A 70,761-nucleotide genomic window follows, 5' to 3' on the forward strand; every position below is an offset into this window, starting at 1 on the left:
CACTGTGCCCATATAAGGGAAAACAATCTAGAAGGGTTTGACAGTCAAACCTTAAACAATAAAGATATGAGGGATGAGACGGCCTAAAAGTGATGACAGGTTTGCTATGAATTGAAGGGGATGTTATGCAAGCTTTTGTAAGCCTAGGATTAAGGTCAGCTCTTTAGTGGAGCAGAAAGCATGTTTGAGGTTACAGTGCAAATTTCAGTGACCACACTGGGATGCTACCTAAAGTTCATACAATCTTTTGTCAATTTAAAAATACGAACATTACAAAATGAACATAAGCGACTTATACTTTGCAATTTTTTGGAGGATTTTTTTTAAACCGGCAACTCTACCTGTTATTTAAAATGTCTCTCTAACCACATTAGAAGATTTTCTCTTCAAGGCTTTAGACTCTCGTCAGTTTTACCCCACGGTTGTCTCTCTGCATTTAAACAAACCTTTAAAACGACAGATTCAGAAAACGAAGATTTAACAGCATTTTAACACAAAGCAGCGTGTGTCCAAGTATCAGCCTTTGAACCTATTTGTGAGTAGGGATTTGCTGATACTCCTATTTAATAAATAAATCCATTCATTGACGTGTTCATTTCAAAAACGAGAAAAGCCGTCCTTCCCTCACCTTTGCAAGCGAGTACCAATCAATGGTGATTTAACAAGTGTTTTGTAAAGAGGATTGGAAGCGAATTTTCCTCCGACAACGAAAGTACGGGTAGTAAAAATGCCAGAGTCCCAGATGAGGATGAAATTCACTTCCAGCCAGCTTTTAAAACCCCGAATTAGAAGATATCAGTTTCCCTCAAAAGCACTGCGTGTGGGTGTGTGTGTGCGTAAAACTTTCAATAAAAAGTGTAATTCCACAAAGAAACATCACTCCATTGCTATTTTTTCTTTTTTATTCCAAGAAAAAAAAAAAAACGTGTTTTTTTTTTTAACCCATCCCCCTCAAAAAAAAAAGAAAATCAAAAAAAAAAATTATCAATAAACCATCAATCATTAAGAAGATAATTATGACATTATTACAATGATTCCCCCCCCCCCCCCCCCCGTGTATTGTTTTTGTTTGTTGTTTATTTAAACATGCACCTAAATAAAGTCCGATAGTGTCTAGGTAACAAGAGAGATAAAAAGGCGAGGGGTTGGGGGAGACGGTGGTAGATCACGGATTATGATACTGGGGTGGGGTGGGGTGGGGTGGGGAGAATCGAGAGGCTGTCTGGAAGTTCTCATGATGAAATAAAGATGTTTCTGCCCCTCTTCCTCTGGGGGGGGGGGTTCAGTTCTGTTTGGGGTATCAGCTGTTCTCCGGTGAAGGTTCTCTGTGCATTGCGTTCTTCTTCATGCTGTCCAGGTACTCCTGTTGAGACGCAGCCAGGACCGAAGCCATGATCTCGTCATCCTCCCATTCTGCCAGACCTGCGGAGGAGAGAGACAGAGAGAGAGAGAGAGAAATAGATCAGTGTCATAAGCTGAAAAGGGTCCAGTAAAATCAGACGCTTACATCATACATGTATGTAGAAAGACGTATCTATGTGTCTGTTATTTAAATATGTCTGTATCTTTAATAGAGGAGAGAGAGAGAGAGAGAGAGAGAGGGAGAGGGAGAGGGAGAGGGAGAGGGAGAGGGAGAGGGAGAGGGAGAGAGAGAGAGAGAGAGAGAGAGAGAGAGTACAATATGCTAGTACAGCAGGCCTGGAAATAAATAAGACTCCCACTGCATACCAAGTTCACTTACAATATAGATTTGAAGATTTGAAAAGGTAAACCTGGGACAGCAACGCAGTGGGAGTTTAAAATGATACCCTCTGATGGTAATGCAGGGATGAAAATAAGCCTCCTATTGCATAGCAGTTTGATCCACTCCTGGTTTTACTAGTAGTTTAATAATAAGCCACACCCAAGCTTGTTTCCTATACACACTGGGGGCTGATCAAGCTGGTAGTAAAACCTGGAATGGGTGAAACTGCTGTGCAACAGGAGACTTATTTCTATCCCTGGGACAGGCAAGAGGGAAAATGCAAAAACTACCACGCTAGAAAACACAGCGGTAAAAACTTTGATAAGGGAATCAAAACTTGACATTGACTTAAAATCTGTCTAATTATTTGATTAGCTGGACAACACTTCTCTCCAGGCCTCAGTGTTTTATAGGTCAGCTGTAAAAATATGAAAAATGTCCAATTGAACAAATAACTGGATCAATTCAGTTAATTGAGAGCTTAAAGTTGACAACCAGAAGACCCTGCGGCCCGTGAGGACTGGGGTTCGACACCCCTGCTCTGTACAATAGAAGTCCGATTCCTGCCTGTGCAGCTAATGGGGGTGCAGGACAGGTAGGGTTTGTGAAGAAATTTCTTGTGCTCCGACCTGGAGCGCATGGTGAGGGGGGTTTGGGTGCGAGAAGGGCGGCCCCTGCTGGAGAGGGGGGCTTCCCCGCGGTGTCGGGGTGAGGCTCCGGGTGTTCCGGGGAGGGGGCGGAGCTCCGCTGTCTGGGGGACCGCCCACTCCACTCCTCCAATCCACTCGAGGCTGCAGCTGTGGCTGAACTGCAGGTGGCAGTCGCCTTCCGAGGCTAAACAGAGAGATAGAGAGGGAGGGGGAGAGGGAGAGGGAGAGAGAGAGAGGGAGAGGGAGGGGGAGAGAGAGAGGGGGAGAGGGAGGGGGAGAGAGGGAGAGGGAGAGAGGGAGAGGGAGAGGGAGAGAGGGAGAGAGAGGGAGAGAGAGGGAGGGGGAGAGAGAGAGGGGGAGAGGGAGAGAGAGAGGGGGAGGGAGAGAGGGGGAGGGAGAGAGGGAGAGAGGGAGAGAGGGAGAGAGAGGGGGAGAGGGAAGGGGGAGAGGGAGAGAGGGGGAGAGGGAGAGGGAGAGAGGGAGAGAGAGAGGGAGGGAGAGAGAGAGAGGGGGAGAGGGAGAGGGAGAGAGGGAGAGAGAGGGAGGGGGAGAGAGGGAGAGAGAGGGAGAGAGAGAGGGAGGGGGAGAGGGAGGGGGAGAGGGAGGGGGAGAGAGAGAGAGGGGGAGAGGGAGAGGGAGAGAGGGAGAGAGAGGGAGGGGGAGAGAGGGAGGGGGAGAGAGGGAGGGGGAGGGGGAGAGAGGGAGGGGGAGAGAGGGAGAGAGGGGGGGAGAGAGGGAGGGGGGAGAGAGAGAGGGAGGGAGAGAGGGAGAGGGAGAGGGAGGGAGAGGGAGGGAGGGAGGGGGAGAGGGAGAGGGAGGGAGGGAGGGGGAGAGGGAGAGGGAGGGAGGGAGGGAGAGAGAGGGAGGGAGGGAGAGAGAGGGAGGGAGGGAGGGAGAGAGGGAGAGGGAGAGGGAGAGGGGGAGGGGGGAGAGGGAGAGGGGGAGAGAGGGAGGGGGAGGAGGGGGAGGGGGGGAAAGAATAAGCCATTTTATAGGTATTGAATTTGATATGCACACCTAAAAAAAAATCTACATAGTAAACATTTCAAAGCTCCCATTTCAAACGTTGATATCAAATTGGAAATTTAAAAGGAGGACTATCAATACTAAATAAAGTCAAATTCATCGTTGAAAACTGCAACAACTCCAACAAAAAACCTGACCATTTACACAATAAGATTCAGATGTTTTGATCGATTAAAACTGGCTGGCTACCTGCAAGCTTCAGGATTACTTTCAAAGCTCTCCTGTTTGCCTACAAGGCCCTTCATCACACAGGCCCAGAGTGTGTCTCTGCAGACCCGCTGTGTGCCCCCCACGCAAGCTGAGGTCCTCCGACTCTGGCCTGCTTGTTATCCCCAAGCAAAAGTGCACCCCACACTCTGAGAGGACGCTCGTTTAGCTTCAGGGCTCCCACAGTCGCTTCAAATCAGCTCTCAAGACTGGCTTGTTCTCTCTTGCTTTCAATGCTCTTCAAGCCCGATATCTATTATTAGCTGTTGTCTAAAATTGCTATTTCAGGTTTTTCACACCTGTGATTCTGTATGACACACACATCCACAGTGTTTAGAATTCACACCCTAGCCTTGTATTAATGTATCTGCATCTGCATAACTGTTTGTATTTAATGGACTGTGCCCTGTATTTCACTGTATTTAATGTACTATGCAATGTCCTTCACTATCTTGTCAAGCTCTTTATGATGGTGGTCCACTATGAAAGGCGCTATAGAAAATAAATATTGATTGACTGATATTAAAAGTAGACTTAATTAATTATTATTATTATTATTATTATTATTATTATTATTATTATTATTATTATTATTATTATTATTATTCTTCCAATGAGACCGCCTCATTTACGGGAAACTGTCGATTTCATGAAAGTTTCTGCTGGGTCAGTGTGGTTTCAAGGTGTTATATCAGGTGCACCACATACATAACACAGCACAGGGGGTTAGACGCAGGAGGTGGCTGAGGTGCTCTGGCAGGTGGTCACGGTGAGACTGCGTGTAGTAGATGCGAAGACACCAGAGCGTTGCTGTTAAATCATAAGCGACAGCCCGAGCCTTGCACCTCTATAGTGAGGGCTTCAGCGAAACAGAACGCGTTCCCGTAAATGCCTCTGCAATGCACTGAACTGTACTGTGGGGGCGCTGTTTTGTGCAGTTTCGTTTGACGATAACTTTGGTAAGAAAACGTGTGTTTTAGTTTTTTTTAACCCTTTGCGGTCCATTTATTCAGCGCGTCGGGTCCAATTTATTTTCACACTCACAGTTTATTTTAGACTCGCTGTTTAAAAGTTTTTCACCAAGTCCTGTGTGGTCCAGTGGTTAAAGAAAAGGGCTTGTAACCAGGAGGTCCCCGGTTCAAATCCCACCTCAGCCACTGACTCACTGTGTGACCCTGAGCAAGTCACTTCACCTCCTTGTGCTCAGTCTTTTGGGTGAGACGTAATTGTAAGTGACTCTGCAGCTGATGCATAGTTCACCCACCCTAGTCTCTGTAAATCGCCTTGGATAAAGGCATCTGCTAAATAAACAAATAATAATAAAACTAATTCTTAGGCCCTGTTTACCACCGTGCTATCATGATAAAGCACGCTTTCTTTCATTTAGGAAGGGTAAGTAAATATTCCAGAGCCACGCTTTCCGCAAATTCACGTTCTTTCAGTTAATTTACAAGCATCTTCATATCCCTTAAACTGTGACTTGGTTGTTTTCCTCATAGCTGTATATTTAACATCATACCCTCCTCATAGCCTCACCTGTCTCGCCTGCTTCTCCTGATCACGGAGCCACTGCAGGTAAGACTCTCGCGCCACCTGCTCCTCGATGGCCTCATTGGTGGCCTCCCAGTCCGTGGCTCTCTTCTTGTCCTCCAGCATCTGCTGCTCGATCCATGACTCCTCCGAGGTCTTGATTGCGTTCTTCATGAGCGACTGGTCTGCGTACTGCTGGAGGAGAGGCAGGGAGAGAGTCAGCAGGGAAGAGTTTGTTTCAATGAAGCAGAAGCCAGCTGGAGATGGATGGGAACAGGTGAGGGTGGGGTACAGACCTAACCAAAGATGCTATTTACAAAAGTGTGACTCTCGGATTGAAGTATGTTTTGAAAGACATCAACATCCTGACCTGAAAGAGGCCTCCCAACATCCGAGGTTGTATTATTATTACAATTGTTACAAGATATCACATTATTTTTACATACAATTACATTATTTTCTACAGATTATTTTCTACTAGAAGACTGACAGACTTATAGTGGAAACGTTTGCCGTTGAATTTATGAAGTTTCTTTCAGTGTTTCTATTGAAGACGCTGAGAAAGACTTCCAGTGGAAACGTTTGCCGTTGAATTTATGAAGTTTCTTTCAGTGTTTCTATTGAAGACGCTGAGAAAGACTTCTAGTGGAAACGTTTGCCGTTGAATTTATGAAGTTTCTTTCAGTGTTTCTGTTGAAGACGCTGAGAAAGACTTCTAGTGGAAACGTTTGCCGTTGAATTTATGAAGTTTCTTTCAGTGTTTCTGTTGAAGACGCTGAGAAAGACTTCTAGTGGAAACGTTTGCCGTTGAATTTATGAAGTTTCTTTCAGTGTTTCTGTTGAAGATGCTGAGAAAGACTTCTAGTGGAAACGTTTGCCGTTGAATTTATGAAGTTTCTTTCAGTGTTTCTATTGAAGACGCTGAGAAAGACTTCCAGTGGAAACGTTTGCCGTTGAATTTATGAAGTTTCTTAGTGTTTCTATTGAAGACGCTGAGAAAGACTTCTAGTGGAAACGTTTGCCATTGAATTTATGAAGTTTCTTTTAGTGTTTCTATTGAAGACGCTGAGAAAGACTTCTAGTGGAAACGCTTGCCGTTGAATTTATGAAGTTTCTTTCAGTGTTTCTATTGAAGACGCTGAGAAAGACTTCTAGAGGAAACGCTTGACGCTGAATTTATTAAAACTATTTTAAAAGAAAAAAAGAAAGAAAGAACAAACTTCCAACTCAAGTCGCAATTCATTTAAGATATAAATTGTGATTAATAAAGGTCGACCTTGTGACCCCTCCTCAGCTGAAGAGCTCCAGACAGCCTCGCCTCGAAGGGGCCGAACCTGACACTGTGAAATTTATATGTCAGATGATTACCAGCACCATCCCTTTGATGGTTATTTGACCAAAAGTACTTGTCTGTAAAGGGAGCTAACCACCAAAATGAGAGTCGAGAACACGACCACTGACAGCAGCACCAGCATGCAAATACCTCATCCTACCAACCGGAAATAAATGAAAGAAGTTAATAACTAATGAAATACTTACTATACTTCTTTGTTAAAAGCTGAAGTTATAGATCCGTTGAAAACGGCAGGTGGTTTAGCGTACATCTCTGGCCAAAAGTTTTGCATCACCCTGTAGAATGAACTCATTTTGCTTTGAATAAAACCTGCTGATTGATGTTAACATACTGAATTTATTTATTTATTTATCTATTAGTAATTTAGCAGAGGCTTGTATCCGCAGAGGCTTGTATCCACAGCGGCTTACAGAGACTAGGGGGGTGAACTCTGCATCATCAACAACTGCTGCTGCTGCTGCTGCTGCAGAGTCACTTCCAATAGGAGCTTGTTTGTTTTACGTCTCATCCGAAGGACGGAGCACAAGGAGGTGAAGTGACTTGCTCAGGGTCACGCACACACAGGGAGTCAGTGGCTGAGCTGGGATTTGAACCTCCTGGTATCAAACCCCTTTCTCTAACCACTGCAACAAATTTATTTAAATTTTGCCAGATGCCTTTGTCCAATTACATACCAGCTTTGTAGTTTTACATATATTTCACCAGAAACTGAAAAAATGTGACATGTCGAAATATAACATGAAATACTGTATTACTATTATGGTTTCCAGTAGACTTTTGTAGTGTCTTTGATTAACTGATGTTAAACATAAGATATAAATGAAGTTCATAGCTTTTTTTATTTCGCAATTCTACATTTCTAGGTGATGCAACACTTTTGGCCACATGGTAACGTTACATTTTTCAGCAGGTTTCATTCGACTTTATGAAGCAGATTTGGTTCGTTCTATAGAGTGATGATGCAAAGCTTTTGGCCAGAGCTGCACACAGGGCTTGTGTGATTTCCCAGTTGCTGAGATTACAAGTACGGAAAAGCTCACACAAGAGACAGCAGTTTGTTAGTTTTTTTTATTCTTTAGAAACTACCAGGTGACAATGGATCTTGCTAACTCTCATCTTCCGGCTCAGCATTTTGCAAATCTTGGTTTCCTGTCAAGTGTTGTACTTGTACAACCAAGAACTTGGTTACTGGAGCACTTCATTGAAGATAGACTACGTAAAAGACTATCAGCAACTTTTTTTTTTTCCAAGCTGCCTTCAACCAAAAACAATATCCAATGTCCAAAAACAGTATCAAACAGTAGTCTCAAAGGGGTGGAAATAAGTCTCCTACTGCAAAGCAGTTTCATGCACTCCAGGTTTTACTAAGAGCTCAATTAGAAACAGTAAAATCAGGAATGGATCAAACCGCTATGCAACAGGAGGACTCTATTTCCATTTTTGGACAATAACAGTCCCTGGCTCACCGCACACCAGCGACCCCTGCGGCCTGGCTTATGTGCAATTCAGGGTCCAAAAAAAGGAAGTGCTTGTCCTTCAAGAAGCTGCTTGATGAGATTCTGGGATCAATAAGCTACTAACAAACAAAACGGGCAAGATGGGCCGAATGGGGCCTCCTCTCGTTTGTAAACTCTCTTGTAAAATAAAAGCTCTATCACAGAAGCAGCTCGATACTTACAGTGCTCCCCCCAGGTTTGGTGCCAGGCAGCCCCAGCCCCACCCCGATGGTGGCTTTGTTGGGGTTCACCACAGAGTTGTAGTGGATGTTGCGATGGTAGCTGACTCGGATCGGCTCGTCGTTGTTCTGATGAATGCCGTGAAACGTGTTGATTGGTTCTGATCAAAGACAAAATATAAATATATATTCAAATCCCGGCTCAGCCACTGACTCCCTGTGTGTGTGTGTGTGTGTGTGTGTGTGTGTGTGCGTGTGCGTGCGTGTGTGCGTGACTCTGAGCAAGTCACTTCACCCCCTTGTGCTCTGTCATTTGGATGAGACGTAAAACAAACAAGGTCCTATTTGAAGTGACTCTGCAGCAGCAGCAGCAGATGCTGATGATGCATAATTCACCCCCTAGTCTCTAAGTAGTTGTGCTCAGAGTGCTGTACTGACCAGTGCTAGTTTCAGGGCGTGCTCAGAGTGCTGTACTGACCTGTGCTAGTTTCAGGGCGTGCTCAGAGTGCTGTACTGACCTGTGCTAGTTTCAGGGCGGGCTCAGAGTGCTGTACTGACCTGTGCTAGTTTCAGGGCGGGCTCAGAGTGCTGTACTGACCTGTGCTAGTTTCAGGGCGTGCTCAGAGTGCTGTACTGACCTGTGCTAGTTTCAGGGGGTGCTCAGAGTGCTGTACTGACCTGTGCTAGTTTCAGGGGGTGCTCAGAGTGCTGTACTGACCTGTGCTAGTTTCAGGGCGTGCTCAGAGTGCTGTACTGACCTGTGCTAGTTTCAGGGGGTGCTCAGAGTGCTGTACTGACCTGTGCTAGTTTCAGGGGGTGCTCAGAGTGCTGTACTGACCTGTGCTAGTTTCAGGGCGTGCTCAGAGTGCTGTACTGACTAGTGCTAGTTTCAGGGCGTGCTCAGAGTGCTGTACTGACCTGTGCTAGTTTCAGGGCGTGCTCAGAGTGCTGTACTGACCTGTGCTAGTTTCAGGGCGTGCTCAGAGTGCTGTACTGACTAGTGCTAGTTTCAGGGGGTGCTCAGAGTGCTGTACTGACCTGTGCTAGTTTCAGGGCGTGCTCAGAGTGCTCTACTGACCTGTGCTAGTTTCAGGGTGTGCTCAGAGTGCTGTACTGACCAGTGCTAGTTTCAGGGGGTGCTCCGAGTGCTGTACTGACCTGTGCTAGTTTCAGGGCGTGCTCAGAGTGCTGTACTGACCTGTGCCGTGCTGGTAGACCTCCACAGGTCTGTTGTACATCTCAGCCATGGCCTGCATCTCTATATGATTCCCGTGACAGTTGTTTTTCCTCTTTCTGTTGATGTATGTAGTGAAATCTTCTGTCACGTAATTAGAGAAGTAGTCTGCATTTTTCATCTGGAAATAATAATAATAATAATAATAATAATAATAATAATAATAATAATAATCCGGTCCCCGGTTCAAATCCCGGCTTAGTTATGGACTCGCTGTGTGTGTCTGACCCTGAGCAAGTCACTTCACCTCCTTGAGACGTAAAACAAACGAGCTCCTATTGGAAGTGACTCTGCAGCAGCAGCAGCAGTTGATGATGCATAGTTCACCCCCCCTAGTCTCTGTAAGTCGCTTTTGATAAAAGCTTCTGCTAAATGACTAATTTAAATGTATTTCTGAGAACAATGGTATTATAGTTCATTTTACAACAACCTGACACTGCTCTCCCATTGTTTTCAAGAATGGGTTCAGTTGTTCTGTTATTATACTTAACGAAACACTGACAAAAATCTAACATGAGATGCTACTGTACTACTATTATGGCTTCCAGTAGACTTTTTGGCGATTATCATTTTGTAGTTTCTTCGATTACATTAAATAAAAGATCGAAATGATGTTCCTATATTTCAAAATTAGCGTCTCAATCCTAAAATTCTAGGCGATGCAAAACTTTGTGCCCTGAATGTGACCCTCTCAATACCCTATGCTAAATAAAGATGATACCAGGTTTGGAAAAGCTTGGATAAGGTTCTCTGGACGCGTGCAAACATGCAAAGTAGGACTCTTACCAAGTAGTCCATACAGTGTTTCCGGACCACATCATGCATGTCCTGGTCCCCATATACTTGGTCAGCTGGAAGACAAAAAAAAAAAATATATGAAAAAATACATAAATATAAAATGCTTTTTTCTTATATATACACACACACCCACACACGATAGGCAGCAGTGTGGAGTAGTGGTTAGGGCTCTGGACTCTTGACCGGAGGGTCGTGGGTTCAATCCCAGGTGGGGGACGCTGCTGCTGTACCCTTGAGCAAGGTACTTTACCTAGATTGCTCCAGTAAAAACCCAACTGTATAAATGGGTAATTGTATGTAAAAATAATGCGATATCTTGTAACAATTGTAAGTCGCCCTGGTTATATACATACACATACATACATACATTCCTACACATATATATATGTGTGTGTGTGTATACACACACACACACACACACACACACACACACACAGCCCCCTCGCTATACTAAAACACAAACTAAAATAACTCCCTCTCTATAATGCACATATAGTGAAGCAAAACCATGCATAAAAGCACCATGTAATCAACGCTATATTTTTACAAATAAAAAAGGTAACATTCCCACTCGTCATTTTAATTAGCAGTTTTTAAACTATAAATAGCCTGGCTACACGGCGGTCGGGAGTTCAGTTCAAAGCGACAGACGAGCAAACCAAGTGCGAGAAGGAGAGAGCGGGTCGGGCGAGGGGAAGAGGGGACGGGCTGGCCCTGGGTTCGGCTGCTGGAGCGTCTCGTCTCTCTGAGAAACCTGCAGCTCCTCTCGCAGTAAATACATTCGGAAAGATAACCACACAATAGGCCTGATGTTTATTCAGCTATAAAACGAATGCTGAATAAAATGTCCGTGTTATAAAGTGCCTGCACAGCTTTTCTTCAGTTCAGATACTGAATCAAAAGGGAGAGACAGAAACGGAAGCTAGAACAGTGAATCAGTCACGCTTGGAGACAATAAGCAGGTTTCAGAGGGGAGGGGAGGGAAGCTGTCTAATTTTTTGTCTGTTCTGTACCCTGATAAAGGCAAATGCAAAGTGTCACTGGACAGCTATGGCCAACAGTTTTGCATCACCTAGATTTTAAAAGGACAGACATCATATAAATAAAAATAAAACTTTATGAACAGAATTTCGATCTTTTATCGATACTACAAAAATGGTATCTACCGGAAGCCATAACAGCAGTACAGTATTTCATGTTAGATTTCAAATTTGTCAGTTTTTCGTTAAGTAGATGGAAAACTCCAAAGCGGTGTGCAATTCAATATGTTAACAAGGGAACATTATTCAGCAGCTTTCATTGGACTCTATGAAGCTGAGGGAGTTCATTCTATATAGAGGGTGTGGAATTCAATATGTTAACAAGGGAACATTATTCAGCAGCTTTCATTGGACTCTATGAAGCTGAGGGAGTTCATTCTATATAGAGGGTGTGGAATTCAATATGTTAACAAGGGAACATTATTCAGCAGCTTTCATTGGACTCTATGAAGCTGAGGGAGTTCATTCTATATAGAGGGTGTGTGATTCAATATGTTAACAAGGGAACATTATTCAGCAGCTTTCATTGGACTCTATGAAGCTGAGTGAGTTCATTCTATATAGAGGGTGTGGAATTCAGTATGTTAACAAGGGAACATTATTCAGCAGCTTTCATTGGACTCTATGAAGCTGAGTGAGTTCATTCTATATAGAGGGTGTGTGATTCAATATGTTAACAAGGGAACATTATTCAGCAGCTTTCATTCGACTTTATGAAGCAAAATTAGTTCATTCTATAGGGTGATGCAAAACTTTTGACCAGAGCTGCACACCTACATGTAAACACTGTAAAACTCGACCTTTCTAATGAAGTAAACACTGAAAATAAAGCGAACAGGATATATATGAAATGACTCCGGGTAGCATTTCAAAGTTATTTTGCAAACACGTTTAAAAAACAGCAAGAGAAAACTTCAGTGACTCACTCCAGGACGAGAGGGGATATGCAAAAACTGAGGTGAGCCCTAAACAATCAATCAACATTTAAAAATGTGCCTACTAGCTGGGTTAAATTCAGTAACAAAAAGGGGAGGGTCACGTATTTAATAAGGCATGGCTGTGTCGACGGCAAACTGTGTTTGTATCCGCTCAGACCTTAGACCATTCATAATGGAACAGTATAAAAAGTTAACCTGACACTGCTCTCCCATTGTATTCAAATGGGGGGGGGTCAGCTGTTCCGTTACTGACCAATAACAGAAAGGCAAATAAAGTACAGCTGAGAGGAGGACGCTCATTAAAAATGACATCTCAGAAACAGCAGCGAAAAAGGTTGGCGAGAGTAAATAATAACTTCAACTGTGATCCGCTCAGATCTCAGAAAGGGGCAGGGCAACTTCTCAAACTCCATAGAGTTCACACACAATTTAACATTTCTAAAAAAAAATGCAATTAAAATAAATGACCGAAGGAGACATAAAAACGCAACATGCTAAATGCAGCACTTTTCCATGTATCCCAACCCAAGCCCCAAACCCCCAACTCCCCCCCTCCAAAACCCCCAACACCCAACCTCCACCAACTCCCCAACCTCCTTCAACCCCCAAGCACCAACCTCCCTCAACCCCCAACCTCCACCCTCCACCAACCCCCACCCTCCCTCGCCCCCAACCTCCACCAACCTCCCAACCCCCACCCCCCTAACCTCCCTCAGCCTCCACCAACCCCCCAACCTCCCTCCACCCCGATCCTGATCACTTCAATAACGTTTCCTGTAGAAATATACAACACAAGCTACGCAGGACAATTTGGCGGTCTTATTTCTTTCAACGCAGCCTCGTATGAGTCAGTTAAACGCCGCAGATGTAAACAAGCGATGTTGGTTTCCTTTGTCCCCCCCCCTCTTCCTCCTCTGTGCGGCCCGATATGCAAATGAGAACCAATTTGGGCTCTCATTCCAGCAAGTCACATGACCCCGCCACAAAACTTCTGAGAATTCATGAGTCAATTTCCTCTTTCGTGGTTTCACCTTAAGCTGAGGCCACAGTTTTGGGGAGGGGTGGCGAGGAGGGGGGGGGGGGGAATAGGGGGCCCGTGTTGAATTAAAAACAAAACATTTGCTAAGTTTGTTTTTGATCCGGCTCTACGCGAGCTGGCGTGACCGCAGTTCACCCAGTGTTGACAGCTCAACAATAAGCCTGCAAACCCGCCTCACTTCACACTTCTGGAACTTCAAAGCGAACTACAGACGTGAAAAAAAAAAAATAAATATATATATATATATATATATATATATATATAAATAAACACTATCTTTTATAAAGCATTTGTGATTAACATTTGGTGCACAGGTGTTGGCAATTGCAGAAAATGAATGCTGTGCCTTGCACACGTTTGCTTGCTTTCTTTAACCACTGAGCTGCTCAAACCCACTGCAGCCCAGCGCCATCTTTCTTTAACCACTGAGCTGCTCAAACCCACTGCAGCCCAGCGCCATCTTTCTTTAACCACCAAGCTGCTCAAACCTGACTTTTTAGCTTCATCTAAAACTGTAGGGAAATGAAGACTGTCGAATGGGCTGTCTGCTTACAGACAGGACAAGGGTCTATAAATGGTGGGATGACCAAGCCCAAATGGTTTTACAGCAATGACTGACCTTTGCAGTACAGATTATTATTATTATTATTATTATTATTGAGTCATTTAGCAGACGCTTTTATCCCAAGCAACTTGGAGACTGGGGGGGTGAACTATGCATCATCAGCAACTGCTGCTGCAGAGTCACTTCCAATAGGAGCTTGTTTGTTTTACGTCTCACCTGAAAGACAGAGCACAAGGAGGTGAAGTGACTTGCTTAGGGTCACACACAGCGAGTCAGTGGCTGAATTGGGATTGAGCCAGGAACCTCCTGGTAACAAGCCCCTTTCTTTCACCACCGGACCACCAAGCCCCCTATGATAGGGCTTGCAGAACAGGTCAACGTTCTAGAAAGGTGGGACGCCCAACCCCAAATGGTTTTACAGAGTGGCAATTCAGTTCTTTGCCCCCTCTTTAGCTTGACCAAGGGCATCAGTATCTCGCACCAAATCTCTTTGCAGAATCTACAGATAACCACACACAAACACACACACACACACACACACACAAAAGGAAGTCGAAGAGGCCCTTTCTAAGTAAAGAGGAAGTAAGTCACAGAGGTTGCGTTATCTGTGGTGTTTGTCAATATTTACCAAGTTAGGTTATGAGTTAACAATCCTACGCTTTGCTGACCTAGATTGAAATTGTAACAAAAGTCAAGCAGGCAGTGCTTATAATAAAAAAAAGTGACTATGTGTGCGTGTGTGTGTGTGTGTGTAGCTAATTTCTATATCTGTAAACATGCCCCACCCCTCCCTGCCAGGACTCTAAATACAAAAACTTGAGCCATCAGTTGCATGAAGAAATACATCACTATGATTTACTTCCATTGTGCATCATGTGTACAAATAGGCTGTGTGTGTTGTGGTGGAGAGGTCTGTCTGGACAGACGGACAGACAGACAGCTCCACACCTCCCTCCCACACCCCCACCCCAGATTCTCATATATTAACATAATTTCATCTCAATCAGATAACTTGCTTGCTCTCTCCAGTCCAGGGCAGGCTTGAGGCGTGGAGACTGAACTGCTCCCTCCCTCCCTCCCTCACCCCACTAAGAGAAAGGGTGCTCTCTCCAGTCCAGGGCAGGCTTGAGGTGTGGAGACTGAACTGCTCCCTCCCTCACCCCCCTAAGAGAAAGGGTGCTCCCTCCAGTCCAGGGCAGGCTTGAGGCGTGGAGACTGAATTGCTCCCTCCCTCCCTCCCCTAAGAGAAAGGGTGCTCCCTCTGTCCCCTAAGAGAAAGGGTGCTCCCTCCAGTCCAGGGCAGGCCTAATGGCAAGCTCAAACTATCTCTGCGAAGTGGGATTGACAAGACAATTCACTCTTTCTTGCTCAGTCTTCAGGTCGCGCCAATTCAGTTACATTTCAAAAGCATCACTCTTGAAAAACAAAATATACACACGCATATATAAAAAAGCACACTAAAAAAAGCCATGTCGTCAGGTTGTGTTTTGATCAGCGGTCTGGAATGGAGAAGCTTAATCAGGGGTAGTTCAGAAGGCGTGGCGGCAGGGGGGGGATTTCTCCGAGCGAATGTTTTCATTGAAACTGAAACTTTTCAGCTGAAAAAAAAAAAAAAAAAAAAGGTCACACTACTATTTTTTTTTTTTTTACTACTTCATCAAAGTGGCAAAATATTATTTATCCAGGGCAAGATGAGTCGTATTCAAATGAACTTGCACACCACTCATCTGGCAGACCACAGAGGCTTCGACTCTTCCCCACTATAGTGCAGCAGCGATGCAGGACAGGGGAAAGTTTCAGCGCGATCAGAAATTCCCCTGTGCCAACCAGAAAGCCGTTGACTCATCTACGGTAAACACAATCCCACGAGGCGCAGAGAATCTCTCTGTGCTTCTCCCCGGGGACCCCAGCTCCTCTGAACCACCTGGGTTGAATGTGGTTGTAGTTCAAGAAACAATTTCAATAAAATCTTTACCAGTTCTGCAATTTTTATTAACTCAACTGAAATAAAAAAAAAAAAAAAAAAACCACACACTGCTGTGCAAAAGCCTGAGACATTTTTCTAGTCTTTCGCGTCTCAATCGTGCATTGTTTATCCGACTCTGCTGTGCCTAACATCAATTTAAAGGATTTTTAATGGCCTTTCTATTGAGATATCTGTCTATCTCTATATACATAAATAAATGCTTCTCTCCCCCCTAGGGGGCACCCCCCCCCTGTTGTGAACCCCTGGTTAAATATGATGGACTCGCCACCACAACACCTCACACCAGCTGCCCATGCACACACTTCACCTTCTGTTGCCTTGATCAGAAGTTCTTGAAGACCCTAATCGACGCGAACCAAAGACCGCTCAACGCCAAGCCTGGCCTCCCCCACCCAAACCAAAATGCATCAACAACAGACAAAGCTCCCACAACAGCAGAAAACACCAGCAGAGGCCCGGAGTAAACCACTGATGCTCACAACATCCATATACATTGCAACTCCTGAATGTGTCGAAGACTTTCACACAGCAGTCTGTGTGTGTGTGTATATATATACTTTAATTGTGTGTCCACTTATTTTTTCTATACGATTTTCTCCCAATTACGAATGCCCGAATGCTTTTCCCCCTCACTGCTCAGGAGACCTGAAGGTTCAGAGGTCATCCTCCGATCCCTGTCGGTTTTTCATATAAAGTTAAGTTGAGACGATATCATTCTAAGCGCTCTCATTCCAATCTCTCTCTCAAACACTGGAATAGTTGTTTCTAAACAACAAGAGTTCTTTAAAGCACAAATTGGTCGTTCAATTGCTGTCAAATGTTCACAACGAGGTACTTCGCTTGGCAAATCTAAACGCACATATTTAACCACTTGCTTGCTGGGCAATGTATGTATAGCTACAGCTAATTGTTTTGCATCACCTAGAATTTTAAGAAGGAGACATCTTTAAAAAAAAAAAAAAAAAACAACTATATGAACATAATTTAAATCTTTTACTTAACATCATGTAATCAAATAAACTACATGATATCGCAAAAGTCCACCGGAAGCCATAAAAGCAGTACAGCAGTATTTCAGGTTACATGCATGAGAAAACAAACCATTTTTAGGAGACTTTTGGCTTGGTAATTCTTTTTACATTTCATTCACATTTTTCCATTAAGTATCTGGAAAACTACAAAGCGGTGTGGAATTCAATATGTTAACAAGGGAACATTATTCAGCAGCTTTCATTGGACTCTATGAAGCTGAGGGAGTTCATTCTATATAGAGGGGGTGGAATTCAATATGTTAACAAGGGAACATTATTCAGCAGCTTTCATTGGACTCTATGAAGCTGAGGGAGTTCATTCTATATAGAGGGTGTGGAATTCAATATGTTAACAAGGGAACATTATTCAGCAGCTTTCATTGGACTCTATGAAGCTGAGGGAGTTCATTCTATATAGAGGGGGTGGAATTCAATATGTTAACAAGGGAACATTATTCAGCAGCTTTCATTGGACTCTATGAAGCTGAGTGAGTTCATTCTATATAGAGGGTGTGTGATTCAATATGTTAACAAGGGGACATTATTCAGCAGCTTTCATTGGACTTTATAAAGCAAAATTAGTTAATTCTATAGGGTGATGCAAAACTTTTGGCCAGAGCTGTCGAGTTAAATGCTGCACTTACAAATACTAACGTACACAAAATGATGGAGGGCTTTTATAATTGTCTGATTGGTTACATATGTTTACTCAGAGTTGGCGCCCCTTGAGAAAAAAGGCATGGCAGAGTTTGTCACTTGCTCTAAGCAGCTTTATCAGGGGTGAACTGCAAAAAAAAAAAAAAAAAATTAGACACTGAAATTCCATCGAAAGCTCTTTTCTTGAGTTCTAAAACCATCAGATTCTAAGAAATACACACCAGGATCCAGCAGGGTTTTTTTTTTTTTTTTTTTTTTAGCTTGGCTGCTGAACTATTCCTAGTGTAAAATTGAATAAAACAAACTGCACGTGTCAGCACTACAAGGAAATTAACTTTGGTCGACAAAGCAGATTTTTAAATACAAGTAAAATCACCAATCCAGAAGATTTGTAACCAGGAGGTCCAGGGTTCAAATCCCACCTCAGCCACTGACTCATTGTGTGTGACCCTGAGCAAGTCACTTAACCTCCTTGTGCTCCGTCTTTCGGGTGAGACGTAGTTGTAAGTGACTCTGCAGCTGATGCATAGTTCACCCACCCTAGTCTCTGTAAGTCGCCTTGGATAAAGGCGTCTGCTAAATAAACAAATAATAATAAAACTAATTCTTAGGCCCTGTTTACCACCGTGCTATCATGATAAAGCACGCTTTCTTTCATTTAGGAAGGGTAAGCAAATATTCCAGAGCCACGCTTTCTACAAATTCACGTTCTTTCAGTTAATTTACAAGCATCTTCATATCCCTTAAACTGTGACGACTTGGTTATTTTCCTCATAACTGTATGTGATGTACCTGTGGGACAGACAGCTCCACACACCCCCAGATTCTGAAAATATCTGGAGGTACAGAATGTCCCTAGCAGGACTAGCACAATTGGACAAGCTGTAGATTACATAGGTAAAACTGTATTACTATTATTATTAAAAAAACAGTCATTTAGCAGATGCTTATATCTAAAGCAACTTAAGAGACTAGGGAGGTGAACTACGCTTCCTCAATAACTGCTGCTGCAGAGTCACTTGCAATAGGACCTCGTTTATTTTACGTCTCATCTTAAATGACTTGGTTCTTATCTTCACAACCGTACGTGATCCACACGTCCCCAGACGCCCTTAGCAGCTGTATCAGAATTGGACAAGCGATAGATTATACGAGTAAAACTGTATGTGTAAGAGTAATAAGATAGACTAACAAATACTACCAGATTCTGAAACACTGTTTCTTCCGCTACAAAAAAAAGACCTGACCTAATTGCACAAAAACTGTTTCCATGAATGTCATTTAAAACTTAGCTTGCCATTTGTGTGTGTGTGTGTGTGTCTGTCTGCGAGCAGTCCTTAAATAAAAGCGGGAGATTTAAAAATAAAAAAGGCAGTGAAAGAGATAAGAGTTTGAAAGAAAGTGGAAGGAAGAAGAGAAACTGTGCAATTCTTAGAAAGAGCAAAACTAGAAGTTGCACCCAAAGCATCCCAGCAAGACAAGATCAGATTTCTGAGCACGAGTCAGGCAGGGCGCTTTCTAAGAAAAGTGGGCGTGGGCTGGGGCGCATCTCACTGTTCACTTCGACCCATGTGTGTCCAAAGATTTGTCCTGACTGAGCTTATCAGTTGAGGCCAGGCTTACGCCTTCAGTAGACAAGACTGTACCAAAATGTGCCACATGTAACTTGACACCTTATCTATCTAGTCTTGGTTTTATGTTTCTGATTCTCCAAGGAGGCTTGGTGGTCCAGTGGTTAAAGAAAGGGGCTTGTCACCAGGAGGATCTGGGTTCAAATCCCGACTCACCGTGTGCGTGCGTGACCTTGAGCCAGTCACTTCACCTCCTTGTGCTCCGTCCTTCGGACAAAACGTAAAACAAACGAGGTCCTACTGGAAGTGACTCTGCAGCAGCAGCAGCAGCAGCAGTTGTTGATGATGATGAATAGTTCACACCTTTGTCTCTGTAAGTCGCTTTGGGTAAAAGCGTCTGCTAAATGACAGTCAATCTAAAAGCCTGCTGGAGGTACGGGTTTACTGGGTGAAAGGGCGCCGTTCAGGGTGGAACAGCATGCCCTACCCAGTCTTACTTGGACGACTTAGAAGAGTTACCACACCTCAGTACTTATTAATGAGAGTCACCGGCAGGCTGTTGAGGGCTCTGTTGGCATGTTGCAAAGAGACTTGGCAGCCACAGCAAGCTGCATGTAAGATCAATTCCGTCTGGCACTGTCTAGGGTAAAGGGCACTGGGTCGTGCTGACATCAGGGCTGTTACCCAATCACACAGCCTGCTAAAGACCGGCTCGTGCAAGGAAATACTGGGTCCTACAAGCTTTAACTTAAAAACTTCTTTTAAAAGTTTTCTTCTGTTGTTATTATGGAGTAAATAAAGTTGAACGCCTTCAGGTACACACGGAACTCAGCACATTCAAACCGTTTCTTCTTAATTACACCGGAGAGCGACTGACCTATCACTCAAGAGGAGGGAACTGACCATTTGGACGACCGGATCCAGCCTTTTTATTTGTGGGACACATGCTTCTTGTCATGTTTAATAGATAACACTTGCACTAATTTTGTTTTAGCTTACCTAAGGTTACACTAGGTTAAGAGCTAAATCTGTAAAAACTCGACGTTTAACTATGATACATATTTTCAACGATATTATGGGCTTGATTTAGTAAATGTAGTCATCTCTGTATTTTACTTGTGTGCCCGTGTCAAACTTGACATATATTTTCACGCAATGTCCAGTTACATTGCAAAGCAATGCACGATCCTCATTAAACAGTTTTGGCTGAACACAGAGTAAAATCCAACGGCGTTCAGAAAGTGTTTTTTTTTTGTTCACATAGAGCTGTTTTAGACTGCTGCTCAATTTTTTTTTTTTTTAACCCAAGTCAGCTTCATACACACAAAACAAGCTCTTGCAACACCACAGACCTACATAAAAATCTGCATGATTCTCAGAAAGAGTGAAACCAGAAGCCGCACCCAAAGATCGCGCCTCATTTTTCTACACAGACCGGGGAACACTTAGACATACGTTGATTTTTAGGAGGCGCAATCAGCAATCAATCTCTTAATAAAACCGGACAGGTAATAATCAATGCACTTAATTCACAAAAAAAAAAAACAATATAGTTAAGAGGAAAAAAAAGAGTCAATTCTGCAAATGAAAAAAACACACTGGCTCTTGCTCAAGATGTGACCAGTAGTAAGTTGTTTAGCAATGATGCCGAGAAGCCAATCCCTTCTCCCGCCCGCTTCCCTTTCCTGCTGAATTTCAAGTGAAAGTGGAAGTCACAGCTAGCTGCAGAGTTCACAGCAGGGCTGCGTGCCGTTACATCACTCTTCTCCAATCTGCCGTCCGCAAAAGCGGTTGCTGGCATTGCAAACTGAGCAGAAAGTCTCCAGAAAATTAAACATCTCGCTCCCTTGAGCATTTTGTAAATGCTTTCCACATTACAAAAAGAACGACTGACCAATCACTCCACTGTACGGCTCTGGCCAAAAGTTTTGCATCACCTAGAATTTTTATATATATAGTCCCCACTGCAAACATGCATGGGAAAGTCTGTTTTATTAATATATAGGTTATTGATTTGGGGGCTTAGGGTTGGGATAATTGCAGAGTACCGTGATGTTGTCGTTACATTATCGTTAATTTGTTTAGTCTTGATAACTGTGTTTCTGACGGTCATCCACAACTAAAAAATATCAGTGCCACTGTTCGAGAAATGTGTTGCTCCTCAGACTCTCTCCCCTCACCAATCTGTCTATAAAAATCTCTTTCACTCCCTCTCCTGAGAGAACAGAGGCTTTATTTAAAAAAAAAAAAAAAAAAAAAAGCACGAAGCAGAATGAAAGAGAGTGAGCGAGAGGAAAAACGATCAACTTGGGAGAAAGCTGCAATTAACGACAGGATTTGGGGATAAATAGTCAATAAATGGCAGTAGTTAGCCGTGCCTAGAAAACTGAAAAAAAAAAAAAAAAAACGGTTTTGGCTAACTTGTTAAAAATCACTTCTCTCTGAACAGCAGAGTATTATATATTCTGGGACCAAACAAACAAGGCAAAGAAATGGCACTTGCAAAGATTATGAACATTTTACAAATCGGCTTTGTGCGTGTATTATTTATTTGTCATTTTTTTAAATGATGGAAAGCCTAAAGGCATACACAAGCAAGCAATTATGGCACAAATTGTGCACGTCTGCATGCTTGCTAGAAATAGCACCATAAATGGCTCAGCATTTAAGGATTAACCCCAATTACACCATTATGGGCTGCCAAACAGTGGCCCCTTAGATTCACTTGTACTAACTTACATACAGTATCCGACCCTAGATCTTGTGTTAATAATTAGTCATTGGGCCCAAGCCAAGAGTACAGCTTGTCGACAGAAAGTAATCGCCAGTGATGAGGTTCAATTTGTGACTTGGAACAAAAGTTGGCTCTGTACACAATACTGTTTATCCGAAACGTGACAGGGGAGTTTCTGTGTAAACGCGACCCCAACCCCCCTGCAGTCTAGCCTTTCTGTCTTCCCACAGCCCTGTGTTTTTTTTTTTCTTTGTTTCTTCCTAACTCAACGAGAAGCGCATGTGCGCTTCGGTTTCTTATAAGAGGTATTTATTTTTGAAGGCTTTGAACGCAAGGCAGCCCTTTCAGTGTATCAGCGTACATGCATCCCTGTTCGCATATTTCTTTGATTTGTTTCGGCCGCTGGATTTTAAAGGGGAAACTGCTCCTCGCTGTACGGCCTCCAAACGCATCTCCCGTCACAACGTGCACGGGGAATTGCGTGGTAAAGGCTCGCATTTCTATTTCAAGGCAGCATACCTGGTAGATATATCACCCATAACTGTGGAACGTCAAGGACGTTTCTTATTGTACACATACTGAAAGAAACACCTTTTTGAATTTCAAGGAGCCAGTTCACTGCTGATCAGCTTGCAAGCGATTAACGTGACCCTGGTGCAAGAACTGAGCAAAACTACGATGACTACTAGATGTGGGAACAAACGATTGCAAACAGCAATGAATAATGACTACGGGTGAACAAACACTGAGGAGTGGATATGTTTCCACTATCGCTGTACCACCAAGCTACTGCAGTTGAAAACAGAAACAGCTTCTGGCTTCAAGCTGAATTAGGAGACACACCTTGTTAGTGGCTTCAAATTCAGACCGGGAGCTGTTTCGCATACAAATGAATCAAATTAAAAGTATGAGGAGACTGCATTTCTTGGCATGCAGGGTTTGAGGTCTGGCTGGATTTCAGTCCAGGTTTTTATTAATAAATGAGCGACTGCTGTCTTTTTTTTTTTTTTTTGGTTTGTTGGTTTTGGGTTAATTGGCAAAAGCACAACCGCTAACACGCATGTTTGACGTGTGAAATCTAAAGAAGATCACACTCAATCAAAATGTTTTTGACCAGGCTTTGGTCCTGGTGCTAAAGTTTATCTTCGTGGTATCTGAGCAAATCAAAAACAATAAGAGACTAGATTGAACACTGCTTAGTCTACTGAGATCCAAGAAGACGAAGAAGAAGTTCTGACCCGGCCTGCGCTCCTCAAATCTGAGAACGAACCAGGTCCAACCTTGTTTATTATTATTTGTTTATTTAGCAGATGCCTTTATCCAAGGCGACTTACAGAGACTAGGGTGTGTGAACTATGCATCAGCTGCAGAGTCACTAACAACTACGTCTCACCCGAAAGACGGAGCACAAGGAGGTGAAGTGACTTGCTCAGAGTCACACAATGAGCCAGTGGCTGAGGTGGGATTTGAACCGGGGACCTCCTTTAACCACTGGACCACACAGCCTCTTTTTAACCTCCCCCAATGCTCCACTCAGGTTTCAGCTCGGTACAACTTAAGCACGGTACTTCAAAACAGGTTTGGTGACCAGCACAGCTCGCCCTGGCAGCACTCCAAAGCAACAGGAACGTGACTCACAAAGGAATATAGTAGATCTGAAAGCCACAGGGAACATATGGTTCTCGAGGCATGCTTAGGCTTGAAGTACCAACCCCTCACATTTGAATAATCCTCTCTTTTTGACACGATATTTACAATTCCCACCTGCAAACGGATTTCTTTCAGTGCTCTTACTAAAACAACGTCCAATATCATTTTTGCTTCATGCATTTTTTTTTAAAGAGATTATTTTAATTTAAACAGTGACTGAGGGGTAAAAGTTAAAGCTGTGCAATGATGAAGCATTGGAAAGGGGGCAGGTCGTTTTTGGGGTAAAACTACGAGAAAGGCAAGTGCATGTTTTGGCTCTAGTGCCTCCTTGAGTGCAATTAGCAGTAAACTCACGAAGGCTCTAGCGAAAACGCTGGTCTGCTTCACGTAGCTTCTTATACAGTACAAATTTAGCTACTCCGGTTTTTAAATTTACTTGAAATGCCATCGGACTTCATACAGCAGCAGTGTGGAGTAGTGGTTAGGGCTCTGGACTCTTGGCCGGAGGGTCGTGGGTTCAATCACAGGTGGGGGACACTGCTGCTGTACCCTTGAGCAAGGTACTTTACCTAGATTGCTCCAGTAAAAACCCATCTGTATAAATGGATATGAAAAAAAATAATGTGATATCTTGTAACAATTGTAAGTCGCCATAATAATAATACCGGACAGAATCAATTTCCGGCAATAACGATTGCAATTTCTTGCAAAATCAAGATAGTTCTCCCCTCTGTGCTCACCATGCGGAGAGGGAAAGGTACAATTAGCGTGAAAGAGTCAGTATATATATATTTTAACTAGGACCCTAAAAGAACTTTTGATCAAGTAGCTTAGACTCTGGCCAGTTAACAGCTTTATCTTTACCGCCCCAGTGAATGACAGGCTTCTCTTCATATTTTATCTAGCTCGCTGTTACAGGCTAGTCCCTGCAAATTTGCATAGTTCACAGCTGGGGGGGGGGGGGGGGGGGGGGTCCTTTGCACAGATTCCATGGAAACGAAACGACGCGGGGAAAGCACCCCATGCTGTTCCCTCCCACATCATCCCTGCAATAAGAGGTCCTGGTGTTAATATCTACAACCTCCCACATGAACACCACCTGAATATCTTCTTGCACTGCCTCGGAGTTCTGAAGTCGTTCAGTTCAGCCACCCCCCCGTTAATTCATGTGGGTTTAATTACCCTTATTCATTCCATGTTCCTTTGAAACAAACGACGTTGATCACATGAGTAAGTCATGCATTCATGCATGTACTGAGACTTTTCACAATCCCCCGTTCATACATACAGACATGAACGCATGCCTTGGACACGCGAACAAAATAATTTTTTTCAAAAGGAACGTGAAATGAAAAACTGGTAATTATACCCACATGAATTACCAGGCCGCCACTCCCCTCCTGAGTTCAAAACACAAGGAATTCCTTGGAAGGAACTGGAATTGAAAAAACAGAACTGACCGCCAATCCTGCATGTTGCGTGACTAGAAGAGACAACGTTTATAAGGGGTTAAAAAAAGTCTTCTTTTTTTGTGACTGCAGACATTATTGTAATACATTTATTTTTAAAATAACCAACCTAGTAACACCTAATAGCTACAGACCGCTATCAAACCACATCACAGCTCAGTTCTTAGAAGAGGCAGCTCACTGCACTGAAAATTAACAGATACAAAGGGTTTACTGGAACGCTGTGACATATTTCCCGTCCACAGCGCGATGAAGACCCCCTTACCCCACCCTAACCTCGCAACATGTCCGTATTGACGGGAACAGCTTCAAATAAGTGCAAACTGCAAGGTGGAGAAAATAAATTCTACAGAACCAACTTCAAGAAAAAAAAAAAAAAGTGAAATATAAAAATAACCAAGGGTTTTAATTTTGCGAACCTTAGTTAAACGTTCCTGACTGATTAAATTGATCCGGTGCCCTACTTTGGATCCATATCTATATCTACATCTACATCTACATCTATATATATATATAATGTAAATGTATGTCAAAATAATGTGATATCTTGTAACAATTGTAAGTCGCCCTAGACAAGAGCATCTGCTAAGAAATAAATAAAATAATTATATATATATATATATATATATATATATATATATATATATATATATATATATATATATATATATATATATATATACACACACACACTAGCACATGCAAGAGTTCAGTTGAACGTGGCGTTTTCACGAAGTCTACTGTACATGGTTTTGCTACTTGCTTTTTAATAATACATTTCAAGTCATTATTTCCCTATTTTTATTAACACGCACTTGTATGACTTCAGTTGGATTTGATCTCTTCCTGCAGTCGGCACATATTTAATGATAGCATTTTCTCAATGCACACATGTTGTTACCGTGTACAATATTCTGCACCTGCGTATTTTCCTTTTGGCTTTTGTGAAGACACTATTTATTTTTTTGCTTTTTAAATAATGCATAATCTCAATGCTTTGATTTTCACCCAGGAATGCAAATCAGACTCCTATTGCACAGCAGTGTCACCCAGTCCAGGTTTTACTACCAGCTTGATCAGCCCCCAGTGTGTCTAGCTAACAAGCTCAGGTGTGTCTGATTATTAAACTCATAGTGAAACCAGGAATGGATCAAACCGCTGTGCAGCGGGGGTCTTATTTCCATCTCTGGTTTAACGGTCCGTTAAGCAAATTCAAACCATGGTATTCCCCTGAAAAATATCAGATAACAAAACAGTTCTTTCAGTATTGGTTGTAGCTTTCAGGAAATCGAAGCTCAGGAGGCTGATCAAGAGTTCTTAAGACCTGAACACAGTGAAAAAAAAAAAAAAAAAAGTGTTAAATTAAGCTGGGGAAATGTATGCGTACACTGCCCTCAAGTGGAAGTAAATATGTCTGCAACTTTAACAGCTGAAGTTACACAGCTCTGGCCAAAAGTTTTGCATCACCCTACAGAATTAACTCATTTTACTTCATGAAGTCGAAACCTGCTGAATAATGTGACACATTGATTTACGTATGCTTCGTATTTTTCCCCCCCATATAGTAAACGGGAAAACTGACAAACTTAACATTTCGAAATCGAACATGAAATACCGTACAACTATTATGACGACTTCCGCTTGACTTTTGACGATATAAATTTTGTAGTTTCTTTGATGACATGATGTTAAATAAATGATCTAAATTCTGTTAACATTTTTATTTTTAATTATGTCTCAATCCCAGAATTCTAGGCGATGCAAAACTTTTTGGCCGTAGTTGTTTATTTCAGGACATGTTTATAAGATTGCATGAAAATGTTTATACAAATGCAGTACTGCGCAAATGTATTAGTAACCCATTGCTTTGCTGTGCATATAAAATCAAACCACTCCAACCAAAAACCTGTGAAAATTGTCAAAATAGGGAAATTAGTGAGTGTCTAATTTAATTGATGACTTTAATAGCCACACATGCAATTAATTTAAAAGCGTAAAGAGAAAAGGGACACAGAGCCACAACTGGTAAAACACACGAGACTTTTTAGAAGCTGTTTAAGATGCCTGATTGAAGCACAAAGCGGTCTGACGTTTTCACACACGAGAGCCTGGTGTTTCTGTATCACTGATTACTGAGCGGAAATTGAAATTCTCACACCCAGAGGTTTGCATGCAGGCAGGTATATAAATATTTTTTTTTGGTTTTTTTTTATTAAAATTCTTTTAGAGGCATCAATAAAGTGGAACCTACCGACTGCTCTGAAGAGGCAAGCCCCATCTTCTTTCATTTTTTTTATGACATATCCTTTCTTTTCTCCCAGCGTTTTCTCGAACCAGTGCTCCTGCTGTGAAACAGAGAAGAACGTTTAAACGAAAAGGAAGTTCCCTGTTTTCACCTGAGCGGGGAGAAAGAGGAGGGGGGAATGGGGATGGAGAGGAGGGGGGAAGGGGATGGAGAGGGGTGGGGAAGGGGAGGGAGAGGGAGATGAGGGGGTAGCTGCGCAGAGCCCGGACATTCAGAAAGACCGAGAGAAACTTTCAAAAATTTGACGACAATTGTACTTCAATTCTAAACAAAAAATATATATATATATATATATATCTCTCTCAGTTGACTCATTTATGTGCAGAAGCTAAATCGGATTCAGGACGTTGGCGGAATCCGAAATCCTTTAAATACCCTGCATGTAAACCAGCTGGAATGCTGGGACAGAAAAAAAAAAAAGAGACTCCTATTGGATAGCAGTTTCACCCATTCCAGGTTTTACTACCAGCCTGATAACCACAATATATACAGGGCACAAGCTGTGTCTTATTAAACTCAAGAGTAAAACCAGGAATGGATCAAACCGTAATAGAACTGCTATGCACTAGGAGTCTCATTTGCATCGCTCCATTACCATCAGAGGGAATAATTTCAGACTCCCACTGCATTGCAGTCTGAGCATTCCAGGTTTACCTCTGAAAGCCTTAACTTATTTATTTAGGTATGTGTTTGTGTCTGTTTTCCCTTACACTGGTATGCAATGCGAGTCTTAAAACTATACCTTAACAGGACTGGGAACTTGTTCAGCAACATTGTTCAGGTAGACAAGGGGTGTAATTTAGCCGTCTTCTGGGAGAATCAAAAGGGCTTTTGCCAGTGGACGGAGAGTCTAAAGCAGGTGTGTGCAATTCCGGTCCTGGAGGGCTGGTGTCCCTCCTGGCTTTTGTTCCAACTTTGCCCTAAATTACTTAATTAGACCTGGAACAAAGTTGGAACAAAAGCCAGGAGAGACACCGGCCCTCCAGGAGGGGAATTGCCCACCCCTGGTCTAAAGCGATGCCTAATGAAGTAGCCAGAATGGCGGGGGTCCAATGGATTAATATAAAATGAGCCATGATAATGGACTACTTTGTCAGAAAAAGAAAAAAAAAAAGCTTCAATATAGTAAATCCCGTTTATTCCTCATTGAAGAACCATTTGGTGGACGACTAAGTAGCTAGACTTGCGGCTCTTTCAATCCATTCCAGTCCAGGATTTTGTTCCAACCTCAAATCACCTACTGGCAAATGTAGATTCAGTTATCAATTAAACAGTTAGAACTGGTCGGAAACAAGGCTTTGGGCTGCCCAATTCAATAGTTAAGGATTGAAAATGACCATGGACTGGAACGGATCGAAATAGCCACAAGCGAGAAAGACTGACGTTACTGCTTCTTTGGTTCTGTGCATTTTGATAAAAAGACCAACTAAATTAGTTAGGGAGAGCATGTATTCGTACCAACTAGAAAACACACAGATTCTTCGTGCAAGAACTATTCAGGTTACCCACAGTGTGCCATGTTGTGCCACGACACAAACAGAACATTCCTGCATTTGGATACCACAGGTCATGTAAAGAAAGTATCACGATTCACCAGATACACAATAACTTCTTACATCCTGAATCGCAGCTCACACAGAAGATCATGGAAGAGTCACTGTTCATCAATACGCAATCCATTGTTTCATCCCTTCTCTAGACTACAAATCACAACCAAATATGAACCTGGTCATTTTTGCCAGCGAACACACATGTCGAGCAGTGAACTCGCATTGTCCCATCACTAATTATTAAAGTTAATGAAGTTGCTGTCCACCCTCACAGAGTGACAGACAAAACCATGGTATCTGACCATTATGTAGATTCTTAGTTTCTCACAGCCATTGGAAATACAATACAGGGATGGAAATAAGACTCTTATTGCATAGCACTTTCACCCGTTCCAGGTTTTCCTATGGGCTTGATCAGCCCCACTGTACAGGTAACAAGCTCAGTTGTGTTACTAAATGCATAGTAAAACCAGGAACAGATTAGATTGCTATGCAATGGGAGTCTCATTTCAATACCTGTATTTTGCACCACCAACAAAAAAATAACAAGCGTGCCAAGCCTACTTCTTTTTAGATTTAGTGCTTGGCCTCTTCACACCCCCCCCATATATCTCTTCTCCCCCATCCCCATATATCTCTCCCCCCATCCCCATATCTCTCTCCCCCATCCCCATATCTCTCTCCCCCATCCCCATATCTCTCTCCCCCCATCCCCATATCTCTCTCCCCCCCATCCCCATATATCTCTCCCCCCATCCCCATATCTCTCTCCCCCCCATCCCCATATATCTCTCTCCCCCATCCCCATATCTCTCTCCCCCCATCCCCATATCTCTCTCCCCCATCCCCATATATCTCTCCCCCCATCCCCATATATCTCTCCCCCATCCCCATATATCTCTCCCCCATCCCCATATATCTCTCCCCCCATCCCCATATATCTCTCCCCCCATCCCCATATATCTCTCCCCCCCATCCCCATATATCTCTCCCCCATCCCCATATATCTCTCCCCCCCATCCCCATATATCTCTCCCCCATCCCCATATATCTCTTCCCCATATATCTCTTCCCCCATCCCCATATATCTCTCCCCCATCCCCATATATCTCTCCTCCCCCATCCCCATATATCTCTCCCCCATCCCCATATATCTCTCCTCCCCCATGCCCATATATCTCTCCCCCCATCCCCATATATCTCTCCCCCCATCCCCATATATCTCTCCCCCATCCCCATATATCTCTCCCCCATCCCCATATATCTCTCCCCCATCCCCATATATCTCTTCTCCCCCCATCCCCATATATCTCTTCTCCCCCCATCCCCATATATCTCTCCCCCATCCCCATATATCTCTCCCCCATCCCCATATATCTCTTCTCCCCCCATCCCCATATATCTCTTCTCCCCCATCCCCATATATCTCTTCTCCATCCCCATATATCTCTCCTCCCCATCCCCATATATCTCTCCCCCATCCCCATATATCTCTTCTCCATCAGCCTTATTGCAGCCAATATATCTAAAGGAGTCTATTCTTAGCCACCTCAAATCTAATTTCAATAACACAGCGCCTCCTTCTCGTAGCGACACACTGACCTTGATAGCTCCGCAAATAAAACCAAAAAAAAACACAGCAGCAATCGTTGCAACCAAGACCTATTCAAAAGTACACAAGCATCAGTCTAACACTTCATAAAGAAACGCCGATACAGACAGACAAGAACACGGTGAATAGCAAGCTAATGAAATAAACGTGTGTTAAATCAGAAAAATGTGCACTTTGTCCCCCGTGACAACTTCTATTGAAATACGGAGAAGAATAAATTTTAAAAAAATGACTCAAAATGTTTAAAATGTTGCATAAGCTCTTTTTTGCACAGCCGAGCTGTTGTAAAAGACCGTTTTATAACTCATCTTCAAACGCTGCGCTTCAATTTGCACTGCTGTAAAAGGCAACTGTGAATTGTAAAATACAGCATCAAAGCGAAACACGCAGACCTTTTGTTCTTTGTTATGACAGATTTGCGTTTTGTTTACTTGTCGTGGGCCACTTGACAGCATGAAACGTGCTTGGAAGTCCGTCAGACGTAAAAAAAAAACAAAAAAAAACAGGCCTTCTGTTTGTAAAACTAAAAAAAACAAATCAAATTTCTGTTATCCAGTGTTGCTGTACCTGTTCGACTGTAGCCGGGTCCATCGACTGCAATCTGGAGGCATTCTCGTACTCGTCCTCGCTGTTGTAGCCAGCTCCTTCCTCGGGGTCCGGACTCGATCCTCCCCCGCCGGCCACTCCAACCACTCCTCCGCCGGCCACTCCGCCAGCACAGGCCGCCTGCCGCCGTCTTTTACTAAGCCCTGGTCCGGAACAGCAACTGCCAATCCCCGCGCCGACCCCAACCCCTCCGCCGCCTCCGAGCTCCACTCGCCCGCCGACGCCGCACGGAACCCCACCGCCGCCTCCCCCGCTGACGTCCCCGGGCCCAGCGGGTGAGCCAGAGCCCACGGGCGGGGGGGAGGCCTGCTGCGGCCGGGAGCTGCATTCGCCTCGCCGGTCCTCCCTGGACGACTGAGGCGCGGCTTGATAGTTCCAGCGGGGCGGAGAGGCCCTAGGCCTGGCCCCGGTTCGGCCTCCGTGCTGGTGCTGGTGGGAGTGAGGGTCCGAGCCGCTTCGCCGGTCAGCCTCGTCCGAGTGGTCCGATACCCCGACGCTGGAGCTGGGCTTCTTCTTCGGAAGGATCGTCATGGCTGTTTTTGTGTGTGGTTTGAAGGAACTGAAAAGACAACACAACTACGACGACGGCGGCGGCGGCGGCGGCTCCTCTTTTCTGTCGTGTTTGTAGGGTGAATTCCTTTCTGCTGCGTCTTATTTGTATTCGTGTCAATATGTTTCGTGTTAGTATTATTTCTTCTTCTTCTTCTTATTATTATTATTATTTAAAATTCCACACCCCCCTCCCCAAAACGCGTTTCGCTCGCAGAACAAAAACAAGCCGGCCCTCCTTCAGTCCTCCAGCTCCTCACAAAACATAACAAACAGCTGACGCTGCGCTGACGTCACTTCCTGCGCAGGACCGCTGATGTAATTGCTGCCCCTTCTGTGTGACCCTGCCTGGCAACTGCGGGACATTATTCATTATTATTATTATTATTATTATTATTATTATTAATAATAATAATAATAATGACACACGTGTCTGTCCCAATATTGCACGAATTTCCCGGGAAAGTTCGACAATAATACAATAATATAATCGTCACCTATTTTATTATTATTATTTTTTTTTTTTATCAATTTCTTAGCAGACGCCCTTATCCAGGGCGACTTACAATTGTTACAAGATATCACATTATTTTTACATACAATTATATACAGTTGGGTTTTTACTGGAGCAATCTAGGTAAAGTACCTTGCTGAAGGATACAACAGCAGTGACCCCCCACCTGGGATTGAACCCACAACCCTCCGGTCAAGAGTCCAGAGCCCTAACCACTACTCCACACTGCTGCCCATTAACATGTATATTTTATCCCCTATACATTAAACTAGTCGTCTGAGTAATATCATAATTTACAGTATAGAAATACATTGAACATTCAAACATTATTATTATTATTATTATTTGCATGACGTCACCTATCTTTATTAAGGTTTATTAATGTACAATAATTGGTGTCAATGAAAATGCCACATATGAAATAACCGAGATTCTATTTATTTTTAATGTGTACCTGTGTTATAATATAAATATATACATTGTTTTATTATTATTTAAACCTTTTGTGTACATTCAAAAAAAAAAAAAAAGTTTCATTTTTTCCTTTTAGTACACTGCTGTAAAACACACACACACACACACACACACACACACACACACACACACACACACACACACACACACACACACACACACACACACACACACACACACACACTCTCCAATATAAAGCAATTGTCCAGTCTATTGAAACAAGTCTGCACAGAATTACGAGCATTGTGAATATTCACCAATCGGAAGTCCATTGAGAAACACTTGGCCGACCTCAAACAATTCATCTGGTTTTATTTGTTGTAATGATCAGTCGTGCCAATAAAGCACTTGAAAAAATAATTTTAAAAAGCAAGAAAGACCACACTCAAATGAATAGGTTTTTAAAGTTTATTTTCATCACGTTACAGTAACGTTGTCCATGTTCTTCAAACAGGACTTAATTGCTCAGAAATGTAGTCAGTAAATCCTGCACCAATTCCTCCTGGTTATTATTTATAACTTTCCCAAGATATCATGTCTTGTTGGACTGATCGATTTTCGCAATCAATAATTCTTTACAGTTTAATTTACTGTTGTTATTACTATTAATACACTCCTAATTATTATAAAGCACTTTCTGTATTAAAAACCTCCTGGTTACAAGCCAGTTTCTTTAACCACTGGACCGCACAGCCTACGAGCAAGATGTACCCAAAATCTGCTAACTGCGTGGGCATTTGTTTACCATCTAAAATCTTATAAATACCTGAAAAATAATTCCTTATTTATTGATTGCACCTACTACTACTAATATTAAGGCAGGGGAATCCACGGTTCACCGCGCACCAGCGACCCCTGTGGCCGATAGTGCACCTGCAGCTCTGCTCAGATCTGTGTTGTCCTCCGGCACTATAGGTGTGGTGGATCCGCAGTGCAAAAAATGGAGTAAAATCATTGGCAATAGCTACATAAAAAATAAATAAATAAATAAATAAATAAATACTAATAATAATTTATGAAACAATACATGAAATCCTGAGATAAAAAAAAAAACAATTTTCCGATACATCTGTATATCCCCTCACCACTCTCTGTGAAGAAGTGTCTCCTCCCCTCTGTCCTAAGTCTGTCTCCACTTCATTTCCACACTGTGTGTCCTCTGGTCCTGGTTTCTGTGCTGTGTTTATGACATTGGTTGGGATCACCTTTGTCAACCAAGATTTTTAAGACTCCAATCCCCCTAATTATGCTTTGTTCTTGGCTAAACTATATCCACTTAAGGCCCTTCCAACTGAATTAGTAGTCAATTCAAAAGCTAAAAACAGAACTACACACAGAGGAGGAAACATCAAATAAAAAACTACACTTCCCAGAATTCCACTATTGCTTTTGCGGACTGTGCCATTTCCACAGATGTGAGGGGGTGAGCCGACATCTTCCAGCTTAGAAAGAATGGCATCTACCCCCCCCCCCCCCCCCCCCCCCCGCCCCCCCGTTATTTTTTTGCAGTCCCCTGGCAGTAGGTAACTACCACATATAAGTCTTCGAAGTGTCTATTTGCACGGTCTGTGGATCCAGGACGCACTCTTTCTCCTTCTCGGTTTCGTTCTCCCAGAGATTGATCAGGGGAGGGTAGAGTTCGTTCAGGGGGATGAAGGTGGGGTGCTGCATGTACTTTTTCAGGGAGTGGTGGCAAGCCTTTTGCTTCATGCGCCAGCCCGTGTAAAACACCAGCAGGGCCATGATGAAGATGGCGAACAGAGATCCCATCACGGCCGCTACAGCCACGCTGCCAGGCTGGGCCACCATCTCCACGGCGAAGGTGGCCTCCTTGGTGGTCAAGTTGAGGCAGGAGCTCTGGCTCTGGTGACCCCCAGGGGAGGCCGACACGGTCAAGCAGACCTCGTATTCCGTCGACGGCTGGAGATGGGTCAGGTTGTACTCTTGGATGTCAACCGGGACTTTGGCCGTGTAGCTGATGTGAGCGTTGTGGATCTTCATGGTCGCCGAAGCCCATTCGGGCTGGCCGGTTTCGTGGGCAGGGCTGGGGCCTCCTGGGTACAGCTTCCACTCCACCACCGCTGAACGGGCGTGGACCCGTTTGGCCAGGATCACCAGGGCGTCCGTGGAATTGGACGCCTCGGAAGCAGAAGGGGAGAGTCTGCCACCCCCGTCCACGTGCAAGGTGATGTTCCTGGTGTCCCCGCCTTCCGAATTCCATGCCACACACGTGTACAGCCCAGAATCGTTGGCGCCTGCCTGCCGGATCTCCAGAGTCCCTTGTCCGCGTAGCCGGTGCTTCCCTGAAGCGGTATCCACCGTGATCTTAACCCCAGTGGGGGTGATCCAATAAAACTGGGGAGCGGGGTCGGCCGTCGCCCAGCAATCCAGGGACAAGGAAGCCCCCCTGGTTGGGTTGAGATGGTCTGGAAACCCGTGAAGGGATATCAGGGGCAGGCAGGAGTTGGTGGTCGAGCCCCAGCTGTAGATGACCTCCTGGAGCTGGTGGCCGCTCAACTGGGGCGGGGAGGCGCAGAGGGTGATCTGGCTCTCCAGCAAATGGACTTTGGCTGGGCTGCCGAACGCGGCAGCCCAGTTGGAGAGGCACTCGCAGCGGATAGGGTTGCTGTGGAGGCTGACCTCGTCGAGGCTGGGGAAGGAGGCGAGGACCTCGCGGTGCAGCAGGCCCAGGTCGTTGTTGCTGATCATCAGGGTGCGGAGGCCGGACATTCTCCGGAAAGCCCCACGGGCGACGAAGGAGAGACGGGGGTTGTTCTTCACCTCCAGCTTGCCCATTTCGGGCAGGTTGTCGAACGCTCCCTCCTCGATGGCGATCAGCTCGTCCATGTTGTTCAGGCTGAGCTCTTCCAAGTGCGGGAAGTCCTGAAAGTCCCCCTCCTGGACCTTCACGATGGGGTTCTTGTTCAGGTCCAGGAACTTCAGAGATGGGAGGGTCTTCAAGCCCGCCCTGGGCACGGCCGCCAGCTTGTTATCGAAGAACGACAGGCTTTCCAGCTTCTCCAAACCTTTGAAGGCATCTGCGGGGACTTCCTTAAGCTCCATCCCAGCCAGGACCAGGCTGTGGAGCTTGGACAGAGGCTGGAAGTTCATGTCCTTCAAGCCTAGGATGGGGTTTTCCCCGATCATAAGGATCTCCAGGTTGGGCAGAGTCTCAAACCAGCGGCTGTCGATGGTCCTGAGCCGGTTGGAATTCAGATGGAGCCTCAGCAGGTTGCCCAAGCCAGAGAAAGCCTTGGGGCCGATGCTGGAGATGCGGTTGTGGTTGATGTAGAGCTCCTCCAAGCTGGCCAGGTCCCTCAAGGAGTCATCAGGGAGGTCCTGCACTTGGTTCTCCTCCAGATACAAGGTGATAAGCTGGGACAAGTTAGCCAAGCCAACATCCCGGATCCCAACGAAGTGGTTCTGGGACAAGTCCAGTTCGGTCAGGTTGGCCAGGTTCTGGAGCTCCAAGGTCACGCGGGAGATGTTGTTGCTCTGCAGGAGGAGGACCTGAGTGTCCGGAGAGATGTTCCAAGGGATGCTGTTCAGCTGGAGCTCGTTGCAGTCCACCGTCTTGGCTTGGTGGTACACTGACTGCGGGGTGTACCAGGGACGGGTGTCGCAGACGCACTGCGGGGGGCAGTAGGAGAAGGGGGTGCCCAGGACCAGACAGGCCGCCAGGAGCTGGGATGCCAAGGTGGGCCACCCAGGAACAGTTCTCCTCCCCATTTCTTCAAAAGGTACAACGAAGACTGAAATTATAAGAGGGTTTTCCTATTGGAAAGCGTCCAGTCAGCTGCAATGGTAGCAATCTGCAAAGACAAAAAAAAATAATAATAAATAACTATTATTAAAACGCCAGACAGTTGGAATTACTTTTCGCTGAAATGTTTGAATAAAAAAAGGTTTTTGGAAGCTAGCACCGTTTTAGAATCCCTCTCCTCTAACCAATCAAACCTCCAAGTGTAACAGGCAGTGAATTGCAGCTTGCAAGATACATGTGTTTCTATGTCACAGTTAACCTCCTAAGCAGCATGCACGCTTCATTAATACCCTTGTGATACAGTCTCAAGTTTTGCTCATGCCTTCATACTGCACATTTAATTTGACTGTAGAAAGTGCTTACACATGATGTCATTATAATTCCGTCCCACTAGAGGTCACTGTAGGCCTATAACGCGTTCAAAATGTAACATAAGGTTGCCTCTCCTTTATTCAACTTTCAGGGTTTGGTGTTGACAGAGGGTGTAACCGAAAATGTATTTGACAACTATGTACTTTCAAATGAGCTGATACAATGCAACAGGGCAGCAGTTAGGGTTAGGGCTCTGGACTCTTGACCGGAGGGTCGTGGGTTCAATCCCAGGTGGGGGACACTGCTGCTGTACCCTTGAGCAAGGTACTTTACCTAGATTGCTCCAGTAAAAACCCAACTGTATCAATGGGTAATTGTATGTAAAAATAATGTGATATCTTGTAACAATTGTAAGTCGCCCTGGATAAGGGCGTCTGCTAAGAAATAAATAATAATAATGAAGGGCAATGGTAGCACAAGTATAGGGCAGCTACAATGGGGTGAGGCTGCCATTGGTAAAATTTAGCCTTCCAGGGTAATCAATGGACCCAGAGTATACCAGAGGAACATGCCCCACACCCAATGGGGCTAGACCTAATAAAATGGCCACACTACAAGCCAGAATTTGGTATTTTAATACTCTGTAAAAGTTGTATCAAAGTTTCATTACAATTGCACGAGTGGTTATATATACACTTCCCATCTATGTATCTATTTTATAATGCTTTTTTTCTATGTATATAGAAGAAGCTTGATACCTTGTATCACGCTTTATTTATTATTAATTAATTAATTAATTAATTTATTTATTTCTTAGCAGACGCCCTTATCCAGGGCGACTTACAATTGTTACAAGATATCACATTATTTTTACATACAATTATATACAGTTGTTTTTTTACTGGAGCAATCTAGGTAAAGTACCTTGCTCAAGGGTACAACAGCAGTGTCCCCCCCACCTGGGATTGAACCCACGACCCTCCGGTCAAGAGTCCAGAGCACTAACCACTACTCCACACTGCTGCCCACTTTTAAAGCCTTTCAATGCACTCCGAGAGAGCTCGCTAGAAAAACTGTGAATTACACAGCAGGATTTTTTTTTTTTTAGCCAACTGTATCGTTCCTGGACGGTATTAAATCCTTCTGTCCCGCGGTTTTAGGATACAGCAAGGTTGATAAGCTTTGCTCTGCAGATTTTTTTGAGATGGGGAAAAAAGAAGGTCACTTTTTTTCTTTTTTTAAGTTCAATTCAGATTGCAATTTATATCAAAGGTGCGAGAATCAAGATTTGAAAACTCACTTCCTTATCTTATTAGGAGGCTCGGTGGATCCAGTGGTTAGAGAAATGGGTCTCGATACCAGGAGGTTCAAATCCCTGCTCAGCCACTGACTCCCTCTGTCTCTCTGTGTGTGCGTGTGTGACCCTGAGCAAGTCGCTTCACCTCCTTGTGCTCCGTCCTTCGGATGAGACGTCAAACAAACGAGCTCCTATTGGAAGCGACTCTGCAGCAGCAGTTGATGATGATGCAGAGTTCACCCCCTAGCAGTCGCTTTAGATAAAAGCGTCTGCTAAATGACTTATTAATAAGCAATATTATTAATGGTCCCCCCTTTAAAGGTTGTGGTGGTGGTGAAACTATATTTTGAAAAAGTATTTAATTTTCAAACACCTTGCTTAAACGTTACAGAGCTATGATGTGCCTGATCGCATTAACAGGCACTGGTGAAGACAGCCGCCTCCGGGGACCTTCTGTACAGCAGGGAACAGGGCCACCTTGCCAGGCTGCCATGGCAACCGCCCGAAAAAGGCTGCCTTGTTTCTTTCAAATAATTGCTCATATCATTATCAAAAATATAAAAAAAAGGCTAGCTATTTTAAACCAAAACCTCTGTTTTATTAATGGGGCATGTTTAAATCTTAGCTCAGCCTTTTTTCTTTTTTTTTTTTTTTTTCTTGTCATAAATATTATATTTTCACCCTGTCAACATGGCCCTGTAACCACGACAACAGAGAGCTGTGCCCCTTGGCAGCTGTCTGTCTGTTTCTACACAGTCCTATACAGCTCAGCTTTGAAACGGTGCTTCTCAAGAGCAGAGGGAGGCTGTTCAGAGAGTATAAGAGCCTCCCTTTGTATTTCTCTGCTCCACCAGCACAGAGCAGAGGGAGGCTGTTCAGAGAGTATAAGAGCCTCCCTTTCTCTTTCTCTGCTCCACCAGCGCACAGCAGAGGGAGGCTGTTCAGAGAGTATAAGAGCCTCCTTTTCTCTTTCTCTGCTCCACCAGCACAGAGCAGAGGGAGGCTGTTCAGAGAGTATAAGAGCCTCCTTTTCTCTTTCTCTGCTCCACCAGCACAGAGCAGAGGGAGGCTGTTCAGAGAGTATAAGAGCCTCTCTTTCTCTGCTCCACCAGCACAGAGCAGAGGGAGGCTGTTCAGAGAGTATAAGAGCCTCTCTTTCTCTGCTCCACCAGCACAGAGCAGAGGGAGGCTGTTCAGAGAGTATAAGAGCCATCCTTTCCTTTTTTTCTTTCAACTTCAAATACACAATGATCAGGAGAGGCAGGAAAGCGATACCTTAACTTTTCAACATCTTAACATTTCAACCTTGTTAGTGAGATTGCTTTGCAGAAATCACCTCAATCGAAGCAGCATGTTATATATAGACACGTTAAAAAATTCATATCAGCTTTATTAATAATTAAGAGAGCCTTTAAAAAAAAAAAAAAAAAAAAAATGCTAACAGACCCTCGCACTGTGTTAATTGAATCCTAGATTTAGTTCCTAGCTTATCATTACCTTTCAAATGCATTCATAATCTTTTCAATTATAACTTGCCATTTTTTTCTATAAATAATGCATATTGAGGTTCTAAATATCCCCTCGTTTCCATGACGACAGATTGACAGCCAATCCGCACGCCTCCAGAACCCAGGGTTTCTGTAATGTAAGAAAAGCAGGAGAGAGAGAGAGAGAGAGAGAGAGAGAGAGAGAGAGAGAGAGAGAGAGAGAGAGAGAGAGAGAGAGAGAGAGAAACAGTCCACGCCCTTACCTTTGTAAACCGGTGTGCTTGGGAGTATTCTGATGAGCTGCTATATATATGTTTAAATAAGTCTCTTTTTTTATTCTGTGTATTTTTATATCTCTCCGCCTCGTTTTTATACCTCTCTCTCTCTCCAGGCTCTCTCTGCTGCACGGGTCTCCTTTGCGCCGTTACTGTAACTTACCTTATAATTATAGTCAACTCGGCCCCCTTCGGATCCGCCCACCTAGCCCTGACCGACAACTGTGAAGCCCAATCGCTACACAAGTCACGGCCCCCCGCCCCCACCTTCCCCGAGCTCATCCAATCATACCAAAAGAGGCGGGTTCACCCACTATGATGTCATAGGTCTCGGTTTTGCACAGAACGGGCTTGATAGAATGTGCTATAAAGGGATATGATGTCATACCGCATCGTACGAGTCCAGTGATGTAATTGTCTTTGAGTCATCCGTCATCGATTTTTTTGTCTTCAGTTTGGCAAATGGCTTTTTTTTTTTTTGCACTGTAACACTGTTACATAAAATAATACATGAGGTAATGCAGAACGCATCTTTGACTAGCATCAACAAAAAATAAAATAAAATAAACGAATAACACACATTATTATTATTATTATTATTATTATTATTATTATTATTATTATTATACGTTATTTTGTTTCTTCTTAATAATAATAATAATAATAATAATAATAATAATAATAATAATAATAATAATAATAACAGCATAATGTAATGACAGACAGCATTTGAAGACATTGAGAAAGATTTCTAGTGGAAACGTTGTGTGAGAGATAGAGAAAGAGAAAGGGAGGCTCTTATACTCTCTGAACAGCCTCCCTCTGCTCTGTGCTGGTGGAGCAGAGAAAGAGAAAGGGAGGCTCTTATACTCTCTGAACAGCCTCCCTCTGCTCTGTGCTGGTGGAGCAGAGAACGAGAAAGGGAGGCTCTTATACTCTCTGAACAGCCTCCCTCTGCTCTGTGCTTAACAATGACGCAAATTATGACTTTGGAAAATGTAGAGAATTAATAATCAAACACACAAAATAATTCACGCAAGACTGCAAGATAGAAAAGGCAAAATATGACTTTTATTCCCATAATCTTCGGGTCCTGCAGTTGCATTTAAAAATACAGAATATTTTTGTTGTAGACACAGTATTTTAAAATATTTTCTAATACCAGGAAATCAACCCTCCCCACCATCGCAATCGCCCTAAAAAAATTCCTCCAAAACGGGGTGAAAAATTAACAGAAGGATCAATACAATTCAATAACGTAAAAACGAATTCTGATTTCTATGTCAAACATGCGCTTTAATGTCAAATATATTAAACACGACATTCACCAGTATTTGTTTTCATTGTTAGTTTGTTTTGGCAGCGTTTATCCGTAAGGACGAATCCTAATTAATACAACAACAAAACAAATAGAGGCAGTTGCTAGGCAACCAGTTGCTAGCTTGTTCCCATAACGTTTAATTAACTTAAAACCTGGAGCGATGTGTTTTTAATGGACTTGACTTCCACTTACTGCATTTCTAAGTGCGACATTCAAGAATCAACACATGAGTTTTGGTGCTCATTTAAGTGGGCTCACTCAAGATAGGCAGATGGCTACCCCATGGAAGATGTGTGATGGCTTTCTAGTCTATTATTCAACTGGACAAACTGGAAATTACCACTAGAGGGTGCAGTTTGTCAAAAATTATAACTTGCTTTATTTTACTTGCACTTCTAAGTCAACGCCACAAGATGGCAGTACAACTTAATAATGAAGTACCGCAAGGACGGCCGGCCCTTTTATTTGGTCTGTTTTAAGAGAGGTCTGTATTTCTCTCACTTTACAGCAGGCATCTGCACATACAGTGTATTAAAAAAAAAAAAAATCATTTTTACCAACTACAGAAAAAGCAAACCCTGTAGAACTCCTCTGTTGTATCCTGGGACACTATCACCCTTCATTTAAATGTGCTTTATTTTGCTCTTATCTGCCCCCTATTTTACTGCATTTAATCCTGTACTTCAGAATACTGTAATCTGCCAAGTTTTTAACCTGTAGTACTTTGTATTTAATCACATCCTGATGTAACTATCACTATTTAATCATATCCTGATGTAACTATCACTATTATCTGCTGTATTATTGAATTGTGGTTTGTCAAACTTGTACTTTACTTGAACAAAAATTATTGTATTTCTTGCTCTTATTGTATTACTTGTATTGTAACGCTTGAAATGTATTTGCTTATGATTGTAAGTCGCCCTGGATAAGGGCGTCTGCTAAGAAATAAATAATAATAATAATAATAATAATAATAATAATAATAATAAACCCGAATCTCAATGATTTCCCTACAACAGGAAATATACAGGAAAATACAAGCCTGCTAACTGCCACTGTCTGTCTGTCTGCACTGCCATTGTAGATCATTTGGGGAGGGTACAGTTAGCACACTGTGGTCCCGTTCTACCAGCCTCACCCCATTGCAGCTGCCCTATACTTGTGCTACCGTTGCCCCTCAGTATAACACAGAACCATTATTGCATTGCCATTGCAGAGTCCCTGTCTGTCTGTCTGTCTGTCTGTCTGCATTGCTATTGAAGATCATTTGGGAAGGGTATAGTTAGCACACTGTGGTCCCATTCTACCAATGGCAGTCGCATCCCATTGCAACTGCCCTAAGTACTGCCATTGCCTCTTGAAGTTTAACACTATGCCATGGGGTTGAAATGGATTGCAATGGATTTGATCTCAGATCTGCTGCTAATGGAAATGAATGAGTTTGATTTCCAACTGTATATAATATATAAACTGTTTCTGGTACAACAGCGCAAGACGGACTGTGTTTTACCGCACTTTCACTGTGCTTTATAACACTTTCCTGCGCTTTACTATGGGGAAACTGTATAAGGGTTCGTTTACCATGTTTTTTTAATATGCTTTACCAGACCTCTCTGTGCTTTACAATGCTTCCCTATGCTTTACCAGACCTCTCTGTGCTTTACAATGCTTCCCTATGCTTTACCACACCTCTCTGTGCTTTACAATGCTCCCCTATGCTTTACCACACCTCTGCTTTACAATGCTCCCCTATGCTTTACCACACCTCTCTGTGCTTTACAATGCTTCCCTATGCTTTACCAGACCTCTCTGTGCTTTACAATGCTTCCCTGTGCTTTACCAGACCTCTCTGTGCTTTACAATGCTCCCCTATGCTGTACCATACTTTGACTGATCTTTCCTTCATCTATGCTTATCGGTGGTATTGTTTTGTGCGTACAAGGTTAAATCAATCACACAGCAGAGCAACAGTAAAAGTGTTTAAATGTGAAAGGCACCCAGTTCTGCACACAACCAGCCCATATACGCACTGATAAGGACTTAAGAGGTAAGATAAGAGGACAAAGCAAGTTTGCAATACTTGTCTCCCTCTCTGGAGATTGCAAGACAAAATAAATCTGTCCGGTTTATCAATACAGTGCAAACTCCAGCACACCTTTTTAAACTAACAAACGGGAGAGGCTTTGTGAGACTCTTAGCAAGGCCCGTACAAACGGCTTAAAGAATCAGGCAGGCAGGGTCCACTGGAGCGCGAGGACGAGGACAAACAAGGTCTTCCGGTTTTGTCTCCCTAACTCCCCTGACTGTATGACTCACCCTGCACACCACGCGGCCATACTTTTACCAGGGACCCATATATAGAGTCTTTATAGAAAAACCCTCGTCACCTAGTGATCCGACATCGTTTTGTTTTGCTGGCAATACCCTAACTGTGCACTAATATAAAGTCTATGACAGCCAACTGAACTCAAACAGCAGCCATTGAACTATTTAACTTAGCACAGACTAAGAATAATTGCATAAAAAGTCATTCAAAGCTGCTCTGTAACTGTCGAATTAACCAGAATTCGTTTTCTCTAAATCTCCCTGCAGACACAAAAGGGTAAAATTCTGGTTTAGCGCAGAATGCTTTTGGTAAACCTCATCAACAGACTGTGAACCGGGGGTTTACAAGAAAACAGATATTTAAATAAACTATACAGAAAATACCTCACAGTTTATAACACTTTTTTGTAAATATATCTGCTATAAAAATCTTGGAATAAAGCTGTTTTTCATTTCAAGAATAGATTTTTTTAAAATTAATATTATTATTACTAACGTGATAAAGCGCTAATAAATTTATTTATTTATTATTTTTTTTAAGTAGGGAGGAAATGTTCGTAAATCACAGATCTTTTGTTAAAAAAAAATGGTCAGTTTCAAATATTTTTCTCTGTTACCTTTTCACACGAAGTGCTTAAATAAAACAATTTTAAGGTGAACAACTTGATGTAAAACTAGAGGGACTGGCCATTCAAAGGATTTGAAAACACTAGCAACTCCATCAGAATACAAAATATTTTTTGGCAGCATTTCGGTAATATATAAACTTTAACATCTTTCCATTGCAATTTCCAATCTTCTCTGAATCATTGAATAGTGTAGGTTGTTTTTTGCTTGTTAAAAGTCTCGGAGGGAGGCTGTTCAGAGAGTAGAAGAGCCTCCCTTTCTCTTTCTCTGCTCCACCAGCACAGAGCAGAGGGAGGCTGTTCAGAGAGTAGAAGAGCCTCCCTTTCTCTTTCTCTGCTCCACCAGCACAGAGCAGAGGGAGGCTGTTCAGAGAGTATAAGAGCCTCTCTTTCTCTACTCCACCAGCACAGAGCAGAGGGAGGCTGTTCAGAGAGTATAAGAGCCTCTCTTTCTCTACTCCACCAGCACAGAGCAGAGGGAGGCTGTTCAGAGAGTATAAGAGCCTCCCTTTCTCTTTCTCCACCAGCACAGAGCAGAGGGAGGCTGTTCAGAGAGTATAAGAGCCTCTCTTTCTCTACTCCACCAGCACAGAGCAGAGGGAGGCTGTTCAGAGAGTATAAGAGCCTCCCTTTCTCTTTCTCCACCAGCACAGAGCAGAGGGAGGCTGTTCAGAGAGTATAAGAGCCTCCCTTTCTCTTTCTCCACCAGCACAGAGCAGAGGGAGGCTGTTCAGAGAGTATAAGAGCCTCCCTTTTCTTTCTCCACCAGCACAGAGCAGAGGGAGGCTGTTCAGAGAGTATAAGAGCCTCTCTTTCTCTACTCCACCAGCACAGAGCAGAGGGAGGCTGTTCAGAGAGTATAAGAGCCTCTCTTTCTCTTTCTCCACCAGCACAGAGCAGAGGGAGGCTGTTCAGAGAGTATAAGAGCCTCCCTTTCTCTTTCTCCACCAGCACAGAGCAGAGGGAGGCTGTTCAGAGAGTATCCTCCTTTTCTCTTTCAGTAGAAGCCTATACTCCACACACACACCACACAATGATTGAGAGAGCGGTGGAAATGCTATCAAAGACAAAAGACACGTTTTATTTCAACGACAGTAAAATCCTTTTCCTTTGAGTGCGTTCACCTGTAACGTGTGCAAACCAGGACAGGTGTACTGGAAATTGCAACAATATAAAAAAAAAACGCTTAAACACCCTCAGGGGGCTGTCAGTACTAATATAAAAACTCTCAATTTCCAGGGAACAATAAACGACCCTCTTACATCACTTTGGCAAGAGGAAAAAAAAGATAAGTGCAGTGCGGGAACGCGAATGGATTGGGATACAGGTTTGTGTTCAATCCAGCTAAAGCAAAATGCTTCCGCTGATTCAGATCCATAACTGTAGGCATTCAACAGTGTATAATGACAACGCAACCTACTTGATCATAAATTAAAAAAGACAAACTGCATGATATTGATTCTAATCAAGACAAGACTTTATCAAGTCCTGCTGGATTCTGGAAGAGAGTTTCCAAATCGCGGGCGGGATCTTGTCATTAATTTCAATACAGATTTGCTATATACAGGTGTTCCAAAATCTCCCGTCATCTCCGCCCCCCCATACTGCTAGACATGCAGTCTTGTCTTAATAAATCAACCCAAAACAGTGATTCAAATATCCCTCTTTAAAAAAAATAATGTTCCCGTTAGACCTTCCACGGTGAAACTGCATTATCCTGGTCTTTAGCAACATTTACAGTACGATTAAAACATTTTGCTAGATGCTGTATTATACCAAAGATATTTAGGAACTCTGTTTTGTCAGTCTAGTCAAAATTCAAATGAAACAAACTCTGTTGGCAACAGAAGAATTTAAAAACTGTTTTTTTCCCCCACGTGTAAACATATTCTCTCGCTGGATTCCTTGGTTCAAGAATTCCAAGATATTTTTTTTTCTGAATTTCCACACTGGAAAAAACTGAAAAAATCCCAGAATTGGGAAGCAGAAATTTGAAACGTACTTTTTCTCTTTTTTTTTCATAAAAAAAAAACAGTTAAGAAATTTAAGAAACGTCCGTCAAAAAAACACGTCAAAATGTAACCAGCAGATTACCGTAACTAAAATCCTTTCCAAAGAGAAGTTCCTCCGGATCGCCAAACCATATCCTCCCCCCCCCCCTAGAAAAAGTAAAGGTCCCTCCTTTCTGAAAAATAAATATATAATTAAAAACCGATAGGCCATTTAAAAAGACCAGGCAGCCACGCTTTTAAACTGTGGCCTTTGAAAAAAACAGAAAAAATCTTCAAAAAGGTACATTCAAAAGTCAAAAGTACTCTGTCTTTCATTGTCCATCATATCCCTAGGCTGTCGCTTTGGTAGACACAAACACCACTGAGAAAAACAGCTTAAGAGCCACGGATGTTTGCCACGGTTGCGTCCCGCTGGTTTCCTCGCGAGTTCCATTTAGAAATCCACAAAAACCTCTTGCCACAATCTTCAGCGTTCCCGACCCCAAGACAGGATCTGAGGAGCGTTGAAAGGTTCAGTCTCCACGGGGTGAGTCACGGTTTTTGAAGACCCGGGGAGAGGACCACAGGCGTGGAGAGACCGTCCACGCTGAGGGGAGGGGCTTGGATCTGGTTGCTTCCATTGGTGGGGAACTAGAAAGACACAAAACTTCCTGTTTAATTACAGCAGTGTGCAAATGTATTGCTTGCACTGTACAAAGTCTGTGGAATTAAATTACTCCAGAGATTTTGAGACACAGACGCAATGCCAAAAAAAGATGCCAAGCTGTTATTGATGCCAGACTGCTAAATATTACCAGTAAAGAGACTTTCAGACATAGCTGTGGTTTTCATTTTTAATTAGTTTTAAGACGAGTTTGCAAAAAATGAAAAACACATTTCTGTAGTAAATGAACACATTTTGTTTTTTGAGTGTGCCAAGCTCAATAAATGACAAATCTTGAGGTGTTCTGATAAATTGGCACACGCCAACATGCAACTTAAAGAAATAGCAATTTTCTTTCAAAATCTTATTTTTTATTGCAAACAGATAATGAAAGCAAAACTGTCTCAAACTGCTCTGCAATGGGAGTATTATTATTATTATTATTATTATTATTATTATTATTATTATGCTCACAGCATGTAAAACCTGAATCCTTGACCTGCAGTTCACTCCTCCCCCCAGCAGAGGGAGACCTACCTGGAATGAGAGCTTGGCTGGGCTGCGTGGCGCGATGGGACTGAGCGTGCTCCAGAAGTGGATAGCCGAAGGGAGGGGGCTGGGGGTCAGCAACACTGGGGTCTGAAACAGAGAAACAAGAAAGACCCAATTGAAGGCGACGAGAATTAGTCCAGTGATTCGGTTCAACATAAGGGCTTTAGTGCAGGTAGGGTCCTAATACCCCGAAGTTAATTAGTGCTGAACGAACGCGGAAAACCAGTATCAGGAAACAATATACTTTGAATACGTAACCGAGCAACGATCCCGAGAAGAGTTTGGGGTTCCGCAATTTTTAACAGCACGAATTAACAGCCTCTAAATGGCTGGCTGTTCTGTATACTGGCTGGAAACGAGATTTAAGAAGTCGTCCTGTCCCGAGCAGATACATCACTGCAAGATTTCTCCTCCACTATTGGCTGCCCTGCCTACCCCATCTCCCAGGTACCTACCAGTGCATGAGAGGTGATGACCGTGGGGGTGAGCGTGTTGGCAGCACTGCCCGCCGCCAGGAGGCTGCTGACCGCTGCGTTGACCTTGTCCTGAGTGAGTCCGCAGGGCAGCAGCGTGGGCGAGGAGGGCAGCTCCAGACCTTTCGGCTTCTTGGCTTTGGGAGGCTGGACTTCAGGGCTGGCGGCTGGGGCAGCAGCGGCCGGTGACTTGCTGGGGACTCCTGGAGACAGAAAAAGGAACGTTTTCGGTAGGGCTGTGTAGAAAGAAACCATTACTAGGGCTGTGTGTGTTTTGTTTTTTTTCACGGTTATATATATTTTTTTATTTCATGGAATTTGACGGTCTAAAAATAGGTATTTCAAGATAGGTCACGCTTAAACATTGCTTTTTTTTAAAGCAGAAAAAAAATAACGCTGAGACTGTGTCACGGTGGTCCCTCCCTCTCTGAGATTGACAGTCGTCACTGCCCTATTGGAGCCAGGAGCTGACTCAATGCATTTAAAAAATAATAATAATAATTCTCAGAATAACAATTAATAGCAAAATGACCATACTCGTTACGAATATCCGTTTGTACTCGTACGCTGGCACACCACTACACTTCCGTCATTGAGTGACTGGACTAGTTAAGTGCCAGCTAACCTGGTGTCCTCCTAATGATTCATTCTGACGGTATTTAATTCTTACCTCCTGGTTCTCCCTTCTCCTCCTCCTCGGTTTGCCCCACTCTCGGCTCACCCTTGTCGGGTGTGTTTTCAGGCACCTCCCCTGTCAGTGTGTGCAGTCCTGCGTCCTTAGCTGCTGTTTCAGATGGGATCTGAATCAAATATAAAAGCAATTTTAGAGCAACACACGAGACCAACTCAGCTTACTAAACACAGGTACATATACTGCCTGTACAGTGCCGGGGTAGAAGGATTACTAATCTGACAGACTTGCACAGCTGAGGAAAAATTAGTCAAATAGTTGACTAGTCTTTCTCAGCGTCTTCGATAGAAACACTGAAAGAAACTTCATAAATTCAACGGCAAACGTTTCCACTAGAAGTCTTTCTCAGTGTCTTCAATAGAAACACTGAAAGAAACTTCATAAATTCAACGGCAAGCGTTTCCACTAGAAGTCTTTCTCAGCGTCTTCAATAGAAACACTGAAAGAAACTTCATAAATTCAACGGCAAACATTTCCACTAGAAGTCTTTCTCAGCGTCCTCGATAGAAAAACTAAAAGAAACTTAACAAACGTCTTTGAAGACGCTGAGAAAGACTTCCAGTGGAAATGTTTGCCATTGAATTTATGAAGTTTCTTTCAGTGTTTCTATTGAAGACGCTGAGAAAGACTTCTAGTGGAATCGTTTGCCATTGAATTTATGAAGTTTCTTTCAGTGTTCTTATTGAAGAACTTGACTCACTAAATTTCTTTCAGCATGTCGTAACCCAGCCCTGTAGAGTGTTTATTAGTTATGGATATAAAGTTAAAAAACAACACATCTATCTTCCTCCTCCTCCCTCACCTCGGACTGCTCCACAGGCACGATCTCCAGGATGCAGTCTCCTGATGGCTGGCTCCCCTCTCCGGTGTCTGGGAGAGAGGGCTGGATCACCACGGCGATCTGGTGTCGCTGCGAGATGTCCACACACTCCCCCGGAGGCTGCAGCTTGGAGGAGGGATCGGAGACACAGGGATCCTTCTGTGGATGAGATTCCTGGAGGCAAAAAACCCACAGCTTTCACAATCTCATTCCAGGTGATGTGTCAAGGGGTCAGATCAGGGATTAGGGGTCGTGTATGGTAGATAACCAAGGGGAAAAAGCACTACAAATTTACTTTAGTAAAAAAAAAAGATTTCTATGGGCATGTGGCTTACAACACTCTTCACTAATCTCTGTTTAAAGTTTAGTTCAGATTAAGTTTGGGCACACTTTATTTTTCGCTTTGTGTGTGACAGACACCCTGATAAAGCAAAGATCTGGGCGGTCTTGAGGTTTTGACTGACCGGGGTGATCTTCAGCTGGGCTTGGGGGCTGAGCGAGGGGGTGGACGAGGGGGAGGGCTGAGTCACGATCACCTGCAGGGTCAAGGGTTCATCCAGGGGTCTTGACTCCAGACCACCGGGGGACCCCAGCGGGTGGATCCGCACCTGGGAAGGGGGTAAAATGGAGCCCTTTATTCTGATAGCAATTTTTACCAACATGAGAAAAGGTTTTGCATAGCAAAGTGTAATAAACCATACAGGAAGCATGTTAAAGCATAGGGAAGCATTGTAAAGCACAGAGAGGTCTGGTAAAGCACAGGGAAGCATTGTAAAGCACAGAGAGGTGTGGTAAACCATAGGGAAGCATTGTAAAGCACAGAGAGGTCTGGTAAAGCATAGGGAAGCATTGTAAAGCACAGAGAGGTATGGTAAAGCATAGGGAAGCATTGTAAAGCACAGAGAGGTCTGGTAAAGCATAGGGAAGCATTGTAAAGCACAGAGAGGTATGGTAAAGCATAGGGAAGCATTGTAAAGCACAGAGGTATGGTAAAGCATATTACAAAACAGGGTTAACTAACCCTTATAAAAGTGTCTCATAGTAAAAGCACAGCAAAGTGTAATAAAGCACAGTGAAAAAAAGTCTACCGGAAGCCGTACAGTTCAGTAGTATTTCATGTTAGATTTCGAAATGTGAAATTTGTCAATTCAATACGTTAACGTCACATTATCCAGCAGGTTTCATTCGACTTCATGAAGCAAAATGAGTTCATTCTATAGGGAGATGCAAAACTTTTGGCCAGAGCTGTATGTAGCTATAAAATCACACATGTCAATATGCAATTATTTATTTGGAATGACATATTTTTTTTAAATAGTCATGAAACCCAAGAAAAAAGTTCAACTTTATAAAGAACAACCGAAAAAAGGAATGAGTTCTAACCCCCACCTCTGGTAGATGCTGGATGCCTTCTTTGGGGATAGGGGGCGTGTGTTCGCGGGGCTGAGGGCTCTCAGTTTTGATGGTCCTGGCTGGCTTGCTGGCTGGCTGCAGGGACTGGATGGTGAAGGTGGAGTAGAGCCCTGATCTCATGTAGTCGTTCCGGTTGCTCTTTGGTGTGGCGTTGGTGCCACCAGGGCCTCTCTGAAGGTGAAGGATCTTGGATGGGCACAGTGGACCGTCCCCCCCCTCCAAACCCTCTCCCACTGCCGCCCCCACGCTGCCAGGCAGCTTCTGGACGTCCAGCGGGTTCTCTCGCTGATTCACCTCCTCTTTCATGGTCTCCAAGGCAACGGGGTCCGGATAGGTCACGAACTTGTAGACGAATTTCTGCCCGCTTACCTTCTTAAGGATTTTCTAGGGAACAAAAAAAGGAACAATTTTAGGAGGAAAAAAAAAAACGATATGAACATAATCAAAGAGAAATGACAAAAACGATATCGCAAAAGTCTACCGGGAGCCATACTTGTAGTGCAGTAGTATTTCATGTATTCAAAAAGTCACATTTTTCCATTTTTGTTAGGTATCGGAAAAACTCCAACGCGCTGTGTGATTCGATACGTTAACAAGGGAACATTATTCAGCAGCTTTCATTGGACTCTATGAAGCTGAGGGAGTTCATTCTATATAGAGGGGGTGTGATTCAATATGTTAACAAGGGAACATTATTCAGCAGCTTTCATTGGACTCTATGAAGCTGAGGGAGTTCATTCTATATAGAGGGTGTGTGATTCAATATGTTAACAAGGGAACATTATTCAGCAGCTTTCATTGGACTCTATGAAGCTGAGGGAGTTCATTCTATATAGAGGGTGTGTAATTCAATATGTTAACAAGGGAACATTATTCAGCAGCTTTCATTGGACTCTATGAAGCTGAGGGAGTTCATTCTATATAGAGGGGGTGTGATTCAATATGTTAACAAGGGAACATTATTCAGCAGCTTTCATTGGACTCTATGAAGCTGAGGGAGTTCATTCTATATAGAGGGGGTGTGTGATTCAATATGTTAACAAGGGAACATTATTCAGCAGCTTTCATTGGACTCTATGAAGCTGAGGGAGTTCATTCTATATAGAGGGTGTGTGATTCAATATGTTAACAAGGGAACATTATTCAGCAGCTTTCATTGGACTCTATGAAGCTGAGGGAGTTCATTCTATATAGAGGGGGTGTGATTCAATATGTTAACAAGGGAACATTATTCAGCAGCTTTCATTGGACTCTATGAAGCTGAGGGAGTTCATTCTATATAGAGGGTGTGTGATTCAATATGATAACAAGGGAACATTATTCAGCAGCTTTCATTGGACTCTATGAAGCTGAGGGAGTTCATTCTATATAGAGGGTGTGTGATTCAATATGTTAACAAGGGAACATTATTCAGCAGCTTTCATTCTATAGGGGGATGCTAAACCTCTGGTCGTAGCAGTATAAGAGCTATGCTTGAGTCAGTTGAGAAGTCTCGCCCGCGGTACCTTGTCATAGTAGTAGCGCAGCGCCCGGCTCAGCTTGTCGTAGTTCATGTTCGTCTTGTTCTTGCGCAGTCCCCACAGTCGGGCCACCTCCTCGGCCTCCAGCAGCTTGAACTCCCCGTCGGAGGAGGTCCACGTGATCAGGTGCTGCCGGTCGGGGTCCTCCAGCAGGTGCAGCAGGAACTGCCACAGCGTGACCGAGGGGTCCATGGCTAGAGGACAGGCGGGACGAGAGCGGGATCTTCAACCTTGAATATTCTTACTGAACACTGAGGTCTGTGGCTGGAGGACAGGTGATAGTGACCAAGAAAGTGACCATCGCAACCGGGTTTAACTGTGCTTCTCTGGACTTTGCAATGCTTACCTGTGCTTTATTTTGAATTTACTATCAAACTTTTATAAGGGTTAGTTTACCATTTTTTTTACATATAGTTTATCATACCTCTGTGCTTTACAATGCTTCCCTGTGCTTTACCAGACCTCTATGTGCTTTACAATGCTTCACTATGCTTTACCAGACCTCTCTGTGCTTTACAATGCTTCTCTATGCTTTACCAGACCTCTCTGTGCTTTACAATGCTTGCCTATGCTTTACCAGACCTCTCTGTGCTTTACAATGCGTCCCTATGCTTTACCAGACCTCTCTGTGCTTTACAATGCTTCCCTATGCTTTACCACACCTCTCTGTGCTTTACAATGTTTACCTAGGTCTTTAAAAAAAAAAGTTTATATTTCAGGATGTTTTTCAGGCAAAAGCCCTTCTTCAGCTGTGTGGAAAGTAAAATAAATTCTGTGGATGATGTCATGGTGATGTCAGAATAGAACATCCTTCAGTTCTATTTGCCTGTCATTGACATATACAGTATGTAACACAGGCTAGATAAGCCAGTGTCTTTATATCAGTAACAGTGCCATCTAGTGCACAGTGGCGTATTACAAAATAATAATAATAATAATAATAATAATAATAATAATAATAATAATAATAATAATAATCTGTAAACGAAAAGGTACACATATCCACACACTACATAACCGCAAAGCCAGCCAGATTTAAATGTATTTGGATATGTTCAGTCGTTTCTATTTTTAGATGGAAAACTACAAAGCGGCGTGTAATTCAATATGTTAACATTATTTGGCAGGTTTCATTCGACTTCATGAAGCAAAATGAGTTCATTCAGGGGGAATGCAACACTTTTGGCCACAGCTGTAAATTACAGGAGCCAATGGGTACAGACTCCAGACAATATCACTCGCGCTATTTTAAATGAAATAATATATTATAAAGGTTTGGCTGTATTTTAATGAGGAGGTTTGAAAAAAAACCCAAACATATTTAAGTGATTTGCCGGGATCTGGCAGATAATGTTGTTATCATATACTTTACATTATATGTCTAATTACTGCGTATTTACTAAGAAAAAATAACTTGTGTTATTATTATTATTATTATCTAAGACTAGGGTGCGTGAACTACGCATCAGCTGCAGAGTCTCTTAAAACAACGGCTCACCCGAAAGACGGAGCACAAGGAGGTGAAGTGACTTGCTCAGGGTCACACAATGAGTCAGTGACTGAGGTGGGATTTGAACCGGGGACCTCCTGGTTATAAGCCCTTTTCTTTAACCACTGGACCACACAGCCTCCTCACTTATATTCCAGTCTTATTATAGAGTTACAATTTTACTTAATGTGTAATCCTAATATTTCACTGATACAATAGCGAACTGTAATCAGAATGACCCCAGCTGTGCCCCAAAGTGTATACATTTACAGTGTAAATTGCGGAGCCGGTGATAAACATTGCTAGCGCTATCCGGGTATAGGTGATGGATCTCAAAGCCTAAATACTTTAAGGTCCCGCCAGTTTCTCACCGTGAGGAGAAAAAAAAAGTTCTTTCAGTGTTTCGATTTCAATAGTTAACCTGAAGCGGTGTACTTGAGTGTGGTGGGTGAAAAACAACCAGAAAAAAACGTTAAACCTGTCGCAAATCGTCACGCACGACTGCGTAAAAATACTTCTAGGAAACCAAAAACATAAACCCCGGTTATAATAAACTTAAACAGCTGCGTCGGATCTGAGGTGTCGTTGATTGTAACGCAGATATCACCAGTACCTTGCAACACAGAATCCTGCTGTAATCTAAGAATCTTATTGGACTTACCGCTTTGAACATAATTCCGGTCCATCTGTGATTTAGGTACTTCTTCAGCTGCCGTTTGTCAAACACATACTGTAGCAGACTATGAAAACAAATCAAAAAATACCAAGTCCAGCCAACGAAAACTGCACGGTACAGACTAACGACATCAATGATATGAATACAGGCAGTCGCTGACTATAATACTAATACTACTAATAATAATAATCATAATAATAACGGCTGCCCCGGTAATAGGAATTTGAGACTGTACCCCGGCGTTTGAAAAAGCAAGATTGGGTTCATGTTGCAGTCCGGTATACAGTAGTCCATGTTGCACAGTAATATTACAGTACTGTGTGTCTCTGTGGGTGTGTGTGTGTGTGTTGCGTTTGATTCTGAATTACTTCGATAATTTCCACGTCTTGCTTACACCCCCCCCCCCCCCCGCCCCCCCGTCCCCCCGTCCCCCCGTCCCCCCGCCCCCCCGCATGTATAGAACAAGCAGATTGAGACTTCACAATCGCTCAGTCCGTGACGTCAAGTTTCCTGGCAATAGTAAAGGCGGGGATGGGGGTGGGGGTGAAGGGGCTTTTTCAACGCCGTGCACTCTGTGGGTGTGTGGGTGGGTGTGTGGGTGTGGGTGCATGTGAGCGTGTGTGTGAATGGGGAGTCTATTTCAGGAATGCGCCTTTCATCCCATCCCCTTTAAACCAAGCTTCTAGTAACCATGGCTACTGGGAACAAGTGTCGGAGGATGTGATGTGCAGAAGGGTACTCGATGAATGTGCTGAACATATACAGATATCGCTCTGTGCACTCTATCTATCCATCTATATGAAGATATTTTCATTTTCACAAAACAGTTCCTTGCACATAAACAGCAGGCTCGCTTGAGTAATCCAGTTATTCTTTCTAGCCGGTATCTGTATGCGTGTGGGGGTGCTGTACACGGCCAAATAAACAAACAGACCGCTAAATAAAGTGTAACGAAGATGCCCCGAAGGTGGGAGTGCTGCTGTAGAGTTTCAGACTGATTCATGAGTCTCTCGCCGCTGCCGTGGTCCGGGTCGTGCCGATGTGGGTGTTTATTTAGCGATGCAATGCTTTTTTTTTTTTTTTTTTTTAAATATTATTTGTAGTTTTGCAGTGGGCTGTGCTTCATACAGAAACTGAAGCGCAGAGCAGAATATTGTGAGGCGTAATCTGTGTGGTTAAGAGAGTAATTTACATGTGAGCGTGGTATTAAACACAGCGGCTGCTGTACAGTGAAACCTCGCTGTTCTCATAAAAGCAGGCATGGGTAAAAAAAACGTTTACAAAGTGTAATGGAGCACACTGAAAGCGTGGTAAAGCACAGAGAGGTATTAAATCATAGGGAAGCATTGTAAAGTACAGAGAGGTCTGGTAAAGCATAGGGAAGCATTGTAAAGCACAGAGAGGTCTGGTAAAGCATAGGGAAGCATTGTAAAGCACAGAGAGGTCTGGTAAAGCATAGGGAAGCATTGTAAAGCACAGAGAGGTCTGGTAAAGCATAGGGAAGCATTGTAAAGCACAGAGAGGTATGGTAAAGCATAGGGAAGCATTGTAAAGCACAGAGAGGTCTGGTAAAGCATAGGGAAGCATTGTAAAGCACAGAGAGGTCTGGTAAAGCATAGGGAAGCATTGTAAAGCACAGAGAGGTCTGGTAAAGCATAGGGAAGCATTGTAAAGCACAGAGAGGTATGGTAAAGCATAGGGAAGCATTGTAAAGCACAGAGAGGTCTGGTAAAGCATAGGGAAGCATTGTAAAGCACAGAGAGGTCTGGTAAAGCATAGGGAAGCATTGTAAAGCACAGAGAGGTCTGGTAAAGCATAGGGAAGCATTGCAAAGCACAGAGAGGTCTGGTAAAGCATAGGGAAGCATTGCAAAGCACAGAGAGGTGTGGTAAAGCATAGGGAAGCATTGTAAAGCACAGAGAGGTCTGGTAAAGCACAGGGAAGCATTGTAAAGCACAGAGAGGTCTGGTAAAGCATAGGGAAGCATTGTAAAGCACAGAGAGGTCTGGTAAAGCACAGGGAAGCATTGTAAAGCACAGAGAGGTCTGGTAAAGCATAGGGAAGCATTGTAAAGCACAGATAGGTCTGGTAAAGCACAGGGAAGCATTGTAAAGCACAGAGAGGTCTGGTAAAGCATAGGGAAGCATTGTAAAGCACAGATAGGTCTGGTAAAGCACAGGGAAGCATTGTAAAGCACAGAGAGGTCTGGTAAAGCATAGGGAAGCATTGTAAAGCACAGAGAGGTCTGGTAAAGCATAGGGAAGCATTGTAAAGCACAGAGAGATCTATGCTTTACAATGTCTGTCTGTCTGTCTGTCTCTGCTCTGATGAAGCTGCTGATGCAGTCCCACACGCTGCAGGCAAACCCTGGGTCTGCGAACCTCACAATCCTCCAATAATACTGGACTGTATGGCACCCAACTGTTGGGTGCTCTTAATGAAATTTACTCTTATAAGCAAATGTGTTTACTATCAATTTAACTGCTCTTAGTTGAAATCGCTCTCAAACATAATTACTTGGTGTATTGTTTACTCTCTCTCATTTTAATTTGCTCGTATTTACCACAGACTTTATTGTATTTCATAACTTACCTGTAACGTGATGTTTTGTAATGTGCTACTTTTTGATGTGATATTTTGAAACAATTGTAAATGGCCCTGGATAAGGGCCAAACGAGACTGGGACCTGAAATACATCTCCATTCTGAAAACCACACCACTTACAACCCAATAGCAGTGGAAAAACACAACAATTTCAACAGGACAGCATTAATTACTCACCTCAGACACACACACACACACATACATCAGTGACAGGTTGCCTTGACGACCAATTGTTTTTTTTAATTCTTTTGAATCTAATTGATGCTGCCGAGTTGCCCCTGGCAACCGTGTGAAGTGGCCATTATTCGGATTTTCCTGAATTAATCCCTCTCTGTTTTAGAGATCCGTGCATGTGAATGGTTTTAATCCGAGTCCACTAGCGTCACCTTCCGCGTTTCCTTCAAATGATGGGACAACGCGACCTTCGTATAAAATTTTTTTTTGAAATGCAACATCTTTTGCAAAATACTTACAGCTCCTGGCTGTTTTGGTATCACCAAGAATGTTAGAATTGACGCATAATTTAAATAAATAAATAAATAAATAAATAAATAAATATAATTTAGATATTTTATTTAACGTCATGTTAGCAAAGAAACTATAAAATTATAAATCCTACCGGAAGCCATAAAAGAAGCAACACATTGATTTTGAAATCCAAAATGAAATACTCACTGTACTACTATTATGGCTTCCGGTAGACTTTTTTTGCGAAACTTAACGTTCAATTTGAGTTGTTTTGGCCGCCGTGGTGAACAAACACACCTCACTTGATCCACAGCTGAGCAGGGCTATAAGCTAGCCTCACACCAACGCTATCTTTTCATTCTTTTAATTTTTTCTGAATGGCTCTTGTGTTTTGAGCACCGATCGTGGCTTCTATCCACTGGGAGATTTCTCAAGTGCCGGAGCTGCTCTAGAAAGAGTGCAAAGAAGAGCAACCAGAATTATCCCGGGTTTAAAAGGCATGTAGTATGCAGACAGGCTAAAAAGAATTGAATCTGTTCAGTCTTGAACAAAGAAGATTACGCGGTGATCAGATTCAAACATTCAAAATCCTCAAAGGTATTGACAATGTCAACCCGGGGGACTTCTTTGACTTGAAAAAAGAAAAAAGGACCAGGGGTCACAAATGGAGATTAGATAAAGGGGCATTCAGAACAGAAAATAGGAGGCACTTTTTTACACAGAGAATTGTGAGGGTCTGGAACCAACTCCCCAGTAATGTTGTTGAATCCGACACCCTGGGATCCTTCAAGAAGCTGCTTGATGAGATTCTGGGATCAATAAGCTACTAACAACCAAACGAGCAAGATGGGCTGAATGGCCTCCTCTCGTTTGTAAACCTTCTTATGTTCTAAACAAGAGATTAAAAAACAAACGAAAAAAAACAACGCTGTGAATCAATGGGTGCATTTGTGACGTTTATTGTTTATTGAAACGGTTGTTTGTTTGTTTTTTAAGTAATAATTTGGCATCCTAAAACGTGAACAGCAGGGAAATCAAACCAATTCGCTGAACGAAGCTACCGAATCTACGAATATTGGCTATAATTTAGTCCTTTGAAAGAGTTTCAGTCTGTCTATATAATATATAAAATAATAATAATAAAAAAAGGAAACGAAAATTATGTTTTATTATTGAACTTTAATAAATATACCATGCTTGGTCTTATTGAAATACTGGTAATGAAACGAACTGCCGTATGTTTGATAAGGTGTGTGAGACCACGGCGATGAATAGAGGATTAATCAATTAATCAATTAATCGATTGCTTGTAGCGTCTCTCTCTCTTTATATCAACTGCTCTGGGCAGTTTATAGGCAAGCCTGCAGGCGCCCGGCCAGTCTACAGGGGTCGCTGATGAGCCGAGGAAAAAACAGTCGTCACATTTCTAACAGTATATTTTTACTTTGTAGCGGGAAACACTATAAATATCGAAACAGTGTGTCTTCTGTTTTATGAATAATTTTAATTGCATAACAAGATGTGTCAAAATATTATAATACAGCAATAAAGTACAATCTAACCTTAACCTTAGTATTGCAATGTGTTAGGAGCTATCGTAATATAATGGTATCAAATTAAACTTCTATAAGGTATTTATTTTGTATGTTTTTAAATACTGTATTTTGACATTTTTTCACCCGACTTTCAGTTCTGCATCCGGGTTAAAGGTCTGTTTTTTCTAAAAAAACTCAAATAACTTTATTATCACTAATACTTAAAAATAATAATAATAATAATAATTTATTCCGTAACAAATAAAATACACAAAATTATTTAACGACGAGTACATTTAAAAAAATGTTCAACTAAAAAAACTGCCCCAATAGGGTCAAAGTTATTTAGCTAAACAAAACAAAAAAAAGCTTTTTGTTTAAAAGCATTGTATTGATAAAAGTATACATAGATATAAACACAAGTGGGGATTTACTTTAGGAATATGTGCCGTTTGTTTTAAAATAAATGTTAAATGGTCTAATAGTAATTTAATTTATGCAATAAAAAGCGGGTGAAAGTTGGAAGGTGAAGAGGCCCACCTCCCAACGCAGAGCCTCGGAATAAGCGTGCGAAGTAGTCCGAAGAAGCGTCTGCCGCAGCGGGTTCGGAGTGGCAGCTCGTTTGCCCCCCGTTCCTCACTTCTTGTGGGGCATTGCCAAAATATTCTACTGTGTTGCGGGGACGTTTGCTTTTTACTTAAATTTACAGCTGAATAAACATCGATGAGGGGGTTTCTTAGTGAAACTCTGTGTTTTTTTTTTTTTTGTGGGGTTTATTGAATCGAGCTTCCAAAACTAAATTTAAAGACGAGTTTCTATTTTACGTTTTGTATTGTCTGTTACAACGGAGCTACCCAGCCTTTATCAACTGAAAACTTACTTTGCTTTTACAACTCGTACAAAGAGTAAACACTTTAGTTTGTTTAGTTTTTTCCGATAGGAAACTTTAAACGTGGTACCACTGCGCACACAGAGACTGAAAGGAAACTCCTTTAAATGAATCGAGGAGTTTTGAGAAGTACACGTTTACACCCTTCGAGCTGCATGGACAATTCCTGTTCTTAAATATAGACTCTGATGTGATCTATCGTCCCCAGTGTGATGAAACTCGGTATTAACATTATCATCATTTTAAGATTTGCTCTTGGGATTTCTATAGGGGTGTACAAATTTCTTTAAACACCAAGATCTGTCATTGACATCTTTTATATACCTGCCTGCATGCAAACCTCTGGGGGTGAGAATTTCAATTTCCACTCAGATATAGAAACAATCTTGTGTGTGAAAACATCAGACTGCTTTGTGCTTTAATCAGGCATCTTAAACAGCTTCTAAAAAGTCTTGTGCGTTCTACCATGTGTGGGCAGCAGTGTGGAGTAGTGGTCAGGGCTCTGGACTCTTGACCGGAGGGTCGTGGGTTCAATCCCAGGTGGGGGGGACACTGCTGCTGTACCCTTGAGCAAGGTACTATACCTAGATTGCTCCAGTAAAAACCCAACTGTATAAATGGGGGGTAAAATAATGTGATATCTTGTAACAATTGTAAGTCGCCCTGGATAAGGCCGTCTGCTAAGAAATAAATTGTTTCCCTTACCATTTTAAATGATTAGTCAAATCAAAACCACAGAAGCAACAGGGTGTTCTCACACATGTCTGGAAACACTTACTGATTTGACAATACTGAGCATGTTATTGGACAGATTTAGAGAAACTGAATTTATTAGTCAATATTGGAGCTACTTAACCACTCGGCATGATTGCAAACACCATCAGACTTGAAATAAGACGACGACACAAGCCACTTTAAAATAATTGTTTAATGATTTGTATTTACAGAACTTGACTTAAACAGCATGTAAAAAAAATAACACTCCCTCTATATTTAAACAACATTGTGAAAATTGGCAAATTATTTCTTGTTTTTACGAAAATACAATATATAATAATATTTATATATATCTTTAAGCTCTGTTTTTTTAAGAATATGTGCCACTCCCTTCGTGCATAGAAAGGCTTACACACATAGCGAATCCCTTTATCCTCTTTAACTTTATTGTTTCAACAGAAAGTATATATATGTCAAGAATTTTATTTTTTGTATTGACAGGCAAAAGCTGAAGACAAAGAGACACCCTAGGCTGGTTTTCAAAAATAAGTTGCGTTTGAAATTTTGTTATTATTATTATTTTCATTTAATAAGATTTATTTACATATTTCCATTAAAAAAAAAAAACATTTTTTTATTTTTTTTTTAAATTTCATTCTCCCCCATCTCTGGGCTTGAGCGGCACCCCCTTCACCCAACAGTAGATGGCGCAACACCACTTTAACCCCCAAAAACTGAGTTAAAAAAAACGCTGCCTTCCTTGCTCATATTTCGGATCAAACGTTTTTTTTTTGTTTTGTTTGTTAAATACCAACATTGCGTTGGTCAACCCCTTAAGGTACACAAGAAATTTCTTCTTTAAAATACATTTGGGCGCGACTCAAGCATCATGAGGCGCAAACTGGCCTTTAGGATGATCAACCTGTAAATTTAAAACCCTGTTTCGTGCACCTCATTGCAAAAAGCATAATTTTCTTTTTTACTAATGTCCCTTGTACCTTACAGGGTTAAGAACTGCTCTCTATGCTGGAGTACACACTTTGTTTTAACAAGTGTGTAGCGTCAGCTGCTGGTGGAGAATAAGGCAGACTTTGACTTGCGTTATAAAATGTCTTAACCAAAAAAAAATCACTTGATCCCAGTTGAAAAAGAAAACCGAATTAACAGGAAGGGCTGTGCTTTTAATCATTCGAGTTGGGAAGGTGTAGGACCACAGTGGGGAGGCTATCGTCTCAGAGCGAGGGTTTTCAATTGATCTGAAGGGGTACTTGCCCGTTCCTCTGTGTTAAATCGCCGGTCTCTAATTGCACTGTATCAAGGGTGCAAATCTGCAGCACATTTTGCTCTCCAGTGTCGCTGCATTGCAGGGGTGTCCAGACAATCCCAATCCTGGGGAGCTATGCCACTCCAGGTTTCACAGGTAGCAGGAGGACGACTTCAGGGTCTGGCTGGAGGATTCATTGGTTCAGTTACACCAGGGCTCCAATCCGGACCCTGGAGGGTCGGTCTCCTTCCTGGTATTTGTTCCAGCTTTACCTTAAATTAATTTAATTAATTGGACAAATTAAACTTCTAATAAGCATTTAATTTGGTCCAATTAATGAATTTAGGGTACAGTGGGAACAAAAAACAGCAGTGGAACGGCCAATTCAGGACACCCCCTGAAACGAACCACGCGTGAAAAGGGGTTCCGAAAAAGGGTAAACCCATTGGCACAAAAGTGTGTGCTGTATATGGCGGGTGTTTCTCATATTCTGTCCAGCCCATTCATTTACTGAGAGGTCCGTACAGGAAATACATTTTGGAGTAAGTCTCTATATTGGATTCAAAGGTTAGTAAAAAAAAAAGTCCAGATTCTCAGCCCTCTCTCCCCTAGACGCAGTGTTTGGTTTTCAAATTGACAGTTAATAAAACGACACAGCGGTCGGAACCATTGCCAGCATTTTGTACAGCTCCTACGATCACAGGTTCAAGTTCCAGTTTCAATCGGTTTGATCAACTCCATATTAAAAAAAAAAACCAAAAAAAAACGTCTTTGCAGAAAACGTTTTTTTAGTCCGCTGAGAATTAGATCATATTTTTCCAATTCAGGGTAACTCTGTAGGGAAGGGGAAGCAAGACTGCTGATTGGCTGTTCACTTTACACCAGTGGAACATGCCATTCTGGATGAAGGTTTGATTGGTTAAACAATTTAGAACATGGTTGAGCCAACTTTGAACACCCCTGCTTTGTACGATACCTGAACACTTTATAAGGACCAGCTGTACCGAATATAGGGGGGGTCCGTTTGCCCCAATCACAGCCTTGACTTGACTCTACAAGGCGCAGGAAGGTGCCTCGAGGGAATCAGCCTTCAGAACCTCACAGAACTGGATCAACGATCTCAAACACTCTCAGCTGTACTGAGATCGGTTTCTGAAGTTCAATGCTGGGTGCCTGTCATTTTGATCTCTGCAGAGATATCGAAACACACCCTCAACAGAATTTGCTCCGCTCTAGCCAGCTCTTAAGTAAAACGGCCAGGCAGCACAGATCTCACACATGCGTTTTCGAAAAGCAAGTTCTCTGAAACATCAGTCCGCATTTTAACGTAGAGCTGGTTTTCATCCCAGATTAAAAAGGGGTTCTGATTTCCTCCAACAGGCTTTGACCTCGATCTAAGAAGCGAAAGTAGGGCACGCAAACTGAGAACTTTCTTTAAAACGGGTCCTTCTGCTGTGTGCGTTTTTTTCCAAACCTGCCCATTTGAGCCCTTTCTGGTTTAAGGGCAGTGCAAAACAAGAAAGAAGACTCATGGATTACGAGAGAGGGACATAGTGCATGCACGAGAGCGTCATGTTAGTTCGTTGTCCGGTCTGGTTTATCAATTGTAGTTTTGTTTGGAAATAAAATGACAAGCGTTTGGGTTGATATCTGTTTCTGTTACGGTTCCCTTGCAGAATCTTCAAACAATTTTCCTATACATCAAAATATCCATCCGGTTTTTATTTTAAAAACAAAACTGCAAAATGGTAAAAACAGACCTCGCAAGGAAGCACTAATAAGCAACAGGTTTATTACAAAACAAAAACTAAAGCGAAAAAAAGCTAGCGCTGCACAAACCCGTTATTCGTTTATTCAGCACAGAAATCAGGGGCCGATAATCAGGAGAGGGTTGCTGGTGTCGATCAGAGTTTTTGAAAAAGTAAAGAAACAGCCGCTTGGGTTTGTGAGGATCTCTGCTTTCCTTAGACTGTGGAGAACAGCGATCCACACCAAACACCAACAGGCAGCTTCACTACCATGTGGCTCCAGATTAACCAGACGCTGCGAGACAGAACAGGATTTCAAACTTGCCCCTAAATTGAAATAAATGAATGAATCCTTAGCTACAATTAATAATGGTGCTTAAATACCTGCATGCACGTCAAATAACTGTATTATACTAAGAATGAATTGCAGCCAGTTGCTATTTTTTCCTGTTAAAATTCAAATCGCCCATATTATTCTGCAAATACAATCGCATCATCATCTCGTTGCTCTATTGATAGATTAGCTATTCGTTCATTAAGATCTGATCAGAAGCAGCTGATCAGTGTGACTTGTTTGCTGCACCCAAGCAGGATTAATCTCAGCAAAGGTGGCGCTCATTTATAGGTGAATTACTCTGAGTTTAGGGGGAATTTTGAAATCCAGGTCTGTCTCAAAGTGTTAATCTGGAGCCATATGGTAACCCCAGCTTCATGCAAATAATTGTACAATCGGTTTGTGCTGCTCTACCAAACATTTGATAACTAATAAGTGGTTAAAAAGCACCTCCCCCCCACCCCCCCACCCCCCAGCATCCCCCCCCAGCCATTTTGGCTCCAGCATCTCCACACTTAACTCGTGATTCAGAGCCAAGATGGCTCCCGTTTCACAACCCGTCTCTCTCCTCTCCAAACCACTGCTCGCCGCCATCCTGAGAATGAGCCTCTTCCCCTTAAGGGGGGAGAGGACCGTAGTAGATTCAAGTCCTGAGAAGGAGACCTGGGGTCAGCCGCAGGTCAGTCCGTCTCCATGCTGGGACTGGAAGCGCCCCTGTCTGACTCTTCCTTAGCACAGGAAGTGACCTCGTCGGCAGGTTCTCCAGGGTTCGCGGCGCTGGTGGGGGGTTTGGGGAGGGCGGGCTGGCGAATTTTGTCCTGGCGCTGGTAGAACAGAACATAGGCAGCGCTGGTCTGGAGACAGAGACAGTGAGGGGGGGGGGAAGAGTTATAAAATCAGGGCTGGAGATAACAGCTAGTCCTGCACCCAGCTTCCCCGAGCTTGGAATTCTCTAAGTCATGCTAATTCCTCATTAGCATCAAATGGCGGGACTATAAGGATAACGAAGGGTTAGACAAATATTTGGAGCACACAGCGAGACGTAACCATAGCGGCTTCGTCAGGCTTTGAAAATCAGAGCTCCCAACAGCAGCGTCAACGTGCGAGACGCACTGTGATACATGCGATGGTCCCATGAGAAATTATTTAAAACGATGGACTAGTTGGTTAAAAACATATTTATTCTTCATTCAAGAACCACATGATGAACTACACCGTGCTTTTGGTCTTGTTTCGTAACACGAAAGACACAGACCTCTATTACGATATACCACGTTAAATGACAGCATCTGACTTCTAGTAAAAAGAAAAACGGTCACCCCCCCCCACTCACCCCCCAGGCACACTCACCATGATCTGATCCTCAGTTGCATAGCTGACCTTGCTGTCATCGAAGTAATACCATTGACCGTTGTCCTTGTTCCTGGCAAAACTGGTATCTGCCGAACATCAACATTTCATTAGCATCTCAGACCCGTCTAGGGAGAAGTTACTGGCAACGCTAGAGTTGAAATGGTCCCAATCTAAACTGCATTTTCGGGTAAGCAATGACGCTCCTCAAGACCCCCCCCCTGTCTACACCGCGCTTGTAGATCTCTCGCTCCGCCCCTTCCTGCTCTGCTCTGGACTCCCCTGAGCTCAGCACCACGTTACTGGATCCTTAGCTGATGCGCTCATATTGGATTCTAGTAGTGTTATTATTATACACAGCATCCTAGTTCATATTGGATTCTAGTAGTGTTATTATTATACACAGCATCCTAGTTCATATTGGATTCTAGTAGTGTTATTATTATACAGAGCATCCTAGTTCATATTGGATTCTAGTAGTGTTATTATTATACAGAGCATCCTAGTTCATATTGGATTCTAGTAGTGTTATTATTATACACTGCATCCTAGTTCATATTGGATTCTAGTAGTGTTATTATTATACAGAGCATCCTAGTTCATATTGGATTCTAGTAGTGTTATTATTATACAGAGCATCCTAGTTCATATTGGATTCTAGTAGTGTTATTATTATACACTGCATCCTAGTTCATATTGGATTCTAGTAGTGTTATTATTATACAGAGCATCCTAGTTCATATTGGATTCTAGTAGTGTTATTATTATACACAGCATCCTAGTTCATATTGGATTCTAGTAGTGTTATTATTATACAGAGCATCCTAGTTCATATTGGATTCTAGTAGTGTTATTATTATACATAGCATCCTAGTTCATATTGGATTCTAGTAGTGTTATTATTATACAGAGCATCCTAGTTCATATTGGATTCTAGTAGTGTTATTATTATACAGAGCATCCTAGTTCATATTGGATTCTAGTAGTGTTATTATAAGTGTCCACGACTCACAGTGTCCGTCCCGAAGCCCCCCATAATGGTTGGACACAGCGATGAGGTCATAGCGGCTGGGGGGCTCCCCTTCCTTCCCCCTCTTCGGAAGGAGGTACCCCGAAAAGTCCAGATCCCTGGGGGTGGTGGTGGGGGAGAGATTTATTATTACAATTAACCAAACTGACATGGGAGAGATTTTTTTTTGTATAAAAATGAAACCAAATAAATACAAAGCAATTCAAAATTTGGATTTCAGAAAACGAAGGCACTTGAAAAAGCCAATGATTTTTGGTTTATTGAGTCCCCCAAAAAGGGTCAAGTTGACGTTTACAGCCGTTCTCATGAGCGACACGACTCCAAGAACGTGCGTGGAGAGTTTACATAGCATGGAAAATAATGTTTAACTCTAGAACAACAGCTTCAAATAGAGATCTTCTTAGATTAGGCTCTGAATCAGTTTGATTCATTCCTGGTTCAATAAGACACCTAAGCTTGTTAGCTAGACACACTGGGGGCTGATCAAGCTGGTAGTAAAACCTGGAATGGGTGACACTGCTGTGCAATAGGAGTCTGATTCCCATCCCTGCACGTACCTGATGGGGAACTCCACGATGGTATCCAGTTTCTCGCGGGAGTACTTTGTGTAGGAGAATCTCTTCAAGTGGATGATCAGCACCTCTGGCAGAGACCACAGATCCAGCTTCTTCGTGGCCAGCTGGTGTTTTTTACAGGTCGGGCAGTACCTGCAAACAAAGACCAGTCAAATCCCACAGCTATTCAACACTGAACAGTGCTGATCAAGCGAGTTCCAAACCCCAGGACTGGGTGCAGCAGCAGCAGCAGCAGGGCTAGTGTGAGTTTGTAACCCTGCTCAAACTCCTGGCTCCTGATCATTTCAATATTAATAATAATAACACTAGACTTCATTGAGGGGAGCTCTGAACCCCAGGACTGGGTGCAGCAGCAGCAGCAGGGCTAGTGTGAGTTTGTAACCCTGCTCAAACTCCTGGCCCCTGATCATTTCAATATTAATAATAATAATAATAATACTAGACTTCATTAAGGGGAGTTCTGAACCCCAGGACTGGGTGCAGCAGCAGCAGCAGCAGCAGCAGCAGGGCTAGTGTGAGTTTCTAACCCTGCTCAAACTCCTGGCTCCTGATCATTTCAATAATAATAATACTAGACTTCACTGAGGGGGAGTTCTGAACCCCAGGACTGGGTGCAGCAGCAGCAGCAGCAGCAGGGCTAGTGTGAGTTTGTAACCCTGCTCAATCTCCTGGCCCCTGATCATTTCAGTATTAATAACAGACTTCATTGAGGCTGCGAGGCTGGCTTCCCCGTGTCAGTCGGGGCACGGCTCTCACCAGGGATTCTCCTCCTCCAGTGTCTCGACGGTGGTGAAGAGCTCGATGCATTGCTGCAGCTTCACCGTCATCTGCTTCAGAGCAAACTCCATGCTCTTGTGCTTGATGAACTTCTGCAAAAAAAAACACAGAGTCAGCACCCGCAGCTCTATCTATCTATCTATCATTATTATTATTTAGAAAAGGGCTTGATACATAAGAAAGTTTACAAACGAGAGGAGGCCATTCAGCCCATCTTGCTTGTTTGGTTGTTAGTAGCTTATTGATCCCAGAATCTCATCAAGCAGCTTCTTGAAGGATCCCAGGGTGTCAGCTTCAACAACATTACTGGGGAGTTGGTTCTAGCCCCTCACATTCTCTGTGTAAAAAAGTGCCTCCTATTTTCTGTTCTGAATGCCCCTTTATCTAATCTCCATTTGTGACCCCTGGTCCTTGTTTCTTTTTTCAGGTCAAAAAAGTCCCCTGGGTCGACATTGTCTACACCGTTTTTGAATGTTTGAATCAGATCGCCGCGTACACGCCTTCACAGACACTGTATCCGTTTCCTTCGAGGTTTCTGAACCTACCTCTGCTTCAGCCTCGTTGTAGTATTTCTTCTTCATCTCTGGATCCCAGTCAATAGCAACGTAAGGTTGAGCTGAGGAGAGAACACAGCATAGGTCACATGGGAGGAGGGCGAGGCATCCTTCTCTCTATCCTGGAGTGTCTCAAACTTGACATCCTAAAACCTGGTGGGACATTGCAAAGTAAATCTCCAACACAGGGGAGAGGGGAAGGGGAAGGGGAGGGGAGGGGAAAAACGCGCTGGTCTGCTTGACTTAAATAAAAATGACGGAATGCAATGCTCACAGTTGAAGGAAAAGCCGCTCCCTTCCTCCCCCAGCCCCCTCTCCGTGGTCGCGTTGGCGTTGACGGCCTGGATCGTGAACAACGGCTTCTTCCTCTTCCTGGGTCGCCGCTTCCTCTTGGCCTGGCTCTCGATTGGAGGGGTGCCGTCGGTGGGCGGGCCATCCTCTTCCGAACGGGGGCTCTTCATTGGCTGCTGGCTGTCTGCGTCCCCGCCAGCCCCCTGGGACGGGCTCTCCTCGCCGCTGCTCCCCTGCTCTGCCTCGCTATTGGACGGCGCCGACTGCAGCTCCGGGTCCCCCGGTTCGGCTGGTTTATCCGATTGGTTCTCCTCCGACTCCGAGCCCTCCCCTCGCTCGCGATTGGAGGGGCCGGGTTGCTCCGCCTCCTCCGTTTCCTCATCGTCTGATTGGAGGAAAAAAAAGGCATTTACAGTAGCATGAAGTTAGATGAACTGGTTTTTTTTCTTGGTAATATAAAAAAGTGTTCTCTCCCCCCATATTAAGGTGGGCTGGTCCGTTTGTAGATGCTGAAGCTGTTGTGCTGTACAGATCGTGTTGGGCTATACTGTGCCGTACCTTCGCTGAAGCCATTGGTTTGCATATTGTACAGATCTTCCTCCTGCCTGTCCTCCTCGTCCACCTCCTCCTCTTCCTCAGACGGGTCAGGGGGTCGGACGTAGCGGCTGAAACGAGAATTCAGATTTTAAATTTCAAGCACAGTGATCTTACAGCTGGGGAAAAATAACAAACAGCATCCTTCCATGCAGATTTTAAGGCTTTTCCGAGCGCACAAATGCTGGAGACATGTACACACTTAGTGCTGCAGTTTGTCAGTCCAGTGATGTCTGAATCAGGGGAATCCCATTGCACAGCAGTTTGATCCATTCCTGGTTTCACTAGGAGTTTAATCAGACAGGCCTGAGCTTGTTACCTGTACACACTGTGGCCCCATTTGTTTAGAAGAAACAGTTAAATGCGTGTAGCTGTTTATGTAGGCAGTGTGGAGTAGTGGTTAGGACTCTGGACTCTTGACCGGAGGGTCGTGGGTTCAATCCCAGGTGGGGGGACACTGCTGCTGTACCCTTGAGCAAGGTACTTTACCTAGATTGCTCCAGTGAAAAACCCAACTGTATAAATGGGTAATTGTATGTAAAAAATAATGTGATATCTTGTAACAATTGTAAGTCACCCTGGATAAGGGGGTCTGCTAAGAAATAAATAATAATAATAATAATAATAATAATAAAGCTGTTCAGTGTAACTAACTATAACTGGAACCACTTGAACTGTACTTGAACATAATATAATTGTAACATCATTAAACAATGCTGCTGTAATTGCAGTTCGATCTGACCGCAGGACTGACAGAGTTTCAGCGACATTTTAATGCGTTTCGTCAGAGATATGTTTCTTTGGCTGTGCAAACACCGTGTGATCTCTGGTTAGGAGAGTGTGCGGCGAGACTCACGCTAGGCGCTGCAGGAAAGCCTGGTACAGCTGCTCTCTGCCGCACTGCCCGCGCGCCACGGAGATCAGGAGGGGGTGACCGAACAGGGAGGTGCTGTAGCTGCCGCTGCCCGTGCTGTAATCGCGATAGTGAGATCTCTCCCGCAGGTAGAGAGCCAGCACCACCTCCTCCCCATCCTCATCCAGAGAACCACTGCTCAATTCATACCTGCAGGGGAGCGGGGAGGGAGGAAAAGGGTAGAGAAGAAGACTTAATGCATTCTTTAGTAAGAATAATTGAAACAGTGCTAAAAAGCTTGACGCGATGTCAGCTCCAAGTAACACAAACTACACTGTGTTTGATACGACATTCAGAGGGCTGGATCGCATCAATATCAGGGTCTAGTGCTGTATATTATAAAGACATTTCAGAGGGCTGGATCGCATCAATATCAGGGTCTAGCGCTGTATATTATAAAGACATTTCAGAGGGCTGGATCACATCAATATCAGGGTCTAGTGCTATATATTATAAAGACATTTCAGAGGGCTGGATCGCATCAATATCAGGGTCTAGTGCTGTATATTATAAAGACATTTCAGAGGGCTGGATGGTGTCAATATCAGGGTCTAGTGCTATATATTATAAAGACATTTCAGAGGGCTGGATTGCATCAATATCAGGGTCTAGTGCTGTATATTATAAAGACATTTCAGAGGGCTGGATCACATCAATATCAGGGTCTAGCGCTGTATATTATAAAGACATTTCAGAGGGCTGGATCGCATCAATATCAGGGTCTAGCGCTGTATATTATAAAGACATTTCAGACGGCTGGATCGCATCAATATCAGGGTCTAGTGCTGTATATTATAAAGACATTTCAGAGGGCTGGATCACATCAATATCAGGGTCTAGTGCTATATATTATAAAGACATTTCAGAGGGCTGGATCGCATCAATATCAGGGTCTAGTGCTGTATATTATA

The 70,761-nt window shown here is 43.1% G+C and overlaps 4 protein-coding genes across 7 annotated transcripts in view; all 4 read right to left on the reverse strand.

The window, feature by feature from the left end:
* Positions 1 to 1,041: 1,041 nt before the first annotated feature.
* Positions 1,042 to 31,868, reverse strand: otud5a (OTU deubiquitinase 5a). Of its 3 annotated transcripts, none has more exons than XM_059017358.1 (8): positions 30,934 to 31,868; positions 27,151 to 27,244; positions 10,207 to 10,271; positions 9,385 to 9,541; positions 8,190 to 8,347; positions 5,164 to 5,352; positions 2,374 to 2,569; positions 1,042 to 1,422 (listed from the first exon to the last, which is right to left on the reverse strand). In XM_059017358.1, exons 1-8 carry the CDS (start codon positions 31,501 to 31,503, stop codon positions 1,301 to 1,303), a joined length of 1,551 nt encoding a protein of 516 aa, XP_058873341.1. In that variant the 5' UTR covers positions 31,504 to 31,868; the 3' UTR covers positions 1,042 to 1,300. The 3 variants fall into 3 exon arrangements, with proteins under 3 accessions (XP_058873341.1, XP_058873340.1, XP_058873339.1); XM_059017357.1 differs by having other exon boundaries at positions 2,374 to 2,578; positions 5,164 to 5,349; positions 30,934 to 31,867; XM_059017356.1 differs by having other exon boundaries at positions 2,374 to 2,578; positions 30,934 to 31,866.
* Positions 31,869 to 34,015: 2,147 nt separating this feature from the next.
* Positions 34,016 to 39,778, reverse strand: LOC117404371 (leucine-rich repeat neuronal protein 1-like). The gene is made up of 2 exons (XM_059017484.1): positions 39,632 to 39,778; positions 34,016 to 36,321 (listed from the first exon to the last, which is right to left on the reverse strand). Exon 2 carries the CDS (start codon positions 36,236 to 36,238, stop codon positions 34,037 to 34,039), a length of 2,202 nt encoding a protein of 733 aa, XP_058873467.1. The 5' UTR covers positions 36,239 to 36,321; positions 39,632 to 39,778; the 3' UTR covers positions 34,016 to 34,036.
* Positions 39,779 to 44,959: 5,181 nt separating this feature from the next.
* LOC117404275 (ETS domain-containing protein Elk-1-like) lies at positions 44,960 to 54,493 on the reverse strand. Its single transcript, XM_034007108.3, has 9 exons — positions 54,193 to 54,493; positions 52,028 to 52,236; positions 50,499 to 50,906; positions 49,574 to 49,717; positions 49,092 to 49,283; positions 48,269 to 48,398; positions 47,581 to 47,801; positions 47,111 to 47,212; positions 44,960 to 46,560 (listed from the first exon to the last, which is right to left on the reverse strand). The coding sequence occupies exons 1-9, from the start codon at positions 54,215 to 54,217 to the stop codon at positions 46,462 to 46,464; spliced, it is 1,530 nt and encodes a 509-aa protein (XP_033862999.3). The 5' UTR covers positions 54,218 to 54,493; the 3' UTR covers positions 44,960 to 46,461.
* A 9,751-nt stretch (positions 54,494 to 64,244) lies between these two features.
* The window catches only part of usp11 (ubiquitin specific peptidase 11), a 17,139-nt gene continuing 10,622 nt past the window's right edge, over positions 64,245 to 70,761 (reverse strand). For both annotated transcript variants that reach the window (XM_059017496.1, XM_059017497.1), the window contains exons 13-21: positions 69,794 to 70,000; positions 68,902 to 69,008; positions 68,327 to 68,728; positions 68,044 to 68,114; positions 67,478 to 67,590; positions 66,704 to 66,853; positions 66,129 to 66,244; positions 65,117 to 65,205; positions 64,245 to 64,620 (exon numbers count right to left, since the gene is read on the reverse strand). In XM_059017496.1, coding sequence (XP_058873479.1) covers positions 64,447 to 64,620; positions 65,117 to 65,205; positions 66,129 to 66,244; positions 66,704 to 66,853; positions 67,478 to 67,590; positions 68,044 to 68,114; positions 68,327 to 68,728; positions 68,902 to 69,008; positions 69,794 to 70,000 — 1,429 coding nt within the window. In that variant the 3' untranslated portion in view covers positions 64,245 to 64,446. The remainder of the gene's footprint in view (positions 64,621 to 65,116; positions 65,206 to 66,128; positions 66,245 to 66,703; positions 66,854 to 67,477; positions 67,591 to 68,043; positions 68,115 to 68,326; positions 68,729 to 68,901; positions 69,009 to 69,793; positions 70,001 to 70,761) is intronic.

Source organism: Acipenser ruthenus, chromosome 56 (genome assembly GCF_902713425.1).
Source record: "Acipenser ruthenus chromosome 56, fAciRut3.2 maternal haplotype, whole genome shotgun sequence".
NCBI lineage: Eukaryota > Metazoa > Chordata > Actinopteri > Acipenseriformes > Acipenseridae > Acipenser > Acipenser ruthenus.

What these genes read in the sequence shown, in the direction of transcription:
- LOC117404275 (XM_034007108.3), bottom strand. Translation starts at nt 54,217, where the DNA reads ATGGACCGGAATTATGTTCAAAGCG. An exon ending in TCATCACCTCTCATGCACTG is followed by an intron (nt 47,213 to 47,580) that starts GTAGGTACCTGG and finishes TCTCTGTTTCAG; the next exon opens with ACCCCAGTGTTGCTGACCCC. An exon ending in CAGCCAAGCTCTCATTCCAG is followed by an intron (nt 46,561 to 47,110) that starts GTAGGTCTCCCT and finishes GTGTCTTTCTAG; the next exon opens with TTCCCCACCAATGGAAGCAA.
- LOC117404371 (XM_059017484.1), bottom strand. Translation starts at nt 36,238, where the DNA reads ATGGGGAGGAGAACTGTTCCTGGGTGGCCCACCTTGGCATCCCAGCTC.
- otud5a (XM_059017356.1), bottom strand. Translation starts at nt 31,503, where the DNA reads ATGACGATCCTTCCGAAGAAGAAGCCCAGCTCCAGCGTCGGGGTATCG. An exon ending in AACACTGTATGGACTACTTG is followed by an intron (nt 9,542 to 10,206) that starts GTAAGAGTCCTA and finishes TATTATTTCCAG; the next exon opens with ATGAAAAATGCAGACTACTT. An exon ending in CCCCTCACCATGCGCTCCAG is followed by an intron (nt 1,423 to 2,373) that starts GTCGGAGCACAA and finishes TCTCCTCCGCAG; the next exon opens with GTCTGGCAGAATGGGAGGAT.